We start from the raw sequence: 72,089 nt of genomic DNA, 5'->3' as shown, positions 1-72,089 counted from the left end.
GTGAGATTTTTGGGTACAAATAACCTGCAAAGCATAAAACTGGCTCAGAGCCAGGCCCAACAAAGGGCATCGGGCTCTGCAATGCTCAGTGTTGTTGGTTTCAGAATTAACTACTAAAAGGATCATTAAAATGACATGTAAAATCAGCCTGTTACTATGAGATGCTAAGTGCTTCCATTGAAATGCTTTAAGGGAGTGGAGCCTTCTCTGCATCTAATAAGATTAGACCCATATTTTCCAAAAAATGTGATGAAATGTTGTTGTGGGGTTGGTTGGGTTTTTTTTTTGTTTGGTTGGGGTTTTTTACGTCTTGACAAATAAATTTCCTGAATGAGTGTTGAGTTCACAGAAGGGGCAGCACATGTTGTATTCCATTAAAAAAAATTACTAACCATTTTCCCTTTTCAGGTGATGTGTATGGTGTGCTGTGAACACCAAAAATTAATGTAAATTTATTTATCATTAAAAATAAGGAAATGAGGGCTAAGTAGCAAGAAACAAAAGTATGGAAAGTGTGAAAGTATGTTCTGTGTTCATTACTTACTGTAGAAAGACACAGAAAAGTACTATTTTTGTTTCACTCAATAATCTCAAAGGGGACACCAAATAAATTGAGGGTGACTGAACTATTAAAATGGCTTATTTAATGACTTCTCTCTTACTAGGGGAAAAACTTTTCAGTCTGTTTAGACTGAAACAATCTAGGTGGAAAAAATCTGGTCCCATAGATTTGTTTTGGCGCCAGTTCTAAATCTCTGCCTCAGCTGCTTCATTTTAATCTTATTTAGTTATATTTCCATCAAGATGAACATGACAACTTCAGTGGAGACCATCTCTAGATATAGCAGAGATAAAAAGGTAATTGTCCTCATATGTAAAACTATTTCAGGCTCAATGGTTCTCTATCAAATAGGTATCTAGCTATGTTTGGTTTCTACCATAATTCAAGAAGTGATCATACCCCTAAAGTAGACATTCACTCAAATATTTCTCTCCTTAGGGAAATACTTTGGTCTCTTTGTACAAATGAAATGCCTAAGCTGGCTTGGAAAAAGGATCTGGAGCTCTTTACAGAGGTGCTAATACAGGATGGAAGGAAGATTGCTATGGAGTGGGGAAAGACAAGGAGGAGGCAACCCGGATTTTTAGAACAGGAGAAGGCAATGAAAGAGACCCAAGGAAAGAGGGGACTACTTTTCCAGTACCTGAAGGGGGGTTTTACTTCTGTCTAAATTGGTGCATAATTTTTCTCCATATTTGGGGAATAGGTGACTCCTAGCTCAGGTTTCATTTTATAAACATACTATAATCTCAGCAGTTACTATATCCTGTACTTATTTTATGCATAGAAAAATTAGACCACTTGTTTTAGAGAATCCCAAACATGACTACTAGACTTTCATAAGCCAAAGAACATGGATTTTACTAGGTGCTTACTAATAAGATGACTGAGTAGTCTTACCGAAAGATCAAACAAGACCAAATATTTTGTATGCTTCTATTCATATGCTGGTTTTCCCAATCTGCAAAAACAGGAAGTGAAAAGGCTTTTCATATTGCTGAAATTACTATAATCACTGTTAGAATTTATCTTTTCAAGTACAGCCAGATTGTCTCTTCAATTATAACCATTAATTTGAATACAATACATGGTGTCGTCTTTCCAAACTAAGGTGAATGGAACTGCAAACTTTGGGAATTTTCCAAACCAGAAGGACAGGATGGAAAAACAACATCGAAATTTGAGAAGGTTAGTAAGGTTTAGCTTAGTAGGAAATATATTTTTACCAGAGGGAGGTTTAAAATTGCTTCAGAAAAATAGAAGTGCAGGAGCCATTTCTCTTTTTAAAAATATGTCACAGTCAGTAGTCATGGAAAGATGATTTATTGCAGGATTCTATGCCTAAGTTTTAGGTGTTTAACTGCAAGTGTGTGCTTATGTGCTTTACCAAATAGAACTGTATTTAAGCATGTGCTAAAGTTCAGAATTGAACTAGTGCCTTGAAGGTCTAAGAGGACACCCCTCAAGCCTTGGTTTATCTAACTACTTTCAACCACTTAGCAGAGACATACCTAAAATAGAAGCCTTGTCATCCTACTCTCTACTGGGAGATTTATTGAATATAGATGGAGTTTAGGGTGAAGTAGCCTTCACAGTTAAATTCTTATGTTCAGTGGGATGAATCCAGCTCAATCCTGAACTGATTCTAATCTAAATAAATGGTCTTTTTCCTTTCATTAGGAAATGTGGGAGAAGACTAAGTTGACAGTATGACATGAAATCACCTAAAAATATGAAAACAGCAGAAAGATGATGCAGTTACCAACAGCTAAGTATTTCTCTGGAAAAATGAGGAAACAGGAATAAAAAATTCTACCTGAGGGGATTCAAAACTTCCTGCTTTTTGTTTCTCAGATCATGGTCTCAGCCACTGCAGTAAAGGCCATGGCAAGCCAGGATAAGAATACGACACATTCTTCCTCATGAAGTTATGTCACTGTTCAAAGAATAATTTAATGTTTATAGGTCAAAGAGAAAATAAGGAGATGTCTTGTTATTCTGTTATTCTGTGATTACAGCAGTCATCTATAAAGGAAGTTGTAAGTTCTCATCCTTGCTGACTACACTCATTTTCCTTTTTAAAACTTAGTGTGACTTTAATGGAAAATTAGTCTACCTCTAGTAGAAATGGAAGGCTGATATCCTGACTTGTGAATTCACTGCAATTGTTGCTCACATGTTGTACTTTTTTTTTAATAGCAACATGTAACAAAAGCACTTGTACCTAAGCGTGACTTAATTACCTACATATAAAACTAGGAAACTAAAATTCCTGTAAGCTGTAAATGGAAATTTTCGTGTTTGACTTGACTTGAGTTAAATGTTAAATCCCTTGTAAATCTGCTCACTGATTGTCATGTGGGTGTCACGTGTTAAAGAAATTAGAACTTCTCAGAATGCACCATGTGAATGTTGGCATAGTGCTGCAGTTAAAACCTGTGTGAAACCTGCAGCTCTCAGGAAAATTGGGATGTAGCTGTTATCGGCTTGAAACAGACCACTCATTCTGTGTCTGTAGATACAAGGGATAGTCAAGACAATGAAATTCAGAAAACAATCTTTTTTTCACAACAGATGGTTCTGAATGGTTTTCAGTCAGCTAAGTTAATTAGAAACCTAAGATTCACAGAGAAACGTGTCTCATCTAAGAGATGATGCAGGAGGAGGGAAAACCCAACAGAGAGATTTGTGACTGATCTGAGACTAAAAAGCTTGCAATGTTAGCTGGCAACTCCCTGATGGAAAACAGGTCACAAGAACATGGAGGAAAGGGGGGTGAGTAAAAAAGCATGATGCATATGATAAACCTAGAAATCATTATTAGCAAAACAGTTGGCATTCAACAGGCAACAAAAACTTTAACTTAAGAATGAAATTTCCCGAAGACATTGTCTGACCCTTTAGTGAGAGTTTTCAAACCATTGTAAGAAAAAGAAGTAAGAATAGGAAAATTGCTGAGTGAGCCAAAAAATCAATAGCTCATGTACAAATGAAAGATCCTCTTACCCTGAAACATACAATGATGTTTAGTGCTCTGTGAGTAACAAAAAAGAACTACTAGTGTGTATTCATTTGCTAGCCATTTAGATTAAAAAAGAGACAAATCTCTGCCTGGTTTAAGTTCTGAAGATACCGATCTATCTATCTGTCTGTCTATCTATCTATCTATCTATCTATCTATCTATCTATCTATCTATTGTGACAACTTTCCTCTGCCTATGAGAGAAGACATATTGGGGAACAGGGATAATGCCAAATAGCTTTCAACAAAGGGCCCCAGGAAAAACAGAAGGTATTTGTTCACACTCAACAGTCCCTTTGAGAAACATTGTTTCTGCAGACTACTATTTGGGTTCTTTCCAGCCCCTGAGGGGTTTGACTGCAAAATATAACAAAATATAACATTTTTGTTGGTAGAGAGGATACAAAAGACTATAAACATGATGTTTAACTATGAGAAGAAAAAGTTGTATTGCATAACTAGAAGCTTTGGAAAACATGAATCAGCTGAGATAAATCTGAACAAGCAGAAATGTAGCTTCTATGTGAAGACAATGATATAAGTGTGCAAGACAGTAAGTGGTAGGTGACACCAGAGTTGAGGCTTTCAATCGCAGACATGTTTTAGTAGATGTGAAATTGATACAAAATTATTTGAAAATATTATTCATGTATTTACTCTTAGTCTAACAGTCTAAACTGACTACCTGGGAAGGTTACTGTGCAAAGTCATTCAACAGACATGAGAAACCAAAGCAAAGAAGCTGATCCTGAAAATATCATGACATGAGGAGCAACATTAAATTCCTAGAAGAAGCTGCAAATGGGCTATTGACTTGGCCTTCATGTAAAAGCACGGCTGAAACTGGCAACCGGTGTTTTCTCCATCCTAGATTCTAACAAAGAACAAAGAAAATTATTCATCTGCTCAAATCTTTGGCCTTGATCAATGGTGTAAAAATTTTATGCTTTTGTTCATATGAGGGTTTTAGTAGCTTAAACTGCTCATAAAGTTATTCAAGGCTATTAAGTGGCCCAGAAACACCCACCCTAAAGGGAATATTCTTTCAGTTAAAAATGGCTTAGTTGTAGAACAATCTGACAATCACCAGCACTCTTTCTCAAAGAATCTATAGAAGTGATGGGACAAACGTTCATCAAAAAAATTGTTTATCCATCTCTTTATTTGAAAGTGTGCAATCTCCATTTGAAATTAAAAGAGGTTACTGGTAACTTGACAGCATATAAAAGGCAATTTTGGCAAAAGACACATACCCTGTATCACCAAATATGATTTGGTGTCTGGCCACACTTTGTGAAAATAACACTGAGGAAAAAATTAACATGAACAAAAGTAGTGAACAGTAGAGTGTCTGGCAATAATAAGAAGTTTTCACCTTAAGAGAACCACACAGAAACAGAGACATGTTTCCTACCTGAATGAAAGGGGAAAATTTAGATATCTTACAGGCAATGATCCCAAAAGTAAAGGCATAAGACATGAAAATAAAAAACCAAGGGTAGTGCTATCTTCTGAAAGCAGTGATCTTTATTACTTGGAGAGCCTCAGTGAGCCTTTACTGCCTCACAGCCCAGATGAACATCCTCAGTAATTTCAATTATTTGATTGATTACTCATATGTGCAATGGTGTATTAAGTAACACTGTTTTTCAAGTGATCTTATTCCACACCTTGACTTCACAGACACCAGGAATTTAAAAGAGTGTGAGTAGGGTATATTGTGAAGTTCTCAACATTGTTTGGAAAAGGCAGTTAGACCCAAGCACAGAAAAAAAAAAAAAAACGGTTTTATAAAACCTTCAAGTCAGAAATTCAGAACATTGTCCACTGTGCGTGAGTGAATAAAAAAGATATCTTTGTATTTGGATCCTTTGGGGATGGCAAAAATGAGTTTATCTGCCTTTCAGTGCCTGTAACATCAGCAACTTATGAAATATACCATTTTGTAATTTCTGGGCTTGGGATGCAGTACGTTCCCAAACACCCTCTGGAGGAATTGAATGGTCTCTAGAAAGACTTAGTACAATGCCTTTTTTTCCATTAAAACAAATATATAGACCCAGACTACCCAGTTTGACCTGTGAATTATGCAGGGTTAGTCTGAAGAGTTTGCCTTTTAGATCTGCCTTGTTTTAAAGATTAAGCACTATGCTCTGTTTTGCTTGGGTCCTCTGTATGTGAGGGGTATGTGGGCAATGGGAACACATCCCAGTAAAGGAAGTGTGTGCATCAATCAGGAAAGAAGGAGTATGATCTGTAAGGGGATACTTTACCAAAAGCACAGGAGTACCAAATCCTTCATCAACTACTTTTTTCTCCTTGTTTACTATCACTGCAACAGAGCTAAGTGGAAGCTGACAAATATTAACAGTTGTTTTGGTATAAACATCATTTCAGCTACAACTAATTTCATTTACTTGGTATCTATCACATTACAGCAAAACATGTTCTTTTGAACCAGGTGTTCACACAGGGAAAAGGACACAGAAAGTCTTGCAACTACTAAGGCTGCAGGCAATTTAAGAATAAAAGGCATAACTTTTCAGATTGTATGTATTCTAAAACCTTCCACGAATAAACATAACTAACACTATAGCACAAATACTTTTATTTCCTCTCAGCATCATTTTACAGCTTTCAGCTTATGGAAATATTTGTCCAAGTTTGGTTCAAATAGTCCTTCAGAAACTTTTTAATAGTCTAATGAAATCTTGGGAAGAGAGGGAGGCAGGTTGTAACTCCAATCCCTGTTGTTAAAAAACACCTTTTGTGCGGAATTTGTGTGAATCCCTCCCCAGAGGTGTGGAATGCAATAAAGATAAGGACTACACCTTGCAGCACAGATCCGTGGGGCTGTATGAAAGGGACTGCACTGTTACCAGCTGTCTGCTCTGGTCCCTTTCTGGAGAACAGCTGGAAATGCATTCTCCAGAGATTGCATCTGGCTGGATTCCTCTGCACTCAGATCCCATTGATCTGGTTCCGTCCTAGCCCTCTGTACTTGCAGTTCAAAGAACAGCGAGGTCTGTAAAGAAATTATTGCCATATTGTTCCCTCGGCCACAGTGAGCAGTATATAGGATTATAATTAGGAACACATTAAGGAAAACAGCTCAGTGGAGATAAGCTGTTTGACTGCATATGCTTTTTGATGAGGGCTTACTGCCAATCCCAGAATAAAAAAGATTAAATGTTTGTTACCAATTCTTTTGAACTGCTGGCAGAACATGTGGTAAAGCATTTTTGACTCAAATTAAAAGCATCCTAGGATAAAAATAACCCTGTTCTGTTAGACCTTTCCAAGTGAAACCATTTGTAAGCTGATTTATTGCCTTTTCCTTCACCTCCTTCCACCAGTGTGATTAACATACACATTTCTGAATCACATGTAAGCCTGGACAGGTATTTGTCTTGTTACACATCTGTGGAACAAATGGCAATACAAATTGTATGCAGAACAGATGTAGATTTTCAAAGTCTAGGGAAATTGTATTTGACCAAGAGCATAGATAAAAGTTTTATTTATCAAACAAGTTTGATTGTTTCTTTCTGGTGGAGACAGTTCTATGAGAAGTCAGCTGTCTGCAGGTGACAATATTGATTGATGCAGAGCCCATGGTAGATAAAACAGACAGGTTTATAATCAGGGAAAAACCTGTAGGAAGTGAAACACTACCAAAGAAGAAAGAAGATATCCACAAATATCCTTATGAAATGCTTATCACTGCATTTTGTGGTGCCTTTTTTTTTATTTGGGAGATATTATTTTTAGAATACATTTTTCAGTCTCTAGAAGATTTTAAACTGCCACCAAGTATACCAGAGAGACTGGAATTTGACAGATTCGTGAAATGTTCATGGAGTCTCCCACACAAAGACAGGTTTATGATGTTACTCCATGTAAATCACCAGGGCTGAGAGAAAGAGCTATGCTCTCACTCACATCCTCCTACACACAGAAATACCATTTTTTATATTGTTTTTGAGCTCCATTTTTAGTGAGCTGCCTAAAAATATGCAATTGGAAAAGTACTGATTGCCTGGACCGGAAAATATATGTAGTAACATTAACAGAAATATCTACAACAGACTGTTCATCTCTGTTGAAGAAACAGAGGTTGGGAAAAAGTCAGGAAATTTGTAACAAGAAGATGGATTTAGGAGGCTAAAAACATAAAGTGATCTTACATTCAGAACACATTTCTTCTTTAGGGAAATCCAGTCAAATAATACTAAATGCTTTTAAGCAGTACTATTTTTACAACATGGAACTTCATGGAATTGCTTCAGTTCCCATCTATTTGGGATTTAGAGAATTTGTGCTAGGTCTAACATATCATAGGAACACATTTGTACAAGTGAGAAACAGTCATTTCCGACTTGATGTAGTCAGGAGATGGCAGCCTGTTGTGGGGACAGACTTCCAGGAGGTCCTGACCAAAACTGCCAGCCGCTTTTGGCTAGGGGCATTTGCAGGTGGCATCTTTGTGGACAGACAGAAATGCCCTTCTGCTTAAGACAGGCTTCCCATCCTCCATATCAAGCTCTCAACTGTTTACCACATTTAAGACATGTCTCTAAAGCTACTGCTTCCTAGTTTTGTCCCTGCCACTTTGCATACAACTCTGCCACTTGGCATACACCCTTTCCTCAAAGGTGACTCAATCTCAGCTTTGACTGTAGCAATGTCGACTCTGAAAAAATCAACTCTTACTCATTACTTTCTCAAGGAAAATCCAACTGAATTTGTTATGAGGTTTCACTGAAAGGACGCAGTCAAAGGACTGCAGAAACTGACATGTATTTTCTGAAGTCTGCCAATTTTTTTGAGATTTCTAGGCTTGGGATGAAAGTTGCAGTAGATGACATGAAATTATTTTAAGATGTGAAATAAAATATATGAGACTTAAATTGAGCAAGAGACACTGACATTAGTGAAATATTTACTGTAGTAGATGCTTATGGTAATTACATTCAAGCTTTAGGCCAAAGCTTTTGTTAATTGCTGGCAGAGCAGTGTCAAACTTGGTAAGGAAATCAAGACCAACAAAACAGGGTGTATCAGCCTGGGGTCTGGCCTGAGTCCCAAACACAGGGAAGGACTGCTTTGGTAGCAGAAGTCAGGAATCAAGACCCATCCTACCATGAGCATCTGTAGTTCCTTGGCTAAGAGGCATTCTTTAGCCTGGAGGTGGGATCCTGATACTCCATTTCCTGCTTCTGTCTTTTGAAATAAAGCCTTAGTTACATGCTCCCCGGGTTTACTCACATACTTTCTTTGAAGGTACAATCAACCCATGCTGCAGTTCTTATCAAAAGTCTGTGTCTGCTGGGAAGTGTTAAGAGAAAAAGACATCCAGACTCACTGATTTGATTTACCTGGCAAAATAGCATTATTCATGTTTTGGGGGATAGAACGAGATGTAATATGATTAGAAAGAAATGTAATATTAAAAATTCACATGCCATATATCCACTAGGACAGTAAAAGGAATAATGAAAATCAAATTCCACAGCCTCTGGTACTGTGGCTGTAATGGTAACATTGCTGCAAGATGATGATAAAATGAAAGTTTAGATGTGACTCTTGCAAAAAGGATTAAAAAATAAAAACCAGAAAAAAAGAGGAGATTGACTACTTAAAGAAGGAAAATAAGAACAGAGAAGAGAGCTAGCACTTACCCAGTGAAACCCTTCTGAAAATTAAAATTTTAGAATTATAGTTTAGAATGGAATTCTTTATTTGAGAATTCTTTTAAAACAAATGAGGAGTGGCTTTAGAATGGAGAATAGAATAATATTTTTTTTCAGTTAAGAATGGCAAATTATTATTTAAAATTTTAATTTATTATCTCCAATGCTAAAGCGCCAAAAATAAACTTGCATGTGAATTTTCTGCTTAGACACACATCAGAAAGCACGCATTGGATGTATCACACAGGGAAAGTTAAATAATTCAATTTTTTTTAATTAAAAAAAATTTGAAAGATTGATATATTTTTACGTCCTCACGTTCTTCTTTTCACCTCTAAAATCCTTTCTTTCTGTCCTTATGACATAGAAAAATATCTTGAAACAAGATTTGTTTCTTCATTCTCTGTTTTAGAATACTTGGCACTACTCCTATTTTTCAGAGAACCAGCTAAAAAGAAAAATAAAACACCTTCAAAGCAACCACATCACACAATATTTTCTCTTGGCTTCTAAAGTGGAAGATACATACCTGCCTACCTGAGGAGCCTGATTATCCATTGTCTTGCTTCTATACATGCTCACTCAAAATTGTCCAAAGGAATGGCAAGATGAGAGCCAGACACCACTAGTTTGGGTTTCCATTTGGCACCCAATTTGCACTTGCCTTTCCAAAGGAACAAAGAACTGTAGATTTGCAACAATAAAGGCGCAACTTCACAAGTGTTTTCTACACAAACATTACTCTATCCCAGACTCTCCCTATGTCTCCATCTTCCCTTCAGCATAACACTCCTTTGGCCATGAGGGACTCTTCCCACAGACTCACAAACCAGACCACTCGAGAGGCCAGTACAGGCAGAGAGTGCAGCATCTGGGTCTGGGGATAGAGAATGAGGGTGTATTAAGACTGATGCTTCTATCCTGCTGCTGGATGTAAGTTGACTTCTATTTACGGTAAAAGAGCTTTTGTATTGGTAACTGCTGTCCTTCCAGTGAAAAACTCTACCCAAAGGACAGCTTAAATGAGTGACAGTCTCCCCAGAGGCCATTAACAGTAAAAGAGACCACAGGAAAATGTCTCCCATCCTCATATCTATTGTCCCACAATGCCAGTGGGACCTGTCAACTGAGAATGAATTGTATTTAGATGGCTGTTATGGAAGTTGTGGATCAGACTGGTGATTGATAAAGCAGATGGTAGGCTTCTTGGATGTGTCTTTTATCATATAGCACGCATTAGACTTCAATAAATGAGCAAACAGTCCTAACTAGATGAAGAACAAATACCAGAAAAAGATAGACTACTTGGAAAGCATACTGAGAAGGTTCTGTGAACAGTGACACTTGGCTGGTGTTTGCCTGGAGAGGTCTCACACTGTGTTATCATAGCTTGATTTACAATTTTTGTCACAAACATTTTCTACCCTTTCTCTTTCTTAAGGGAATTTGTAATTTTTTATCCAAATGCCTATAGAGATGTCACTGTGTGTGCCACAGTAACTGCATCTCTTACTTGAGAAGGTTTCTGCTCATTTTCATTGTTGCACAAATTATGTGCTCTCCATAAGATTCCATTAATCTTATAGGAGTCAACTCTAAAGTTGTTCAAACCCTAAAATGGATGCAGCCATAAAAAGATGTTTAATATAAGAAAATAAGGAGCATTTCTGAGCCAAGTTGGTGTTATGCTTTTTGTTCCTTTGTGTGCTCAGGATAGCACGACTGTCAAAGGACATGTTTACAGCCAAAGCAGAGGACCTCAGGAATCCAAGCAGAGAGGTTATTTGCATATCCATGCACACAAATTTACTAAATCTATGTGCAAAAGGACACCATTTCAGAATTCTCCTCACAAAAGAGCATCCGTGAAAACCATGGGCACGCATGCATGCCTTTGGCCTGATGTCCTTGCAGCTCCTGCCTGCCTGAGGCTGGCAAGGACTCAGCAAAAGCCAAGGGTTTAACTTAGCTCCTCTCCAAAGCAAAGAATGGCATCTTCAGTGGCACATATCCAAGAAAACTCTTGGGAGGCGGAGCATTTCTGGGATGGTGTGGCACGATTTCCTTCCTGTTTCCTTTTTGCTTCCAAATGCTAGTCATTTACTGCAGGCTTTCATCAACATTGAGCTACTTCACTGTCATCTCCAGCTCAGATGCTCTATTTAGTAACTAAGAAGGAAAAGGCCATGGCCCCTCTTCCTTCCCAGTCCACCATATCCCACTTGCTCTCCGTCCACCTGGTCTCAGCAGATCACTGACTGAGGAGCATCAGTTCTGCTGCACCTGACTCTTTCCCTTGGGATATCCAAACCATTGTCCAGCATCAAGCTAAAGAAGAATATTATGGCAGAAGTTTTCTTCATCTTAAGTGCTCGTGGAAAATCAGTGGAATATGGTTAGTACTGAGCAGTGCAACTGTAGGAATTTACATTAAGTCCTGAATAAAAATTCTTACTACATAGAACCCAGATCAAATTATCTGAGTTTTTCCAAAAGCAACCTCAAGATAATGGTGTTAAGAGAAGATACCCAGAATGTGATGTATAAATAACTTCTGAAAATTGTTTGAACGAAAAAGCCCAATACATCTTCAGGGCTGGTTCAGACAACTTGGAGAAGCCCCAGCCTTGCTGAGTAGAAGTTTTGGCAAATTACAGGATCTTTTCATATTATTGTTGGCAGGCCACTGCCTACAACCATGATACCTTCAATTGCTGGGGTACCACACTTCAGAAAGTTTTGTTATGGCTAATTAAGCAACAGGCACACCAAAGGCTGTTTATTCTTTATTTTACAGTAGCATTAATAGGGAAATAAGCATGTGAATTGAAATTACCAATTGGCTCAGCAGTTTCTCATATCTCAGAAAATTGCAAACAGCCTGTTCTCATTTCTTATTGACTTTGTAATTTTTTATTTGAATCAGAGAGCATAGTATCTATTCCATATAAGGAAAGTAATATATTTAAAGAAATTATTTGCTCTATATAAGCTTCATTTTAATGTATATGCTTGGCAGATGTCATTTCCATGGAATAATTTACCCAGAACTCAAAACAACTATCAGAAATTCTGTCTTTCAAAAAACATTCAGTATGTTATTCACATTGTTGATAATAGCACAAATATAAAAATGTAGAACAGAGAGGGAACCTATGTGATTACTCTGTACTGGTGATTATGCAAAGTCTACATATGTATTAGCTTGAAAGCAGATAATTGCATATTGCATGTGAAAGTCTTGGTTATATCAGGAAAAATTTTGCCTAGTCTAAAATACTGTTTTGCTATAATGGGAATGATAAGCTGTCATTAAAGTCTAAAAAGTCAAACAACTTTTCATAATAGAGGATGGATGTTATGGTAGCTGTTTAATTAAAATATATCCCACGGGGCTCATGAATTTTCTATATTATCATTTGGACAAGAAAAAGAGGCAGCTAGAATATAGCAAATTGACTGCACCAAAAAATGTGTTGGTTGTTCTTATAATTTTGCTAATATCAGGACGCTCGTGCACAAGCTGTACTGGAGCAATTGATGCATTCACAGATACAGCAGACCATTTTGTGTTTTTCCAGTATATCAATATTATTCAGGAAGATGTTTCACTGGGATTCTCACTGGGTACTGTGGAAACACTCTTCTCATCTTCATTTCGTTTGTCTACATATTTGTCATTACCAGATAAACTAAGATGATGCAGTCAAAAAATTGATGAAAATATGTGACATATTGCATTATGAAGGCTTACTGTCCCCTGCCATTACTCTCAAATTTAGATGTTCCAAATACACCTATAGCAGAAAATTAAACATCACTTGTAGATTTTTTCCATTTGTATTTCTAAAATCTTTTACTTTCAAAGACAGGGTGCCTACATTCGCATTATCTACTAGGAATGGCTGTGTCTCCTCCCAAACTATGCCAAGAAATTTTTTGGTGCAGTCCTAAGTGGAATAGGCCAAAATCATCCCATGGTCTGTTTGAATAATAATATTATAAATGACTGAATTCCAGTAGCCAAGTTCATTCCTTGGCATTACTTAATTTAGTGCTAGGCACAAAATTATCAAAGATGAGTACACCTAACCTAGATGGTGTTTAGATGTAGTTTGTCAGTGCAGATGCCTTTACTTGAGCTAACGCCACCATGTTGCTTTCAGAGCCAAAGTACATACTCCTAAAGAACAATTAATTTCACACAATTTCACTGTCTGTGTGAGAGTGAGATTAACCATTCTTTTCCCCTCCCTAATGTTAAATAGGACTGCGGTGACTAGTTCAAATGTAGATGTCCACCACAGATCAGGTGTTTTTCACCATGGGACCCTCCAGAGAATCCATTTTTACTACAGGCAGGTAGCACTGATTCCTTCTCCGCCTCTCCTTCTCTCTCAGAAGCTTCTGCTTGCATTTTGTTTGAGGTCAGCACTAGGACAAAAAGCACTGCTTGAAAGTATTTTTGCTTGTTTTGCTATGTAATTACTAATAATTAAATCTGTCTGGAAGTTATACAAAGGCCCTCTATCTCTGGATTTCCAGTCAGTCTATGCCACAAGATGAGAAACCAGATATGTTAACAGAGCAACTCAAACCCTTCCAAAGCTGTCAACTTTCCTGAAAAATATATCATAGGCAATTAGGAAAAAGATTAAAGCTGAAGGGATGCCATTCAATCAATTTCCAACTGATAATGCTAAATCACAAAGCATTCAGTGGCATATGACTGCTGGGAATCAACCTAATTCTATTGCTGGGAATATGCTTTGACTGATCAAACTATTAAGTCTGCATTGTCAGCCCACTTCTTGCAAGGCTCCTCAAACTTGTTCAAACAGCATAAGTAAACTTTATTCATTATTTATCTTGCAGTAAAGAGAGCAGTTTTATGTAAACTTACAAAAAGATATAGTGTTTTTTTTTTCTTTCCCCAAAAGCTTCCAAATTAAAGGCAGACAAAAACAAAGTGTCTGGCAAGGAATAGGAAAATGTAACTGTAGAGATATTTGGAAGAATGTTGCACTAGATGTACTTATAGGTTTTAATGTGCTGGATTTAACACTGTGTTATTTCAACTTTACATCTCTGTAAATCTAATAATATCCATAGAATTCAATGGATAAAAAGAAAAAAATTACAAGAATCAACCTGTACATTTGCACATAAAATTCTGTACTTTCATGTGTGATCTGTGAGGACATTATATGCTTTTTAAGAAATACAGTTTGAGGTGTTGCCCATTCTTGATTTTAAAAGGTGTCAAGCATACACCTGCTAGCATGCAATGTAAGATGTCCAAAAAGCACAAGACAAAAAAAAAAAAGGCACAAAAAAGAGCATTTTCTCACTATATAAATTCCAAATCAGCTTTTCACCAAACATATAAATGGGATTCATTTCCCCTTGTATTTTTTTTCCTCACAGGAATGTCATAATACATTTTTCAGTTAAGTTTTTAACTATGGGACAGAATCTGTATGTTTAAAATTGCCTACTGATTTGGGCTTTACCTCAGAGAACCACTTATGAGTGCTTAATTTTAAGGGATCAAATCCCTAATGTCCTCTAACAGCCAGGAATATTTCTGACAGTTTCAAAAGAATTGAGAAATGGATCACACAGACTGGACTTCTCCTTGCAATCCTACCTACAGAGAAAGTGCAGTTGCTTTCTGAAAAAGTGCCATCTAAGAGGACTAAGGTGCAGTAAAATAAAACAGGTTATTTTCATTCTCAGCTGTTGAAAAAACATGCAAAAGGCAAGAAAGGTAGCTTGCTCAGAGAGCAGGTGGAGTGGCAGGCATATAATGATGGAAAGTTTACTTTGTTTTGGGCTTTATAAAACACTTTCTAGAAGTATATAGACAACACCCAGCTAAGCATAACAGAACCTGGAGTTCAGTGAGAACCGCATTTATAATTCTGAGTTAGTTTCTCACCTTTATTAAACTCTAGACTTGAGAGATGCCTATAGCTTTTAGGAAGCCTCAAGCCAAGTAGTAACACTATTTAGGAATGAAGCATGTTTAAATCTTGTCTCTCATATTCGTAGAAGGATGTTTTTACAATTGAGATATAAACCTACACACACCTGGGATTTACAGCTTGAAGTCTCCCAGACTTGGAGGTGAGAATGAGGTTCTTCTCATTATACATCTGGAAAGTTTCTTTTTAAGCACATAGGTAGAGGAATAAGTTGTGCTCAGACTTCTGCAGAGTTGTTTAGGAGTAGAGAGCCAGCTGTGTAAGACCTTTTCCCTCATTTTCAGAAAAAAACAGTCCCACAGCTCCCACCTCCTTGGAAAATACCTTCAAGACCACAGAGCCTTAAGCTGCAAGTTTTCCATTCTGCAGAGCAAAATGGGGCCATTGGGAAAATAAGTAAGAAAAAAGCTGATTCTCTTATTTAGTGATGAGCACAGTGTTTTCAGAAAAGAAAAATACTTTAGATTCTCTTTATCTGCACCTTGTGTGTTCAGTATTCATTAAGATATTATTGACCAAAACACAAAGTTAAAGCAAAAGTCAGAACTTCAGACAAGTATCCACATCAGAAGTCTGGAATCATTTGCTCCTGGGTAATCTTAGTCTCTAGTCCTAAGCTTGGGGACTTTAAAGTGTATTCATCATTCCTTGCAGTGCAGGGGCTTAAAGACAGCTGAGGAGGACTGGAATAACACCTGGTTGGTGGCTGGGCACAAGTGATGTTGACCAGAGCTCAGTATGAGGGCCGATTCTGTTTAATACCTGTGTCCAGTTCTGGATCCCCAAATTCAGGAGGAATATTGAGGTGCTGGAGGAGGTCCAGAGAAGGGCTTCAAAGCTGGTGAAAGGTCAGGAGCACAAGTCTTATGAGGAGCAGCTGAGGGAGATGGGGTTGTTTAGCCTGGAGAAAAGGACACTCAGAGGGGGCCTTACTACTTTCTACAGCTATAAAGGAAGTTGTACAGCTCCTGAAAGGAGGTTGCAGCCAGGTGGGGGTCAGTGTCTTCCCCCTGGGACAAGTGACAGGATGAGACGAATTGGCCTCAAGTTGTGTCAGAGGAGGTTTCAACTGGATATTAGGAAAAAATTCTTCTCAGAAAGACTTATCAAGCACTGGGAAAGACTGACCATGAAAATTGTGGAGTCACCATCCCTGGAGGTATCTGAAAGATGCATGGATGTGGCTCTTGGGGACATGGCTTAGTTGTGGACTTTGCAGTGTCGGTTTAATGGTTGGGCTCAATCTTAGGGGTCTTCTCCTACCCAAGCAATTCTACAGTTCTAAGATTCCGTGACATGTCTGTGCTTTAAGTTTATTGAGCTGCTTCACCACTTGATGAATTAACACATCCAACTCATCATTAGTACACCCTACAAAATCTTGCAAGTGCGTAGATTAACTTTGACAACATGAGATGAAGACTATCTGAACCTGTAGTGAACGCATTTGCTCTTGCCTGTTTTTTGTCTGCTTTAATCTTAATTGTTGCAAATATTTCTTAATTTTCCTAGTTTACCTTCATTTATTGGCCATAATGCCAATGCCACTGCTTCTGAATGATTCAAAGTCCTATTCTTTTTCTGTCGCATTCATTTTTTGTTCAGTCTAAATCTTGTTCTCACCATTGAGAACTCACATGTAACTTTGCTTTCACTAAATCTTAGGGAATAATTTTCATAAGATTCTTCAGACCTACCTTTTTTTTTTTTAAACAGAGACTGTCTAGCCCGTGTTTGCTGTCATATTTAATTTAAAATAAATCATACCTGGATTCAAAGATATCTGTTGCAGTTGGAAGTTCCATTATCTCTTTACCGTGTGCCAAAACAAAACTGATAAAAAACATTACTTCCTGTTGTTTCTGTGACTTGGAAAAAAAAATTTGAGCCTTCAAATCCAGCTATATTAGGATGCTATCAAGACAAAATACTACTTTTTTCAGACTATTTATGTGATGTGAAAGTAATTTTCCCATAAAACAATTATGATGATACTTCTATCTCTTAAATCATTAAGGAAACTTGTATCTGTGTATGAGTCCAGTCTGGAGTCACATCAGATTTCTGACATAAACTATCTCTGTAATTAACAATTTTTGGTTTATTTGGCAAGGGGAAAGTTAGGTTTGAATTAACCTAAACTTGGATTTGCAAAACTTGGTGTTAGCTGGAAAAGCAGATGTTCTTGAGAGATTTATATATGTATATATATATATATATATATATATATATATATATATATATATATTTTTTTTTTTTTTTTTTTTTTTTTTTTTTTTTTTTTGTAAAAACCTCCAGAAGAAAGGTATGTCTGTAGCATTTACTGGCTCTGTTTCTCCTTACTGGCCTGGCTTGAGTCAGGAATTTTAAAAGTGACTGGAGAACAAAAACCAGACAAGAAACTTTATGTCAGCTTTTTTCAAAACCAAAGTACAGATTCATTGGAAACACACTTTGAGTTTCACACAGTTGTTTAAGTCAGTTCTTCTTCTCTTTAAACTTGTTTGCCCATTCCAGATTGACAAAGACTCTGTCAGTAGTGCCATCAGGGAAAAGGGTCTCTGAAAGTTTTAACTTCGGTGGTAAAATTAGAAGAGGGAGTTTGCTAACAAAATCTGGCACTCAAAACCTACACTGACCTCATGTGATGGATTTTCAGCAAATACCCTTTAGCATGACGAACCCAGACTGATTAGGTTTTTTCCACCAGTGTGAAGGCAAGGGGAAATTCTTAGTGACAAGTGACACAGAAATCTTCAGGGCAGATTCACCCACAATCGTGATTCGAGAATTGAAAAATCTCCAGAATTTAAGACACCATAACAAAACCAGTTGTTCTCTTATGTAACTAGACAATAGCATTTTTGAGTAAATTAGGCCTTTAAAGCCACATTTAAGGTTATTTTAAGTGTGCCTTCATTTTGCACATAAAATAACTTGCAAGACTAAAATTGGTATTGCAGGTGTTGTTATTGCAGTGCTGCTTTCCAATATTGAAATATTGTATCCTTACACACTAAAGATGTAATTCCATGTTTGATATTTTGAGAGGTCAACTATAAAAATACAAAAATACATTCAAACAATGTCTAGATTTTCATGGCAATAGAGATATTAATAATTTTTAACTTGGCTCTAATACCAGAAGAATGGCTGCATTAGAGAAATGAGGCATTCAGCCTCTGTGGTGACTATATTTAGACCCACTCTCGCTGCTCTACATGAGAAACAAGAGTACAGCAGAACTTTTCACTGATACCATTGTATATTCAGATAGCTATTTTATCTCCAGACTGCTCCTTTAGTATGCAGTTAGAAGTTCCTATACACTTGGTCAAATATAAAATTATTATTATAACTTGGCTGTGAAATATCACAGGAAATATTAATTTCTGACTTCTTTGCAATGATGGTCTTGAAGCAACTGAAGGCATAAATAAATCCTAAATCTCACAAATACCAAATTTTTTCCTGCTTATTTTCTACAATAACAGATTTTTGCTGTTTCTTCATTATTTGATTTGGTTAATTTTTTCAAGTATTTTTATCCTGCTTCCAGGTAAATTCTTGCCACAACTAAATTCCTGCAAAATATCTGGGCCACCTGCATCCAAATCCAAAACTCCTAGAGATGATGACTGAGGGAGGTGGGTGTACTGCTATCTCTCTCCAACTCCATCCTTGGAGTTTGGCATGCCTTCTTAAATTCTGTTGCAAATGGGATGATTCAGAGTTTAAAATCAAACATATGCTGAAGTATGTTGGCAAATCGTAGTATCATTTGTGGAACTCACTCAATGTATTAACAGCAGACCTGAAAATATCCAGTTGGACAGTTTTTTAAAGTTTTAGTATGTGAAAAAATGTTGGTTCTGTCTGGCCTTTCTTTTTAATTTGAGTTTGCAGGCAAAAAATGTAGAGTTCATCACTTGATGGGAATGCTAGGGATGAGATAGAAATCAACCTCTTTTCCAGCTGCTGGAAAGAGTTAGGTGTTTTGGATTAATAAATCAAGTGACAGTGTGAAGTGTACAGTAAAAATAATCAATATGTTTCTCCAACTGTCTCTTCTTAGCCATCTCTGGCACCTGTGTTGCATCTTAAGAGTTCACTGTCTGAGGTCAGATCATTGGCATATTTTTCTGTGGAAAAATACAAATATGGTTTTTGTTTCTAACCCCTAAATCCTAATAGCATGGACGGAGAAGAATCCAGCCACAGCAGTCTCCTAATGGCTTAGAGATTTTGTTCTGCAACAGACAACATCTCTATTTTCATTCATTCAATTTTATTCAGCCTTTTGAAAAGAAAATCTGTTGAAACAAGTGTTTTGTATTTATGAAAAAAAAATACTAATGGAAGTCTATGAACAAATTGGAAAGGGTTTTCATCAACAACTGGGAAGATAAACATCTGAAACAACATATTTGTCAAGTCAACAGGCTGACTTTTATTTTATTTTTGCTAAGACTGGAAAATAACCTTTAGAGTACAATACAAAACACAATCTGGAAACCCTAAGAGAAAGGAAAAGGAAATCCATGTCTGGCTAGCAGATATCCCTTCTTCCATTCACGAATCCTTAACTTTAAAAAGACCACAGAAAACTTCCTTGTGAAGGGAAGAGGAGAGGGACACTAATCTTTTCTCTCTTGTTACAAGTGACAGGACCAGAGGGAATGGCCTGAAGTTGTGTCAGGGAAGGTTTAAGGGTTTAGATTGGGTATTAGAAAAAAAAGTTCTTCACCCAGAGGGTTGCTGAGCACTGGGATGAGCTTCACAATGATCTGGCCAGAGCATGAAGCCTGTCTGAGTCAAAGAAGATTTTGGACAATACTGTCAGGCACATGGGGATCATCCTACGGTAAGGAGTTGGACTCAAAGATTATTGTGGGTCCGTTACAATGCAGAAACTTCTGTGATTCTGTGACACTGTACCTGAGGTTCATGCACTTGTGACTCTGCTTACACATCCAATATTTTTTTTTCTTTTCCTCCCCTTCCCTCCTCTTATCTCCCCTCTCTACCACTGTCCTTCCCTCCCCAGCTCCTACTTAGTCCTTCAGGCACAAAGATCCATAAAAACCCATATACTGGTCATTGGTAGCTTTCTAGAGGGAAATTGCAGTTAGAAGAGTTAGAAAGGTTGGAATGCCAGTCTATGATACAGAGCGCAAAAGTGGTGGTGGGTATTTGTGGATGTTGTCTGCTAGTAGTGAACTAATGTTCCTTTTCTGACTTCTCTATGTTTCTGTTGGGTATCTGCAGAAATTTCACCCAACTGACAGCTAGGGTTACATGTACTTTTGGTATGACCTTCTTTGGTGTCATCACACATGCCGGAAATTATCAAAACTGCATAGGAGTAGATCCCCCTGTCTTCCCACCGTTATTTATGTCTAGAGATCAAGTAAGCTCCTTTCATTTTTGTAGACTGCATTTCTGAGCTCCAGCTCTAGACTTTGCATCAAGCACTGTGCGAAAATACATCTTGCGGCCAAGCCTTCAAATAAGCTGAAGTCATAAAGAAAATAGGGGCCGTGGCAGTCGGGAGGCACAGGAGCAGCACTCATAAAATGAGCGCGTGGTGCCGGGCTGGGGGGAGCGGCGGTGGGGTGTTCTCAGTGGAGGGCTCACGCTGCTGAAATCTGCTTCCCTTGGCCCTCAGCCAGGGCCCGGCCTGGCCAGGCTCAGAGTGCAATGTAAGGCCTGTCTGTTCCACAGGGCGGCTGGAACGCCGCTGGATTATCCTTAGCAAGAAGATACGGGTCAGGGACTTGTGGACTTGTTTTTTAATTTCGTTGTTTATGACATCCTTGATTATAAAGAGATCTGCCTTTTTTTTCTGATGTTTAGGATTGTCATTCAGGAAGTGCAGGGCAGATGCCCGATAATAAGAGGCCAATATTAATTAATTAGATTTGCTTCCTTTTCAATCAGGCACTGCATACTTGAATGAGAGTACAATAAAATCATGCTCTAAATCATAGATTAAGGATGACTGTTTCCCTTTTAGTAGAGAGCACAATTTTTAACCAACTGTCCTTGATTTCAAATACAGACCATCCTCTCAGACATGTCACCTTGCATTTAGCAAATTAATTGCACATTTTCCAATTTGAAGTTATCTGAGTTCTTGCCAGTTTGTCCTGGGATTACTTCCTGAGCTATAGACAGTTTAGGAGGTTGTTGTTGTTGTTGTTGTTGTTGTTGTTGTTGTTGTTGTTGTTGTTGTTGTTGTTTTAAAATCTGCTGTGCTGGAGGGAAATGAAGTCTTGACTTTGATGTTCTTACTGCCTTTACAGCTGTAGAGTTGGACCATCTGTGCCTCCTCAGGTTTCCTCAGGGAAGAACAGTGGGATACAGCTAGAAGCCTCCGGGGATGTCTCTGGGTGAAAAGTGTGGCTGGGAAGTCTCACAGCCATCAGATCCTGTCTGCCAAGGCATTGCCTGTTAGGAGTATTGGAATTATCTCAAATCGTCCCGGGATAATTTCTAGCTTGCTTGGTTGCCTTGATTGCAAGAGCAACTACATGGTTAAAAGCAGGATTTCCCAGTTTTGTTCTCAGGGTAAGATATTCAGCCTCTTTTGAACTTAATTCATGGCTATATGAGAAGGTGTCTCCTCTGTTTTGTGAATTGTCTTTCTACTGAAAAGAGCAACGAGTGAAGCATGGTTTACTACAGTTGTGTGTCTTGTGTTCCACTCACTGGAATATCCCTATTTACTTTGCAAATCCTTGACTTTCAGACCTGCTGGAAAGGAAGGGGCATCATTTGTTATGGCTGAACCATGTATGTGTTGGTTGTCTGGTTATTGAAGCAAGTTCTCAGTCGGACAGTAGTTGCATCTTGACTTTTGCACATCCATAAGGAAAAGAAAAGAGATCTCTGCTCATTCTCCATAAATAGGATCCTAACAGGCCCTCCTTCCCAAACGGTTACTGCTGATCAAACACATAGGAATTAAATCAAAAAAGTGGCCAACAAGGTTTGGCAGTTTTAGGGGGGCTGATAACAAACAGAAATGGAAGGCTATTCAGACAGTGTGATAATGCACGCGTTGCTTTTTTGGGAAACAAGGGGGAAAATAGTTTTAAAGCCAGACCTTTATATAGTCTGGCCAAAAACTTTTGAAGAAAACTTTTGATGGATAAAATGTACTTCAGGTTTTAGGGAAAAAAAATAAAAGCAGGTTACTTGTCCTTGTGTCTTCTGACAAAGAAAATAAAAGTGGAAAATTTTAATCAAGTCTTTTTTCCTTTATACATTATAGAACCATTATTTATACATGGAAATATAAATTCTGAATCACACTTTGTGCAAGTCTATCATAGAATCTTTGATAGCATTCAAAACTGAGGTTTTTTTTTTTTTTAATTCAAGGATTCAACTATTTGCAAACACATACTTATGTGTTTATCCAAATTTATCCAAAATTATAGTTCTTTCTCTTTGGAAAACAACTTTTTAAAATTTAAAACCAAAATTAATTCATAATTTTTATAAATATGCTCTTATATTTAATGTTCAGGGTTTTTTCCTAATAAATCACCTTAAGTAACACCCTAGTACTTGATTTGGTGCTCACCAAAGGGACACAGTGGCCTTTTTAAATTAAAAGAGCAAAACTTTGCAAGGCCAAAAGAGATCATTAGGCTGATTTATGTTGCACAACTGTGTAACACAGAGTATGGAATTTTAACAAGTACTTTTGTCATGAAGTTCATGTCCATAGTCTGAAAGTACCTTTTAGACCTAAATTTGATTAAAGCACTGTAACTACTACAGGATCCAGAACTTCCTAGAAAGGGTGTAGCAGAGGTTTTTTCTTTAGGGTCTATTTTGCAACCATGACAAATCTTTTTCTGGTGAGATATGTGCAGACTCTACTTTTTAAATTACCCTCTTCACCAGATATTTTCAAAGCAGATGGCCAAGAAAAGGTGAGGTTTTGCAAGAAGGAGTGGGAAAAAAGCCAGAAAATATAGTGTGTGAGAAAGGGAGTCTGTCAAATATAGTGCAGGTTAAGACACATAAAGATAAGGGAACCTACAATAAGAAGGAGGAATACGACCATTTCAGTTACTTTCCACTGTTCTGAGGAAGAACAACTGTTGTAAATCCAATTCAGCAAGCCAATCCTTTCCACAGGCTTTGCACTACTGATAAGCAAACACTTGAAGAAGCCCACAACCTCTGAACAACTACATCACCCAGGCAACCTGAGGAGTGGGTGAGGCAAATAAGAAATGAGCCATTGTTAAAGAATTGGCCTAGTTTAATCTGGAACAACAAACTCTGGAATGCACAAATCATACTTTTTTTCCCATGATATAACTTGTGAGAGGGAATTAAGAAAATTTAAAAATTGTTCACCTCCAGGGATTAAAATAAATTTGGATTTCTTGAAAATGTCATGTTAATTGTCACGATTTCTAGCTTTAATACCCTTACTTTTGGGGTCACCTGGCCACACTTTTATCAATAGATGGTTCTTCAGTTCCAAAAATGGCATTTTTTGAAACAAAAATATTCCAGGCAAGGATGTTAATTGCCTAAATAACCAGGTTGTCTCTGTGGCAGCTCATCTACATTCTGCTTCCTGGACTGTTGGAGTAAGTGCCCATTTGGGTGCAAATCAATGCCACGCCTGCTGCTGTGTTGTTCTGTAGTTCATCTACAATGTGTGGTTATCAAACTAGCATATTTTAGGTGTGCAACTGGAAGTTTTTGAAAGACGCCATTTCAACGTGTCTGCATTTTCTTTATAATATAATTTCAAATATTATAATATTTCAAACTTATGGTTCTGAATGTTTTAACCATGATAATAAGTTTGCTTGCTTCCATTCCATTCCTAAAAGTAATAGAGTAAATAAAATATTACTGATTTGGGGTTTTGGGGTTTTTTTGTTTGTTTGGGGGTTTGGGGGGGGGGGGTTAGGGGGGTTTTTTTGTGGGTTTTTTTTTGTTGTTGTTGTTTTTTGGAGGGTTGTTTTGTTTTGTTTTGTTTTTTGGTTTTTTTGCTTAAAATTCTGCTATAAACTGTCAGGTTCCATTCTATTTCAACCTTACTTTTGCTTAAGAAATAGAAATATGAGAAAATAGAGCGATGAAAGCCAGAGAAAGTGAGTATATATATATAGTATATATATATATATATGTCAGCTGAGTACAAAGTATCCTTATTTTTTAATGCCAAAGATTGATGTTCTAGGATAAATACAAGTTGAAGTAATGTAATCCAAGCGCTGAAAATTTCTATTGATTTACCAACCCTATATCCTTTTACAAACAATTCAAATTTTGCTTGTCAATCTGGATCTATTTCTATTATAGCATTGAAGCACTGAGCTCCCTCTTGTGACTAGCACCTGAACATTATTCTGATTTTGGGACTTCACATTCTGCACATACTCTTGAGAGAAGCAGAACTGTCCAGATACAGGATTCCATCAGATCAACCCTACTTGCATCTAATAATGTTCTTTAAAAATGGCAACAGTGGCTCTCTGGAAAGAATACAGACTTAATCTTCCCCATTTTTGGTAGCCCACCCTTAGCATAGCTGCTTTTTCAAAGTGAAAGAAAGTGTGTCTCCTCAAAAGCCTTCATTTCTAATGCTGAATCTGTGTTTTCACAAAAATTATTTGATCACTCCTCAGTCACTTATTATGCAATAAACACAATATAGTGACCAGTAATCAAATGAAAACTAAATATAAATTTACCAACCACAGAGCCAGGAAATACAGTCCATTGTATCTGACAGCAATTTCCTTTCAGAATTGTAAGGTTGTATTTCTTCATTTACACTTGGTGATGAGGGTATGATGGTTCATTAGCATAGGCACAAGTCATTTCTGTATGATCTGTGCTGCCTTTTTATAGCTTCTTCCAAGATGGTATTAAGGAATAACATTCACAGATGTGTACCTATGAGCACAGTATGTTCAATAACTGTGAATTCTCATTTGATACAGATATATTGGTAGAAATGTTTTGTATAGAAATGACCCACAGTAGAAGACTGAATGTAAGAAAAAGTCTGAAATGTACAGGACAAGAGGAATCCAGGTCAATATGCCCTTCTTTAGCTTTCTGACCTGAAACATGAGTTCCTTGAGATTATTTCTTTGTAGATGAGAAAGAATAAGTAACATACCCCCTCCATAGATAAATTTGAAATTATGTGGTCATAGCTGGGGAAAAAAAAAAAAAAAAAAAGATGAACAATCCAATCTATATCTTTCCAAGAATTTCCACTTCCTTGGACATAAAGAGAGCTTTCAAGGGTTATATTTTTTTATACTTTTAGGCAAAAAGAGAAACAAAAGAACATGTAAAAGGTATCTTGCTTAATGGAATTATTTGTAAGAACATTTATTTTCACCCCTTCTAAATCCTAATAATAACTAGTATCAAAACCTTCAGACTGCCATTTTTAACACACTCAATTATGCAATTATTCACATCATCTGACAGTGAAAAAATAGGATTAGGTTTACAGTTGCTACCACTGCAAAAGGCCCCAAATTTAACATTGGATATAAACCTCCTATTTTCTCAGATTATTGCAAAATCAATTTTATTATATCTAATGTGCAGGTAGGCTCATGTCTCTGTGACAAAGCAAATGTCTTTGCTAATCTTGTTATCCACAGATGCAGTAATATATTTTTTCAGGGAATAGAAAAACACATATCCTGAACTCTACAGTCCTTACTCATACTAGTCTACTGCTGAAGTGGACTGGAGCTTTGAACAGTGTAGAGTTACAGCTTAATGAATGCTAGTTCTTCTGCATAGGAGAAATTCATATGCTTTCATACTCTCTCAGCTTCATTTCCTTCCAAGGCTCATTAATTTTTAAAAGAGCCAGCTTTCTTACCCTTGCCTCCTAGTAGGTGGTGTTGCACTACCATAAATATAGGGGTATTTGCAATTTTAGCTGGAAGAAGAGTATGATAAAGCTCAATTGCGCAGCCAAAGAGGTTTGGCTAAGTATCCACATCAACTCTAAGGAAAGCTTCAACATATTTCATGGTGGTCACTGGGTTGCCTTATTTGGCCATATAACGTTTCTTTCATTGGGCAGAAAGCCGCATGATTGTTATTTCTAGGACCCTAGCAATTTTTCAGGACTCAGATGCTGTGCCTGTCACAACCCAATCATACAGTGAAGAGAGAAATGGTCTTTTTCAGAATTCTAGGTTTATCCCACAGCAACTTAGGGACTCATTCAGCAAAGTGGAGCATGTAATAAATAATGCATTCATTCTGAGGTGTTCAAATTGTTGAAAGTGGAGAGGTTGAATGTTGTTGCTAAAGCAGTCAAAGGAGACAAGTGGAAACAGCTGCAAACAGTCATGAATAGCCCAAAAATACAGGACCACAAGCAAAAATTTAAATGTCACTTAATTACATTTCTCTTCAGTTCCTCATTCTCATAACAATGTTCTCAGTCTTCAGAGTTGCTATTGTTGACACTCCCTTCAAGTCAGTAAAACATCTTTTCTATTCAGTCATTATTCTCTCTTTCTTCAGTAGTTCTATGACCTGCTGTCTAAATTATATATTATGTTACTTTATCTTTACAGAGTGAGACACAGCTCCCATTAAATGGTATATTTCTACCACTTACTTTCTTTGAATTTTCAGTTCATTCTTTACCTTCTTGAAGAGACCAAAAAAAATTTCAGAGTGAAAATGAGAGTGTAATCATATGAGTAGTCAGTGGAAGGCCCTTTAAAACCTGCTAAAATCCTGGAAAAAAATTTTCATTCCTTTTCTATCCTACTGCCATGTAGTTATCTGAGAAATATTTCACAGGCTCTTTGATTCAGTGTATTCTGAATTCTACAAATGCAACTGGTATTACTGATCACAAGGTCCTCATTAAATAGACTAGCATACTAAGCTGAGTTTTCCTTGAGCAAAATTAGGGAAGGATTGCAGCATTAGCAAGTTTTTCTGTGCCCCTTTGTGAGAATGGTGCTGTGAGTGCTTCAGTGTGACACAATATATGGTCAACAATAATTCTTGGGTTGGTTAGGTGACCAACCCAAATTTTGCTCACTGAAGAGAATCTCAAAAACCTTTTCTTGAGCATATTTAAGCCAAAAAATGTATTCACCAGAGGTTACTACTCCTTGAAAGATGCCTACCAACTTGTGTGAAGTCAAAGCAAGTTTGATTCAAATTCAAATCCTCATAGCATGGATTATTGCAGCTCTAGGCAACCTTTATGCTGATAAAAGGAGGAAAAGAGGAGCGAAAGTCTTTTGCTTCCCGCTGCATTCATATAAGTGTTACATGCACAAGACCAATTCTTGTGCCAACAGAGTGGCCTTGAACCTTTCAAAATATTAGATACAGAACAATTTCTATTTGGCCTTTTGAAAGTGCTGAAAACTTCTGTCATTGAAAGATTCATGAATATGAGTTGTAAAACTTATTCCTAACAAAGGTCCTGAAAAACAATTGATCATTTGATAACTAATCCTAAAAGCACCTCCAGTCCATAATTGCTGATTTTTCACCTTGAAGGCCCCATTTATTGTCATTTATCATTTTCATTTTATACATAGTATTCAAACTCCTGGCACTGCACAGCTGTATGGTGGAGACTTGCTAATAATGAGGTCTAGAAGGTAATCTCTTACTGTGGTTAATCAAAGTAGAAGAGAATAAAGAGGAATTGTTTGCATCCCTGATCCATGACCAAGTTCATATCACACAGATACGGGAACCTAAAATTTCTATTTTCAGGGTAAAAGTTATTGAAAGATGCATGTGTAGGCCCCTTTCACTACATGCTTGTTTATGCTGCTCCATTCTATAGAAAGGATTTAAATGTCAGTTGGGTGAGAGAGAAAATTATACTGATTTAGCACATGTAAGATTCTTGGATACAGTCTTTTCAACAAGAAATAGCCATGGATTCAATGAAAAGCAAAATGTTTCTCACTTTGCTTAGAAGATTTTTCTTAGGCTGTCTCTGATGGCTGTCTCAGAATATCTTACAGTTTGGTGGACAGAGACCCCACCAGGGAGCCGTGGAGGAAGGAGTGAGCTCCAGAATGAACAGAAGATCAGAATTTGAATACTTCAATGGGCATATGAGTGCTCACTGTTCACAGAAGGCAACCAACGGCATCAGTGTTTTCCCTCAGAGAGTGTCAATCTCTACAGCTGTAACATCCAGGCACATTGTTTCCTGATTCACTTAAGCAGTATCTCCTCAAACAGACCATCTCTTTTTGACAGGATTACAGAGTTAGGAGCTCACAGGCATTTTTTTTCTTTCTGGGCCTCAATCATCCTGTTTGTTTTTGAGGAGCATCCTAGCCCCAGAAAGGTCCTCCTCCCCATGCTTGACCTGGACAGCAGAAAAGCAGGTTCAATCACCTCAGCATTGAGGAAGGCATGGTGCCCAGGTCTCTTGCTCCCAAACACTCCTACTGCTGGTTTATTACACCGAGTGGACAGCATCGCTTGCAGTGCCTCCTCTGCCTGTATTGTAGAAGGACACACTAAGCTCTGCTTTACTTTATCAGACTTGAGATAGGCAGCTGCTCTCAAGAAAGGACTAGTGTTTGGCTGGATACAGGCAGATGTTGAATACCGTGGCAAAGACATCTTAGCTGTAGAAAGGGCTATGATAACTTGAAGTGAGTGAACTTAGACATTTCTTCCTTCAAATATTACTTTGAAGCATCTATCCCTTACTCCAGACTGTTTAGGAAGCCTAACTCAACGAATGATCATTTTTTTTTTCATTCAGAAACCAGGACAAGATTCAGAGAGGTTTTAAAACTCATTCTCTAGTGACACTGAGACTCAGATAGTTCCCTAAATACCTGTCTTTATTGAATGTACCCCTTAACCCCAAGGGATGTAGGAACACAAATTCCTCTGGGCCTTTTCTTTTAAATTCTCTTTCCTTTCCCGTCTGAATGGGATCCGTTCTCCTAAAGGGCTTTTTGAAAATCTCATCCATAAAATGCTCATTATTGTGGAAAACTTTTACACAGCCGTTGGAGAAAGTTTTCAGTCGTGTAAGCCAAGCCAAACTGAATGTGGCAGGGTTCATTCGGAGCACTACCCCTGAGTATATTTTTCAGTAAGTAGGTAAATTAGCCGCGCACGCATGCACGGCACAACTTCCTTCCGAATGCTCAGCTGTCATTAAAACCTCTGCTGCTATTTAAAAACCGCTAAGCTTGCACGATGGGCAGCTTTCAAGGACTCATAACTCACCCAAATCAAAACCAGTTTTCACAAAACTGCTCCAAGGCTTCTTGATGGAAAAGGTTTCCTAACTGAGTGCCATTGTTTCCAGTTGTTTCATCCTGCTAGGTGTCTAAAAGAGAAAGTCACAAGAATTTGTATTTGTATAAGAACTTTCACTCTCTCATTCAAAAATATTGCACTGAGGATAAGCTTAGCAGGAATAAGAAGGATTAGGCATTTATGTGGATAATGAGAACATCCATGATTACATCAGTGGGGTGAATAGGATGAAAACAATGTGGCGACCAGCCCTCTCCTGGAATCTTTTAACATTTGTTCAAAAATTTTAGAGAAGAAAAACTCCTATAATGGTGTAAACAAAGGGAGTGGGTTAATCAGACATGGATTAAATTAAAGTCACCCACCTAAACACATTGATTGTGGAGATTAAAAGCACCATCACCTTTCATCTATCTTGTTTACCTCCCAAGCACCCTCTGGCTTTTGTGTGGCATTTTGGTTTCCATGGCCACTGAAAGTTCCTTCCTATAATCAAAAACGACCTCCTGTTATAAAAGACTCAGAGTCTTTGCTCAGCAGGCCATTTCCCCCTTTTATTATTCTTTTCTCTTGCCTTCAGGGAAAGCTTTGTGTGAGCAGGACAGAGCACTTGGTTGGTTGGCAGTTGACCTCAGTTGCACACAATGAGCTCTGAGTGCTACCTGAAATGTGTGACAAAGAGGGAAGGGTCACTGGCTTAGAGAATTACAAGGGCATGGGCAAGCAACTGTGATGACACTTGCCAAATGTTAGCATTCACCTAATTCAGGAGGGTCCCTGCTGATTGACAGTTCCTCACTCTTCAGCAGCTAAAGACAGAAAATACACAAGTTCATTAATTAATAACCCTGCTAGACTCCAAAGATATAAAGGCTAAAAGAAAAAAGAACAACAAACCCTAACAAAAAAAAACCCCACCCAAACCCACAAAGAAAGCAGCTTGGTAGGAGGGAGTCAGCTCAGAATGAAATATGTACAAAGTATATATTTTTTTTTTTCTTTTTTTCTTTTTTTTTTTTTTTTTTTTTGAGAGCACGCCTCACTAGTTTAAAGCCATTTTAATAGCCTACAGGCAAAATTTGTCATGGTATGTAGCTGAGTGCTGCGCTTGCTTAAAATGCTTTTGACAATGTGAGGAAAGCCTTTAAGCATTTGATGAAGGTAAGTTAGTTAGCAGGGCTTGGAAGCCAGTTTGCAGGTTCCAAGATAATTCCTCAGGATCCAATTAGACTGTTGAATTTTACATTCATTCCATTTTTCTAATGCTTTTAGTTAAGGGGATTTCTCCCATACATAACCCGCTCACATGCACCCCATACTCCCAAACCAATGATTTTAAATACAGTTCTGTGTGACTTTTTAGCTGGTTTCACCCTTTGATTGTTGAAGTGTGTTACTCTTTCAAAACAAAACAAAAAAAAAAAGCTTTGAGCACATTTTTCTTTCCTGGCTACTGCAACAGGGAGATTTAATGCTGTATATCATAGCTGATTGCAGAGGTTATATGAGAGTTGTGCCTGTGGATAGTTGCTAGAGACAGCAAAATGTTGACAATTTCCCTAGTTACTTACTGAGCTGCTCAGATGTCAGCGGTAGGATACCACAAATCAGGATGTGAGAGCAACAAAAATTCTCTTGCATATGGGTACTCACACTGAGAGAAATCCATCATTATCAAAATTATCAAATTTTCAACAAATACTATTCAAAGATTAGTTTAGCCAGTATTCTAGTGTAAGAGTTCTTATGATAAAAAGAAGATGCAAATGTGGAAGTTCAAGGCATTTCAATAAGTGTTAACTTTTGTATTTGAGCACAGCAAATCCTGTAGTGTAACTTTTATACTTCCCAGTACAGGAACAGAAATCTTTTCTGAATTTTTCCGTCACATTTGTATCTTTCTTTGACATGAGCATTAATGTTTTTGCCATAACAAAGAATACATTCAGCAGTCAGACTTAAAAGAAATTGAAATCAGTCTTACAAAGTGATCTTGAAATCATGCAATTGGTCAAAAACTGTGATGTAACATTGTATTATATGTTTTATGCTCCTTTTCACTCAGTCTGATTTAATAGCTTTTAGAAGAGTGAATTCTATCAAAAATCATGGCAGAGTCAAGACTTTTATATGCACTAATCCATCAATGAACATTTGAAACTCAACATTGTAACTTGACTTTGTGGTTGAAACATTTAGAGTAAATAGACAATACCAACATGACCAGTGAATCTTTCTGCAGTGAATGCTGCAGTTCATCTGGGAGCGGGCACTTTCACTCCTCACTTGCGATGAGCATAAATTGGTCTTGTAGCAGAAAACATTTCTCATGACAGAGGGTATTAAGGACAGAGATTTCTGCCAGGAACTGCACTCTGTTGTTCATGCAGCTTACATCTTTGGAATGTTATGTTCAGATCTGCTTTAGATCATAAAAGAGCTGTGAATTTCTCCACACTAGTTGGAATCAGGTCACAGTATGGCATAAGCAGAATTTGAAGAAGAAAGGATTTCTGTTGTTGAAAAATATTTCATTACCAAAAGAGAATTGGGTTTTGCTTGATTTTCTTTTTGCAGGATTGAATGACAGTGTACAGAAATATGTGACAGAATAAGTGAATGGATTAAATTTAAGCATACTGCAATGTGTACTTTCTTTTCCCTACAGAGTAAAGGAAAGACAGAAGGAAGTAAGGCCGAAGAGGCATCTTTTTCTAACATGGTTAAAACAGCCTAGTCTTAATTTGTATATATTGAAACTGTCATGAAGTTCATAAGATAAATTCAGAATATGTCTGAATTTATATAGTGGACATAAATGAGGCTTGTCATAAACAGCGCAATTGCTTAGGAGTCCACTGCCTTAAATAGCATCCAATGATGTTGTTGAAATGATTCCCTCACAGTGGGGATGTTAACCAAAGACCCAGTTAAATTTCTCCTGAAAAGCTACCACTGACATCAGTGGACTTGGAATGCACTTTAAATAATAATCAGTTACCTATCACCAGTAAACATTAGCCAAGTTCTGCTTCTTGCACCTTATTTCTGGATTGCCTTGTCATTTCATTTTTAAATATCAGGCAGGTATTTTTCATGCAAAATAAGTGTTCTCATGAATCCTTTGTTCTAAGTTATCTTCCCACAGACAGTCACTTCACTTGCAGTGCCTTCAAAACCAGCTAAGCTAAAGCACCTGAATGCAAATTCAGCTTTAAAAGAATAATATTTTACACATCTGGAGGAAAGGTGATTTAGCAGATTGATTTGGTCACTGGACATTTTCCCTGCTGTCATCTTAAGACTTATACCTCTAATCAATTGCACTCCCTGCTCCATGACCCCCGGCAATACTGCTCTTCATTCCAATGTCCAACAGTTCCCAGTTGGCTTCTCAGGCCATGTATTGTATGCATTGTGAACAAAGCTCCTGGCAAGGGCCAGTATTCCTCTTCTATCTCATCTCTTCATCTTCAAGTCCTCTCTTTAAAGGAAATAAACTATAGGTGTGTATTCTTCCCCCTCCCCTCTTTCCCTTCACTTCTCAGAAAGGTCAATAAATGGGATTAAAATTCTCTCAGTGCACATCAGACTCTCAAAGCGAGGGCAAAGTGCACATGTGAAAGGGCAAGTGTGCACGCACACACCCACATCCACGTGCATAGAAATAGCCCTACACTTGAGGAATGTACTTCTTTAAATTTGTGCATGTAATAGATGTTGGGAGGGGCCATGAAATCTACTCTCTACTCCAGTGAAAGCAGGATTTAGCAAACAGCACAGTGGAATTGCCATCTTTATCCAGGCTTTCAGGTCCTATAAATTAAAAATATCAAACAATAAATAACAAAAAGCAGATAAGAATATAACTTTAGCTGAATTCAAAAGAATAGGACAAACATCTTGACTTAGCTTGCTACAGTAATTTCAATTAACAAAGAACCCCAACACATTAAAACAATAATTTATTTCAAATAAAGAGTAAAAGAAGTAACATAAAAATATACTGACATTTCATTTTTCTAATGAGATACTCTTTTTCATCTGTTGCATAGAATATATGTAGACAAGCATACAAAGTCTTAGAGAAAAGAATGAGTCCAGAATCAGAGGTACATCTTTCAAATTCAATCAACTGTTCCCCATATCAAGATTTCCACCAGCTTTTAATTTAAAGGTTTACCTCAGGGAGAATTAGCTTATTTCACTAAGTCGTATAATTCTATTAAAATCAATGGGACCATATGTATTAGTAAAATAAAGTCTGATTAACAATTTCATTTTAACTTTGGCCTATTCTAGCTTAAGAGCATTAAAAGAAATATCTTTTAAATAAATACTTCCTTTCTGAATCATGATAATGTAGTTCTCATGAAGAAATTTTATGAGCAGATTTTGAGCTAGGAAACAGAAGATTTAAATATTTTTACAGACTCAAGACTGGCAAAAACATAATTTACTTATATGCTTGACAAACCTCCTGGCTTATTGACAGGGCAGCCATTTGACAATGTCCAAGTCATGCAGCTGAGGTTCTTGGAATGGTTTGAAAAAGAAACCAAGAGGAACCTTGTGGAAGAGATTGGCATCAGGCTACTACCAAAGAAATACACCATCCAGAAAAGATCACGGTAACACTAAAGCTTTTATCCAGGTTTCAGAAAACACCATACTGGGTTGTCCCTCAAGCAGGAAGCTGTTGAGTTGCACTGTGAATACGAGAGCTTGTGATACAGAAGCTGGCACCATGGGCTTGGATAGGTTTGCAGGACTGAAAGAGGTGATATAAATCCATCCTTGAGTATATTCACAGAGGTATTTGTTATAGAGCCACAAGGTTCTAGAACTACAGTTCAGTTCATGTGGAAGCCTTGTTCAACACTCCCAGTATCTAAGAAGTGTAAGGAGGTAAGGAACTATCATGCATTACATCTTCCTTTCCTCAGGAAGGGGATCACTATACCACCATCTCTCAAGCAGTTATCACCTTCATCTCATTTCTCATCAGCAGATGGAAAATGAAAGCCTGATCTGTCAGCATGTGGGTAATTTTTTTTTTCCCCCTTTGGAGTTATCCTTCCAAGTCTGACATTTCTCAAAGGTATTGATAGGCGGCAGATTTATCTTTCAAGCATTCATTGTCTCTGCAGCAGTGGGATTTGTATATTGCATCTCTCAGCATCCCTTTGAGATGGCATGCAAAGCACTGAAAGTGGAAACACTTTCATTTTCTTCCAGCCAAAAAGTGCAACAGAAAGATTACTGAAGAGGCTGATTATTACTCAAATAGGAGGTTTTTGTTTTCCATAGTATTTGTCCAGCTTAAAAGACATGATTTACTCTTTTTCAGAGCATGGTCCTCTCTTGCAAGCTAAAACTCCTGTCTGCCAGAGAAGGCTTCTAGCCATGAGGATGACAAGGTCTTCTTCTCCATTTTTTTTCTTACAGCAGTCTCATTCCCATGCTCACTCCTGAAGAACTGGTCCATAGAGGAAGTGCCAGGGAGCTAAGTGGCCTTTTTATGCATCTGAAAGGTTTATTGAGGTTTCAAATCATCCAGCTCAGGGCTCTTAGAGTTGATCTCACATGGTGTGAAACACTGAGAGTTATCTGTTTAGTGGAGAAAAATGACATAGACTTTGGGTAGCTAACCAGGATTCCTTTGTCACTAAACAGATTTTATGCTGGAATAAAGTACATTTTGAGGTTGAATTTGTCAACACGGAATACAATTTAGTTTTTCCAAGTATACTCTACATATGCATAGACTTGAATATTATGTACATTCTTTGTAGAGGGGCACCAACAACTTACTTGAGACTTCCTTCTTAGACAGGAAATAAATCTGTGATAGACAACTCAGCCTGTTGGTTGCCTATACACAATTCAAACAAAAGATATCCTACCATCCAAAGAGAGAATATTCACTGTCACACAACTGCTAGTATGAATCTACTGCCTTCTTTAGGGACATCCAATATAGTGATAAACCTATCATCTTCACCAGTGGGCTGGCAATCTGCTCTTGCAAATAAAAAAGAAAAAACAAAAGCTAAATTGTCTACTGGGCTGCAGTAGAACATTGCCAGCAGTTCAAGGGAGGTGATCCTTCCCCTGTATTTTGCACTGGAGAGACACATATGAGGTATCTCAAAACAACCTCAAACTTTCTTTGATTCTAGGTGATTCCATTTGCTACTCGCCTGGGTACGATGGGCTTCTTCTCAACATCTTCTCCAGTACATATGGGCAAAAGGCATTTGGTAGTCTCCCTAATCTCCTAAAGTTTGAGTTCTTTTTCCGGTATATTTTTCTCTTACTACAAATGAAACTTGAAAATGGGAAGAGGAAGTGTATCCTACCAGGCAATCATCCCCATTTCCATTTTTAATTTACCATATGACATGTTTAGTTTCATGAAGCTCTAGTTTGTCTAGAGGGCATGGACTCTATCTGTGCTTCATTTGCTCCCCAGACTAGCTAGCCATTAATGCAGGCAATCCTGCCACAAAATGAACCTCTCAGCCAACTGCACATGAGAGAAAGCAAACAGTCACAAAAAGTTATCTGTGCAGGGGGCAAGTCGTCCCAAAAGAGACTATAGCTTCACTTTGAGACAGCCAGTTTTTTTCCCTTCCCTCTAGTATTCTAGTGACTATTTTGAAGGGTTGGTACCCGAGGCTGAATTCCCACCATGCAGAACTTTCCTCTGCATGGCATTTATTTGTGGTATTTTTAAACCAGGCAGGAAGATGGAAGTCAGCATTACAGGACATAATTGAAAGATCTGGTTCCCTTCTAAACTCATTGGATGATTCTTTATTTACTGCAAAATCCTCCTGCTCCAATATTCTTCATGCCTTTGATTCCCTGATTTTTTTGGGGAGGGATGCAGGTAATTTAATATTAAACTTTGTATAAGGAATATTAAAAAGATTAAATATATTACATTCAAATACGGTAAGGAACTAAAATCTTTGTGTTATATTTTTAATTAAATTTTCACTGAAATTCCTTGTAGTAAAATTAGCATGCTATCTTACAGACAAGAATCTCTGATGACTGTATAAACTAATTAAGTCCCTTTTAACTGTTTAAATATTGTTATAGCAATTTTTCTGGAAGATAATCTGACTTTGATTATGCCAAAGCCAAAGAAAACTCAAAACCCAGAGATATGGTCATTTCTAAATCCCACTTGTAATTAGTAGTTTACAAGTGAATTTGAAATGTCAGAATTGCAACACATATTAAAGCTGCATTTCAAATTTTCAGGAGCTCTGGGGAAAAAAAAATCCTATCAGTTTCAGGGACTGGTGATTCATATTTCTTTGGGATCACCCACATAAATGATTTTATTAGCCATACGCTTTCTTGTTTGTTTTAGATGGACTATTCAACAGCTTTTTATTCTGTGAACAGCACCTTTGTGTTTATTCTGTTATAAATCTGAAATTAAAAAATAAAATCCATTCGAAGGAAATGTCTCTTTCTCCTGCTCCACTGTACTGTATAGAGAAGGATGCCCATATGCCTTTAAAAAAAGGACATTTTGTGTTCTTAAGCAACTGCATTTAAAGGAAAACAGCAGTAATCCAAGCAGTAATCCAGTCATTTGAATCCAAAGGCAACTTCTGGCTCTAGATCTTCATTGCAGAGGCACTTGTCTCAAGGGTAGAGTAATTTTTGGTCTTTATTTTTCTTTTTTTTTTTTTCCTGTGTTACAATCACAATCTCAGATATATCTTTCTCACAGCTTTTACTTTTGTGTTGTCTTTCTGTACCTCTGCTCAGTGTGCTATGTTCTGGAAATCCTAGTCTTTGGTATTACTGCTTCCTTCTCATTGATCACAAAACTTAGGTTCCTAACTTAGGGTTGTGTGTACCCCTCTCATTTAACCAGTAACACTATTGCACTGAGTGACACCACTTTTGAATTCATCCTGACTCCATGTTCCTAAACTTTGTTGAAATAATGATTCAAACCACTTTTGCAAATGCCAACTAGTCTCCAGAAACACTTAGGTGCTCTTGAATACTCCATCTTTAGATCCTATGGAGGTGAAATCAAATGTTCTGAAAAGCAAAAACAAGGCCCGAAACACCTAACATTTTGGAAAGAAAAAAAAAGAAAAAGAGAAAAAGAGAAAAAGAGAAAAAGAGAAAAAAGAAAAAGAAAAAGAAAAAGAAAAAGAAAAAGAAAAAGAAAAAGAAAAAGAAAAAGAAAAAGAAAAAGAAAAAGAAAAAGAAAAAGAAAAAGAAAAAGAAAAAGAAAGAAAAAGAAAAAGAAAAAGAAAAAGAAAAAGAAAAAGAAAAAGAAAAAGAAAAAGAAAAAGAAAAAGAAAAAGAAAAAGAAAAAGAAAAAGAAAAAGAAAAAGAAAAAGAAAAAGAAAAAGAAAAAGAAAAAGAAAAAGAAAAAGAAAAAGAAAAAGAAAAAGAAAAAGAAAAAGAAAATCATCCTGCTAATTCTAAGAAGTTGTTTATAAGCAGAATAATAATAAATTTATGTATTCTTTGTATTGCCATAGAAAATAAAATATCATGTCCTACATTTGCAATTTAAGCATCTGTTTAAAAAAAACCTCTCATGAATCTACAGGAAAATCAATCATCTGATAATGGTGAAGACATTCCTGTGTGTCAGCACGAAAGCATGATATGTTTCCAGATTAATTTTCCTTGGGTAAAAAAGAAAAATGCAACCATTTCACAGCACTTTGCCTTGCTGGACCAAATTTATCTCTGTTGTAGCCTGGTGATGTCAACAGAGTTACAGCATGGATGAATACAGGTCATTGTTTGTGAAGTTGGCAGTGAATACATGTGTGGGAGGAGAAAAATGAGATCTTCTAAACTATATTTGCAGAAAAAACATGAGTATGAGTTTAGACACATACTCCTATTAAAACTGCACCATAATTTTGCCACTGGAAGTTTCAGAACAAATGGGCTCCAAATGTAACAGAATGAGGGCGTTTCTCCAAGCTATTTCCTGCACTGTTGTCAGTGCTCCTGCATGACAGTGTGACCACGTGATGTTGGGCTTGGGATGTAGAACACAGGAACAAGGCTTTTCTTAGTGGTTTCCAGACATCGACACCAGCTAAGCTACGTGTCCACTTTCTGCCCAGAACTTACCTGGCACTAATTAAAGTTAAGGAAAAAAAAAATCCTAAAAGTCCATGTGTATCTCTTGGTTATGTTTGATGCTTGGTACCCTGGGGAGATTAAGTGCCATGCTGGTTATCAGGTTTTCTTCAGTATAAAGATTCTTCTTAGTCCTAAATACCATTATCTGAAAAAGGTTCCAAGGGCAATGCAAAAAGCTACAGCACAAGTAGCGTCTTCATGTTCGAATACCATATAACTTAGGCATTTGCTGTGCACCTCAGTGGGTCAAGCTTTCAGAGTGCGACCCCAGGTGTGCTAAAGGGCTGTGCCTCCTGTGGGAGATCCCACTACTGGGCTACAGAGATGTGCCTTATGGCCTGCTTGACTTGTAGACACACTGGGGACATGCACTGTGATTTGCTTTGGGTCTTCATTGCCAAGTCAGAAACCAATGTATTTAACTTCACAGCAGCAGCTTCGGGAAGCAGCAAGGATTTCTGGATGGACACCTGCAATGCAAGGCAGACTATGGGAGAAGGGGTGTCTGACTGACATGGACCAAAACTGGTTCCTTTCAGGAACAACCGAAAGGCTGCTGTGTTATCTCCTCCACCCAAGCTTTGTTCCCCACTTTGTCAGCTAACACAGTGCTTCGCAGAACTCCTCACCATGAGCAGCAAACCAGAGCAGGGAGTCCTGGAAAAGGCAAGAACTTTTGCTTACAAGTGAGACTATTGTCTGAACCCTTCTCTGTACACAGGACTGAAAAGAACCACTGGGCCTGGCATTTTGGAAGAAATGTAGCTTTCTCTGTCAATCATCCCTTCGAAACAGAGTCACTTGTATAAAGTTGCTGTGATTTTTGGACCATGTCTAATGTATCATAATAGTCCTTGACATCAAAAATAAGCATATTGTCTTTATTGCTAGAAAGGGCAAATGAAAATGAAAAATATGCAGATTGGAGGTAGACCTTGAAATGCATTGGAGTACACTGATACATGCCAGGACAGTTTAAAACTACTCTTCCATTTCTGAATTTATATGAAGAACAAACAAAAAAAAAAAAAAAAAAACCAAAAAAAAACAAAAACAAAACAAAACAAATTTAAAAAAGCTCCAAAAATCCAAACATATCTGGTTTATGTACGCTACTCAAATTTCTGCCAGGGCAATTTTGTATTTCAGGCAGTATGAAATTCCTGTCCACAGCCCAGCAGTAGAAGTGTAAAGGAAATACTTTCCAGTAGGCACACTCACTTTTCCTAGCACATACAAACCTTACCTGCGCTCCTACCCTGTGCAGCACATCCACCTCCTTCAGTTCCAGGGATGCATCCCCTGCTTCCTGCTCCCCAGCTTAAGAAACAGTAAACAGAAAGTTTGTTTATGACCTCCATCTTATTAATAGTTGCAATCAGAGGAACTTTTATGGATATGCTTTGTTCGCTTCAGCTCTTTCTTTGTCTTCCAAGTTGGGAACCCCCACAGGACACTCATAAATGGACAAATTTACAATCTAGCCTGTGTAAAGTGCCCACAGCAGCATCTACATCGAAGTTGTCTTTGTGCTCATGCACCAGCTGTGATGCCAGAGGGCACGGGGTCAGAGCAGAGGGCTTCCTCTGGCTTGCTGCAAACTGGGATCAGCCAACCTTCATTTATCTGTGGTTAAGGAGTTGTTTTGGTTTCTCAGATCATGACTCCACAGAGCTGTTTGGATATTTTTAATCGAAAGACAAAGCACTTCCTCTTCCAAACTTGGTGCCTGCAAGGAGCATAACAAACTAATCATTCAGAATAATTAATTCTGTCAGAAAAATCTCTACAATTCTTACTAACGCTGACTGTTTTGTAATCCTAATGAAAGGAAAAACCTGTCACTGTGATAATTTTCGATTGACCCATTTTCTTCAGTGGTTGGGGAGAGGGGAATGTTGTTTGTTTTTATCTCTAAGGACCATAAGCATGAAAATGATATCCATAAATATCACATTTCAGCCTTGCATTTCCAACTCAGCCTTCAAAGGAAACATTAGCTAGTCTAAAGAGCCAACTAAGATTGTCAGATTGTCAGAATGTAAGATTTTCAGATTGTCAATCTGACAATCTGAAAGACTGAAAATGTCTTTCAGTTACCTGTGACTTTAGTTTCAAAATATTCCCAGGATAGGGAAATATTAGTTTTCTCCATTTCTAAATGGGAATCTGAGATAGAGAAAATATGAGCAGCTTGCCAAGGCTGTAGAGGTAGTCCTTGCAAAGCCAAGGACTGGAATCCAAATTGTGAGTGCTTTAGCCTGGCACTTAAAAGCACACCCTCCCCATGGGTTTTAATGTAATACAAGAAGCTTAGGATTGAAAAACCATTTCTAAAGCCAGGTTCTGTGAGAAAATGGGGAAAACAAAAAATTAGTTTCCTACGTTTCCCTAATATTGTAAACACCTCACTGCTAACTTCAGTGAGGAAGCTGCCAAACAGACACAAACCAAACAAAACAATAAAACACTTTAAAGGTAAAATGCCTGAAGTTTTAGAGTTCTTTTTCATATTATCATGCTTTGAGGTCATCTATTTCTTTTGTATTTGACAGCTGAATGTTAAACGTGGCAGACAGTTGCATTTCTCATTACCAAAGACAGAATGGTATAGGAAATTTGTTCTTCAATATGCAGCCTTTTATTTCTAGGTCACTAATTTGAATCGATTCCTGATCAATGGTGACTGCAAGGCATTCATATCCGGCAGCTGTTCTGTGGTCTGTGTTAAATGAGGGGACATCTTAGTTATTTCCCAGCAGTAGCCCCTCTCTCTCAGTACCAGAACAAGCTGGCAGTTTTCACAGAGATGCTATGGCCTGATTGCACATGGCACTTGCAAATATCCGAACAGTGATTAACCTATTTTTGCTCTGTTTTGTAAGGCGTGTATTTGTTTTTTCAAGTGAGCCATTTTTTTTTTTTATGGTAATCTTTTTAAATATTAAATGGGATCATCTTGCTGCTTTTGTATGAATTCATTCTGCCTGCATTCAACACCATGACTGCTGTTGTGATGCTACCAGCAGTGGTCAGAGGTTGACATGCACAATGAGAAGTGCCAAAACAAGAGTAGGTAGTTTCTGTGAGTGGGATTCATAGGCTTTAACTTCAGCTATCTACATGTCCTCTCTTTGGCCTAAAAGAATCATCTAGACTGCCACTGTTCTCCAAATCTCTCCTTTGAAAAATACATCCACAGAGGTTTTGTCCATACCAAGCAGAGGTGTTCATTTTTTTCAGAATTCTGTCTTTAATCTTAAACATTGTTTACACTCCATTCTGTAATAGCTGCAGAAACCCTCCATCACTTAACAGAATAAATCAGCTTTGTTTTTAAGGATCCATATATATTGTCTAGCAGATATTATGGTTGAGAAAGACAAGTTTAATTGCTTTATTCATACTTTCCAGGTACCAGATTCCTGGTGAGTTGTTGAAGATAATGAAATGCAGTGGGGGTTGCTGCTGGTTTTCTTCCCCAAAATTTCTCCAACCACTCTGACATGATTGACAGAAAGATTGACATAACACATACAATGCACCATACTTTTTCTCCCAAAAATATCTCTGCTTTAAACAATGCCTTCCACAAATTACTTTCTGTCTCTGGCAGTGTGTAGAAGAATAATCATTCACTCACCCACAAAAAAAAATTCTAGCCTTTATTACCATCCTTTTTTCCCTTTCTCCAAACATGTTAATACCTGCTGAACAGAAACACTAAAAGTCATAATAACTGTCTACTGACACTAGTTCTCCAATATAATGAGTTGTTGAGTTTTTCTTTTAGCATTTTGATAACAATACCGTGCGGCCAAATTGTCTGGTATCATTAAAACTTGTCAGAGGAAGTGTATAACTTGGCTGTAAAAATTCACTGAAACTTGGCATAAAGGATTTTAGAGCAGAATCAAGTTTTCTTCACAAAATATTAAATATTGTTCTTTCAGAATCTTTCCATGATCTAAAAAGCAGCTTTAAATGTTTTCAAAGATACAGGTCGCACCCAGAAAACTGTGATGTGTCTAACTATGCTTGTGAGAAGAAAAAAGAGGGAAGAAAAAAGAAACTTACAGTGCCATCAAGATTTCATGTACAAACAAGTTTATGTTTAAGTAGCATTTTAAGGAATTTCATAGGCATTTAGTTCACAGCCTCAAACTTCTTTCAAGATATTGCACATGAAATTCACTTCATTATATGTTTTGGGTTTTCTATTTTTATTAAAGCCACCATTTTTGCAATATTGGGGGGTGTACGGGGAGGTGTATGGTGATTATTAGTCTCTGTAGGTGAACAGAAAAACTAAAATAGAGAGTAATATTTTTTGTTACCCATTATACCCATATAAACATGGATTCTCTATGCTTAGAGTCAATGAAATTACCCTTTTTTTAACTTTATTTGGTCAAGAAGTTTTTCACAAATAATTATTATTTGTATTACTGAAGCAAACTGGAACACTTAGTCAGGAATGAAGACCACGTTGCTTTAGGCCTTGTACAATGAGAGAAAAAAAAAGATGTCAGGAGTGTGAGTGCTTGCATTAGATGGAATCAGACAACCTGATGGGAGAGATGAAGGAAACTGCAATAGCATTTTTTTGAGGTCAGGAAACAAAGGACGTTTGCATGAGTTTGTGGGGATTTCCTCCCACTCCTAGGTGGAGAGAAAGACGAAATATTGAAAATGCATGGCTGAAAATTGGAAAGGAAGTGATGGAAATTGATAAAACAATCCTAATAGAGGTAGCAGCCAGCCTTTTAGTACTGATTGAAGTGTCATTTATGTGGGAATAGGGAAAGGTGGTGCATTTGTTATAGCAGAGAAGAAGGAGACAGTGCAAAGAGACAGAATTATGACAGACTCAGGGCAACAGATGGGGATAACAATCTTGACAGCAGCAGTCCAAATAGATATGATGAGAACATGGTTGCAGTTGTCAGGAACAAAAGTAGAGGATACTGCAGTGAGATACGTGGCTTCAACACCAAAACTAGTCTGGATATGAGTTTTAGCCATACGGATGAGAAAAAAGGTCCCGTGCTTGTAACACAATACAAAAAAGAATTAGCAAGACTAAATATATTCTGGAAATGAGGACCCTTGGAGACATACTCTACATAGGATGTCACTCTCTAGATCTAAGTGTCAGGCCAGGAGGTTTGGTTGTTCACTGGGAACAAAAAGAAGAGGCTATGGAGTATACTGGAGATGTAGGTGTAATTGCTATAGCCCTGCTGGTTGACTTATGAAAAGGAGAGGGAGAGAGAAGGAGACAATGCAAAGGGAGGGGCAAGAGCAACAGAGAGGTGAAAGTCCCAACTGGAAGGCAGCTTTAGACACCCTGTTCATACTAAGCAGAATTTCAGCCTCATGCCCCTCAAGTAGCATTTATGCACAGACTGGGTGTCCTACCCCTCATCTCATCCACAGCCGTTATATATGCACACAGGTGGCAAAATCTGCTCCTCTGTGCCCTGAAACACAGATCATGAAATGCTTAATTCACTTTGAGACTTTTTTATTATTATTATTTAAGTGTTCCTGTGAGTATCTATATATCCTGAGTATTACTCCCTGGCATAGCTCTGGACTTTTTTTCAATATCTTGTGCTCTAGCTCCACTGATTTCTATCTCATTATTGAGACAGCTCAGAATTAGCATATTAACCCTTAAAATTGTTTGGATCTGATTCAGAATATGTCACTCCACTAAAAATCCAGCATTTTAAAGCATCTAATTTTAACCAGCCGTATCTTTTTGATATTACATCAAGAAATGGAAAAAAAATGCATTTTAAGCATGCCAAGCACACTGAAATTTCAGGTTGCATTAGTTAAGTTAATTTGGAATCTCCAGTTCTAGAGAGAGTCCTTCCTACCAGTCCTTCTGTTTTTCTCTTTACGTATCCAGAGATGTTTCCTTTCCTCAAGTGGATTTTCAATATCTAGATTTTGCCTTTGCATATAAATGCAGGTAGATTATGCATATAGAGCTATGAGTTTGGCACTTGTACATGTCAAAACAAAGTATTTTTAAGCCAGATGCTCATATACGTGCACATTTTTCCTGACTCATACAGGAAGAATATTCTTTTAACATGCCTGGCCGGTATCCTTCGTGTACACTGATATATACACTGGTGTTCTCAATATATGCTTGTTCCTAAAGAATGAAAAATATCCCTCTGCCTCATGTACATAAAAGGGTTTTTATTGCTTAAAGTCACATTTATTCTAATGCTTTAGGGATTTGCAGGTTTTAGTCTTTCACTGTTTTTTAGTTATTCCCTTAGTAAAATTCCTCCTTGGGTTTTCGGTTTTGGTTTTTTTTGTTTGTTATTTGGGTTTTTTTTCTTTGCATGTGATAAATCAAGTTACTTTTTCACTCTGGACTCCATTATGGGATCACAGTGGCTATACAAACCACACGGAGTTAAGCAAACAAAGGAATTTTTTCATTTTCTCTTTCATTCAATAAAGTTCCATTTTCTGTCACTCTGCAACCTTTTGACCTGCGTCCTAATGGCACTGGTCACTCAAGGGCAAAAGTTCAGCTGTAGGTTAAGTCTGTGTGTGTTTGCACCGGGCAGGGAGACAGTGGGCTCTTGCTTCTTGTTGTCTCCCCCCAGCCCTGCCATCAACCCCCAAATGCCGGCCTCAACCCTGCTGAGCTCTCCCTGCTCCAGACCTCCCTCTGTGCAGAAGGTAAGGAGGGCTGGGAGTGAGCTTTCCCCCAGCCTTTTGTTTTTCTTGCAGCTGTCAACAAAAAAAACACTGTCTTATTTTCTTGCTCTGAGGGTGAGAAGACAAGAGAGAACTATCCAGTAGGGACCCTGCAGTCAGTGCTAACTGCCCACAGCCACTCGTGTCGATCACTGTCTCATTCTTCTTTGCCTGTAGAAGTTGCTTCTATTTCTGAGAGACAATATGGACCCCTGCCTTGTTCTCAGCACTGCTAGCACAAATTGTCTCAGGATATTGGCTCCTGCTGTGAAAATGGGGAGTTCCCTGTTATGCACTTTACAGTGTGATTTTTCAAGGCACTCTGAAAGTCAGTGATACCACAGGTGCACCCACCTCTCCCAGTACCCTCCGGTGGGCTTTTCCAGGTGGCCTGGTGACCTACTGACACATTTCTACAAGTCACTAGAATCATGCTTGACCTGGAGACTCACACTGCTAGACATAGTATTCCCCTCCAAATCACTGACTCTGGCATGACATGCTGCCCTTGCTTTCACGAAAATATGGCACTGCCCAGTTTAATTGTTCCTCGAGGCAGTTCCTCTCAGCCTCCTCTTGGTTGTCAGACCTTGAGCTCTTCGGGCAGCTCCTGTTTCATCCCCAGACACCAGGCCACCAGCCAGCCAGTGTAGTCACACATACCCAATACACCTTTTTGAATGGGTGATTTGTCAGAGAGATGCAGTGTGGGAGAAGCTTGCACCACTTTTGGAGGAACACTTGTACTACTTTTGGAGTCCTCCCTCCTTGGCAAAGGGGACTGGTGAACAGGACATCACTGAGTCCATTTCTGGCTCTGTAGACAAGCAGAAGCATGGCAAATGTGTGATGAGAGGCTAAGACAGTTGATCCTCTGCAAGGTGAACAGAAGTAGTCTTGGGTATACCTGGCATTGACTAAACTCTCATCCTTTCCTTAAAGAAATCTTTGGCTTAAAGGTATGACAGGCTGCTGCTGTATGAGCTCTTGACTTAAAGGACCAAATTATGTTTACCCTGTAACAGCCTGTGAATTTTAAATTACACAGTCTCAGAATGGCTCAGAATGAGGGCTGGTAGCAGTGCAGATGGTGCAGTTCCCCCCCAACTCTCCTGTGAATGACCATGCTTCACCACTGCCAGAACATCCCTCAGCTCCTAAGAGCAGCAGAGAGGGCACAGGTTGTGGAGGAGCTTTTCTGGAAGGTGGACAGTTGTACATCTCACGCCCCAAAGATAGTCCAGATGTCCCTACAAATAGTGGAGCTTGGGTGTCTCTGCTTCTGCTGTGGGATAGTGCCTAACCTGAGCAGGCCCCAGAGAACATGGTGGTTCCTACCAAAACACTTCTGAGCTGCAATTTCTGCATGCTGCAAACCAGACTTGGAGGAAAAATGGGCAATAGGCAAATGTTTCCTTTTTAAGCATCCCAGCAAGAATGACTAAGGGCTCTGCCCTGAGGAAACTGAGGTTTGACTCAGACAGTCCAGTTGTACTGTCTGAGTTTTAAGCGTAGGTGCACCAGTTCCAGTAAAACCCTGCATGTGCTGAAGCCAAGCTCGACATAAATGCTTGCTGCATAGGATAAGCCAAGCAGGGTTCTCTTTTAGTGCCCAGAGAAAAATTACATAAAAATTTAAACTTAGGTGGGATTCAGATTGCTCTGTTTTACCCTGGTTTAAAGTGGTTTGAAAAGGCCTGTACATAAAATTATTAGAATACACTGAAAGTTCAGTTATCTGGGTATGAAAGGAATAGGAACAAGTTTGAGCTGTCAGAAGAAACATACAAAGCATTACTTTCTTGGTGGATTTTCAGTGGTGCCCAATAGTATTAAAACATCCAGGTATTCTAATCCCCAGGGATTTAGAACAAGCAGTTAAAATCAACTTAAATTTGATTATCAGACAATTCACTAATAACCTGGTAAATGGCAAACTGGCTTCATGGATGAGGAAAATTTGCATAATGAATAATTATGTACTAATTAGATTTGCATACAAACACAGAAGCCTCATTTGCCAAAATTGACCATACTGTTTAGAGACTGGCACTGATCCCGAGATTGCCTGGTTTTGAGATCCAAGAGGAAGTGACATCTAGAACAAGATAGCCATGCCCACCCTATATAGCAGTTTGTCCAGAGTGGTCCTCAGTACCATGATTCCCTGAGATGTTCCTATTACTCATTTCATGTTTTGTTCCAGTTAAAAGCGCCCAAAATAGCAAAGCAAGTGTGTCACAGATGCCAGGGAGGACTGAAGTTATTTATTGCCTTCCTTTGTGAGTGCTGTGAAGGGTGTTTGAAGCCTGGGATTCTGTCAGAGGATTGTTTAGGACAGACTGAGGTCAGATTGATACAGTCATGTTATCTGAAATGAGCCCTATTTAGCCACTCCTGAGCTTTGTCACAGTGTCAGCTCACTGAGGCAATCCAAAACGGAGTCAGGGAATGAAATAGTAGTTAAGCAATAAGGAAAATCAGCGATCCAGGGCTTGAGGAGCCTCTGAGGCTTGAGCATCATGACCTCTCTATTGTTTATTGTGGTAGTTTTACAATCAGAGAATGCCTCAGCAATGAGGGGAGACATTCAGTTACCCAAATATTGAGAAGGTTTCAGATTCTGCAAATATGTCTCACACGGTCCAGGTGACTACAAAAGTCAAACAGATTTAGTCAATACATTTGTAAAGCTGTCAGATAGGAGACAACATTAAGATTTTTAGAGAAAGCCAAGGTTCCTTCTTAATCCCCTTACTCTGACAATTAAAGCTTCGGAGGAAAAGGCAAAAATATGTATATCACAAGACTTAGAAACATTATTGTTGTAAGGCACCTTATATGAAAATTTTATCCGGAAGACATTAGTATAGGTGCTTCTGGGAAAAGCAGTGGTGTTTATGTGTCTTGTATAGCTCTATTTTCTTTTTTTCAATATACACGAATATAGATATAGATACAGATTATATGGATGTAGAGATATATTGATAGATAAACATACATATCTAGTCCTGCTAAACTCAGGTTAAATTACATCTTTACTTATTGCAATTCTTTATCTACTTAGTAGAGGCTCCAAAGAACACTAAACCATTTTCCAGCAATAATAGAGTTTTATAGATTTTGATAGTTTTAAAAATATGATTTATAATTAATATTTTCATATTATTAAAACAACAACAGTAAAAAATTAAGCAAGACCACAAAGTCATAGATGTTTCAAAAAACATTTTTTGTATGAGAGCTCTTTCACAGAAAAGTATTTCTGCAGCAAAATCTTCTTTCCCATTTTATAAAGTATTTACAATCTGATGACAAAATGGGATTAAATACAGAAAGTTATATTTAAATCATTAAATTATTTATAAATTCTTTGAAATATATATAATTGACTCTGAATATTCACCTAGTTGCAACTTCTTTCATGTTCATATAACCTTGCATTCCAGCAACTTTAAAAGTTGGGTTTATGCAACAGCAGACAAAGAAGGAAAGGTACTCATGGAATCATTCATCAGAATTTAAAGTAGACTGGATGTAGTAGTTACCAGTAATTAATTGCACGAATGTCATTCGGAAGACCAGACATAATCACAGCTCACATGCTGCAAATTTCACATAGATGATCTTTTTTTCCCACAGAGGAAAAGCAAGGTAAAGCATCAGTGCACTCTTCAGCACCAAGGGAGATGACATTACTTGCCTTTCTATGCAGAGGTAATGCTGAAATCACTGCAGAGGACAGTGTGAAGTGTGTGCTCTGCTTCCACCTCACTCAAGGCCTCGTGGTTCATTAGCTTGACTGGACCCCAACAGCAGCACAGAATTCAGTTTGAGTGTGCTTCTCTGGTTTTGCTGCAGCTACAGTCCTGAGTCTTGTCCAGACTCTGACATTAAAAGCTAACTTGCACAAATGCCCACCCAAACTGCAGACCCCATTCTAATCGCAACATAAACCTACCCTGGAACTGACCTAGAAGACCAGACACTGACTCGAGGCCTAAGGAGACCTGGTTTTCATCACTAAAGAAAATGCATCTTTAAATGATGGGAAGATTTTACTAATCAGCTATTAGCTCTCAACTAATGTGGTTTTTTGGAGAGCTGTCTGACTGTACCATTGTCTCTTCCCTTTTCATTGTTAATCTGCCAGACCAAGCTGAAGGGAGATGTCTCCAAAGCAGGTTGATTTATGCCAGGGAGACTTTCTGGACTGCTGAAATCAGGGAAGCAATTTGGCACTCAGTTTACACTATTTACAAAGAAAAATGTAAGGCAGTGGGGAGGGATGGGAGTAGGATGTGTCTGAAGAAAGCTAAGAATTACTAATGATGGCTTGGCAGGACTGTTAATAGCTTTTCTTCTTATTCTGATATTCCATGTTGATAGTCTAGTGGCTTGTTAATTGATTTTTTTAAGAAATTTGCACAAGTTTTTTTCCATTATTTGCCATGATTTTGGCTATTTTCATTACCCCATCACCATTAGGTTCAGAGTACTTGCTGTCAGTTGCACACATGTGGTTAACACATGAGTATCTATGAATAGGTCTTTTTAACAGTACCCATGGGATAATTCTTAAAACTGCCTGTCTAAGGCTGTCTCATTTTTACTAGGAAAGGAGGGGTAGTTTGAAGAAGAACACTTGTAAATTGAATATACTGAAGTATGTGATTCAGATTGATTGTAGCCAAGCATCTTTCCCTCAAACCAGAGTTTAGGGTGACCCAATGGTGGGAAGCTATAATGTACACTAAACAATGTTCCTATGACTGTGAAAAGAGAGGTATTCTCCAACAGTCGTCCTCAAAAACAAACCTTTCAAAAGTGTATTTTTTTTATTACCCCTTTCCTGTCTCTTCTGCATCACAAGGGATGTGTCTAAACTGAAGGCAGATGCAGGCCTACACCCTGCACTCTAGTTTGATGGATGTGCTGGAAGATTTAAAGGGTCATTCCTTACCCCTGCAAATGTTTTTTACCCCAAAATGTGAGGATAGAACACGGCCACTTCTGACTCTAGTGTGCATCCCGGGGTACTGGGGTACATGAATACGAGGTACACTGCCCATCTTGCTTAGCCTTCAGTGGGGGCCGTCACCCAGGTGACCTAGAGAGACAGGACACCACTCTAAAGGACTGACTCAGCCATGGAAAGACTCCAAAAATGGGAGACAGGAATAGGGACTGTGCCATATTCTGCCGCAGACAATTTCAGACAACAGTCATCACTGGAAACAACAGTCCAGAGGGCTCACTGCCCACATCCACATTTTGTTACCATTTTCCAGACCCCTGCAAGCCAGGACAAGGGCAGTTTGGGCCCATGCAGCTGCTCATTTAGGCATTATGAGAAAGGAAGAGTCAAAGCCGATTAGTTCCAAAGCATAGGTGTGGACAGGAAAGAGTTATGGCACCTTTAGGTGAGGTAAGATTCACTGTAAACCAACAAGTTTTTAGAGAAGGCTTCCTCCAGTAATCCCTTCATTTCTTCTCTGCTCTGATTGTTATAATCCATCTACCTCTTCATACTTACACCTAAATATAGTGTATCTTAAAGAGTGGCACAGGGTCAAACATAGAGCAATGGGTACCAATATCAGAATTTCTGATTCAATTCAAGCAATATTGAATTTCTTGAAAGGTTAGGTCTTGAATCACCTAATGTTATAGTAGATGCTTCTGGCTTTTTGTTGTTTCTTTTAACAATGTCTTCATGATCCTACTAATTTTAAGCAAAGATATGATTTAGACCTGCACTCTCCCTCTCTGTCTCTTCGTGATTGATGTTTTTACACTAAGCAACTCCCAGACACCCTTTAGTCATGGACATAACCAGCTAAATATTTGTACCAAATGCTGAACAAAAAGCTAAACAAAACCAGTTCAAAACTCTGCCCAAGGGAAAGCCAGAAAGCAGGTAATTATTGAAACTTCCCTGCACAGTTTTCCTGTACCTGCAGCAAATAGATAAGCCCTTCACAAGGTTGGACACTGTTTTTCAGGCAATTCAATTGCACAGATAACAAATTGTCAGTACCCAGCCAAGAGATCTCTCAACATCCCTAATTTGCTGAGGATAGAAATGAGACTCCATTTGCCTAATGCATTCTGGAGTTTGATGGAGATAATTCTGCATCCAAACTGTCAGAGGAAAGTTGGAGCAACAGACCATCTTCTTCCCATGCAGACAACTGTAATGAAGACATGTCCTTATCCACTATTTTTTGAATGAGATCTAAGCAATAGTAATCCTGTTGTAACAACACAAAACCAAAACTGAATTCATCCATTTTATTGAGCACCATAGATTGACTACAACAATAAAGTGGTAATACCTGTCCTCCAGTGATTTTATCTTTATTGTTCACAGCTTAATTGTCCCTGTGGAACTAGGACATACAAATGTATTATTAAAATGAGACATCTGGCAGTGGCCCTAAATGCCTCTATGTCAGGAATTTACTATCTATTACTTGTAACAGTAAATCTGTTGTGCACATCTGCAACAGCAGAGAAAATCACATCTGACAGCAATGATACAAAACATTCACTGGAGCTTTGGAAAGGCACAAGACTGAATGAATCCAGGCTTTTACAGTCCTTCACAATCTCCACTGAACCTGATCAAGCTGAAGAAACCCATTTTATGGCACTTTTCTCAATTTCAAATCAGCTGTCATTTCTTGAAGCAGAACACCAAGAAATCCTTCAAATAAATATGCCTATAATGAGCTCTTTTTCATGCCACATTTTATGAACTGGAAAATGTGTAAATGTTTGTGGGCTTTGTGGATTGGAGCTTAGCTGCTCTGTTTACCAGAAATAATCTTAGATGCTCACGTGAGAAAACGAACCCAAAAAACTCCTAAACAATCTATATGGCCAAGATACTAGCTCAAAACTAACTTCCTTTAAAAGACATTTGAAAGATGAGGATTTCCTTAAGAAATGTCCAGTAGAATTCTTGGAATTAAGGAAAGGTTAACATTTTGTTATATATATTGTTTCATCTTATCCTAGGTTTATGAAAGAGAAAAAATTGCCTTGGAGCAAAATTTCATATTTAAAATCTCATTCCAGAAACAAATTAATATAAGTTTTATTTGATGGGTACATAGTTTTGTTTTGTATAGTCCATGTTTCTGAAAGTCTGGAAAAATTGAAGAGATAGAATTTAAAATTAGAAATTCTAAACCTCTCCTAGCCTTCCTATATATAAAAATAATTTAGTACAAGGATCAAAGTGGTAATATGGAAAAAACTAACTTATGTCTTCATTTTAAACATGCAAGGTCAAATAAACATTTTTTCTCAGATTCAGTGAGGGGTTGAAAGAGATACACTAGTATGAATACTTGCAGGACATCACAATCAATTTAGTCTGAATAGCATGCATAAGGTTTCATGTTATCTGAGGTATGTAGGATTCCATAAAGGAAGGGACTTCTAATTCATAAAGTTAAAGAAAAAAATTGACTTCCTAAAAAGAGCATAGATTTGCTCTGCATTTGGTAGTGGAGTTTTGGTTTTGGTTGTTTTTGGGGGGATTTTTTGGGGGGTGTTTTTGTTTTGGTTTTGGTTTTGGTTTTTTGTCAGCATAGCCATAGTCTATCACAGTTATACACTAAGTAGCTCTTTGGTGATCTTCCCACCTGGTAATTGTTTCTCATATGTCTGCCTCCATGTGTCTTCCTATACTTAAAATGGTGCTGTTTGATGAGCAAGCCAGAACACTGGTTTTGTCTACCAGGGCTGATACACAGGTTTTTCTGCACTTCTAGAGCAAAGGTATATTCAGTCACATATTCTGCTGCTTCTCAAAATCAGCAATAAGTACTTCTTAATATAGACTCAGAAAAGGCTTTTTTATTTTTATAAGCCTGCTTTGGTTGGAAGTGGGTTTTATTTTTCATGACATTGAAGAACCATCTCCAGTGTCAATACATGTTTTATTGTCTCAATGTAGCACCCAGGGGAAATAACACTGCATCTCCAATTCTCTATTTTTTCCTTTCAGCAGACCAGTAATTCTCTATTTGAGTGACACATATGAAAAGTAAATCATTAAACACCCTTATATATTCTAGATATGGTTTTGCAAGTCACAGGGGGAATACTGCAATTCTTTCTCAAGAAGAGAGCAGAGGTTGTATCTATGCAACAAGAGACAACTCATACCAAAACACAAAAATATCTGATCAGGAGCGGGGAAGAAAAGTCTGTGAAGCTGCACAAATGAGCAAAAGAGAGAGAGTTACACACTGAGGCAGGCACATGCACGTCCTCCTGGCATGAAAGCGTGCTAGCTGATTGCTCTGTTCCAGGGATGTGCCAGCCACAGAACAAACATTGCTCATTTCAATTGCCAGGAGCCACTTCTCAACTGGCAAACATCCGAAGTATGGGAGGTTTTTAGGAATATCAGTTTCAACACATAATATTTTACCAGAAATGAAAAATAACAACAACAATAATAATACTAAGAGTTTAGTTAGATAAAATGGAAACAGTATGAAGTTATGCACTTCTTGCAGCATACAACTCTTGTTAGAAAAATGCCTTTCTTAGAATTAAGTGCTATTTCCCAGTGGCCTGTACAGTGGTAATAAGCAGCATGGTAAGCTGGCATTTACACTTTCTCACATGCATGTTCTTTCACCAACAGATATCATGTGAAAATCCAGGATCAATCTCAAATACCTCTACATTCTTTAACTTTTGAACAAAGGGTGTTTGAATTCTTTTAATAAAGAAAATTAACATTATTCCTGCTATGATTTATTTCTGCTTTACTCAGGATACCAGCAACATCCCCTGTCCCTTGGATCCAGAAAAATCATCTCCCATAATAAAGAATGCAGCCTTCTGTCATGTGGAAAGAAGCCATCAGGAAGAACAAGATTCCAAACCAGCATAAGGATGGGAAAGGAAAATTTAAGCAGAACGTATTCCATGAAACTGAAAGCTGGCATGTGCCCAAGAGTTAATATTTCCACTTGTGCCATGGGATCTTGAACAATAGCCATTGGTCACTGTGTTTCTCTTGTATCCCAGAAGAAGACTGGTCCTTTAAACAGCGCTATGTACCTGGATAGTGGGACATGAGTTCAATATTGACAGAGGGAAGCTTGCCACCCACTGAATCACCACCTGAGTCACCCTGCAGCTAAACCACAGATTACAGAACTGGAAGTGTGTGCTGCTGGGCTGGAAACCATTGGTGACGATGCTACACCAAGGTCTAAGGCAGGGAAACTTCACAGGTTTCAGGTTTTCTGTCTTGTGGTTCCTTGGCACAGGAAATATGAAGTGTACACAACAGGCTATAAAATCCACTTTTAGTATAAACCACAGAGCTTGACGTGCATGAGGCTTGAGAAAATAGTTTCCATTTTCTGTAACTGTGATAGTGTATACAACTTCTACCTGTAAATGTAAAATACAACCTTGAATTATCTAAACATCCGCCCTTAAGCCTCTCACAGCTGCAAAACCCCTGAAGCAGCCGAAGGAAGAAACATGGCAATGGTTAGTGCTACATTTGAACCACTGGAAAAATAAAGACTGATCCTTATTAAAAACTTAAAACTATTTGAGAGGTTTTTTTCCAGGCCATTGAAAATGTTAAGGTGGTGGTGGTGAGTTGAGCTCATGTCAGTTTGCTTTCTGCTGCTGCTGCTGCTTTCAATACTGTTGTATGAATTTGACCATTACTACTTAAAGATCTGCTGCAAATGCAAAACGAGCTGTAGTTAACTTGGTACATCAGGCATGCCAGTGGAAAAACCGAGCAAGAGGTAGGATAAACTGCATCCAGGCTTTACTTTTTCTTTACATATGTAAAATTGAAGCACGATATGGTTAAGAAAGGATCCTAATTTCAATGATGCACATTTCAATGTTCTTTTACTTATTCATCCCTCCGCCATCAGTTGACACCAAACTTCCTCTGTCCCAAGGTACAGTGATAAGGGAACTCACCCTGCTGCCTCCTGTAGGATCCCCCCCCCCCCATGCCTCCCCTCTAAGCTCTGTAGCTCCCTGTGTGAAATGAAGCTGGTGAAAAGCACATTCTGCCTGGGGCAGGGCAGCAGCAGAGCAGGTGCCCCACTTTGGCTGACAGGCCTGCTCCTCAGCCCTCCAGTGCCACTTGGCAAACACAGCTTGTTGGGGCTGAAGGCTTCAGCCACGGTTGCTCAGGGTATAATGATACCAAGTGGTGGGAGTTAAGTGTCCAGCATGTCTGCAGAGGTAAGGTGCTGCAAGCAAGGGGACAAGGACAGCATGTCCCTTAGGGAAGCGGGGCAAGTTCCAGCCACCCCAGGCCAGCGATGGTACAGGGAACAGGCCCCATGGCTGGCTTTTGTGAACTCCTTAGACAGACAGGCTTTTATTTGCATGAAAATAGACCTCAGGAAGCCATTAAAATGTAACAAAAAAGTATTTAATGCCCCAGTGCCTACCGAGCTTATATCAACCTCCTTATTAGACCTTTCTTTTCTTTTTCTTCTCCTCCCCTCCCCTGGCATTGCTCTGCTGCACAAACAGCCCATATGGAAAACAGCGCAGCCTGGAAACACCTAGCTCTCCCTGTCCTCTTTTGCTTTTGGCTTTTGCAGCTGCTGTTTTCTCAGTGTTGTCTTGGGGCAGTTTCCTGTTGCCATAGCTGATAGCCTGCCAGCGCCTGCCTGGGCCTTTCAAGTGTCAACACTGCAAAGTTCGCTGCGATGGCCAAACGCTTGTTAATGAGATATAGCAGCTGGGTAGGGGTGAACCACTGAGATGGATAAAGGCACGCCGCTGGTGCAGGAAGCGATGCCTTTTGAATCTTTTCAGCGCTCTGAAAGCATTCAAATCAAAGAGGGTATGTTGTATTCATTAATAAACCAAAGTTCCCATGCAACTGTGTTAAAGCCAGGAGTTTAACTTTGCTATGGACAGGTGATTTTTTCAACAGTGTTTTACACCGGACGACAAAGGGCAAGAAAACAAGAGTTTATGTACTGCCAAAGGCATTACTTCCCTATCTTACAGCCAGACAGAATTGTTAAACTGAGATAGGTATTTGCCATTTCCTGACAATAAAAGCTTCTCTTTTTTTCCCTTTATTTTATATGCTTCAGAGCTCACAGCAGCCTGCTTGATCTCCTTCTCTCACACTTTTTTGAGACATGTTTCAAAATTTTTTGAAAACCACGATTGAAAGTTAGAATTTAAAAAAAAAAAAAGACAACTTGTTAAAAAAAAAAAAAAAGCCAAAGAGCCTATGGACAGGATTAATGACCAAAGCTGCTTTCATTCAACTGAAGCAGTCCATGTGATCTGTAGTCTGCATCTGTTTTGCTATAGCAGAACATAGAAGTGCCCAACAGCTGGGCAAAACAGGCAGTAGGCAAAAAAACAAAAGAAACTCATATACAGTGCAAAGTTTTAAAGGCAACATGAGCCAAAGAGCACCTTAAAGATCTTTCTAGCATTTATTTTTAATTGGGTTGAGACTTTATTCATTTCCTTTTTTCTTTTCTTTTCTTTCCTTTCCTTTTTTTTTTTTTTTTTTTTTTTTTTTTTTTTTTTTTTTTTTTTTTTCAGGCAGGGGCAGCTGGGGAAAAGATTGAATGCAAGGAAAACATGTTTAAAACTGAAACAACCACAGTAGTAATAGTGACAAAATTGCTTTGGAAAAGTTAAACAAAAGAAGCGTTAGGAACAGGAAAGGACCATATGGCTCAACAGGCCTGCCATTTTCTGGTTTATCTTAATTGTTTCCCTCACTTCTCCTCAAATGAATACAAGTGTCTCGGACTCATTTATATGCTTTCATTTCCCTTTCACAGTAACTTGTTCCAAGGTAATTTAAGCCAAGCTGCTTAAGTGATATTTAGCTATGTGACTGTTTAGAGAACAGCAGTTTAGCTATATTCATCAGCCCACCACAGTTACTGCACTTGTTTTTAGAATTTAGTTACACCAATCAACTACCTACTTACTGGCCCTCTTTAGGGTAAGCTAAGTCAGACAGACCCTGACCCAGATGCTTCTGTTGGGATCAAGAAGAGTTATGCTATTCACCTTCACAGAACTTAACTTTGGTACAGACGTTTTCTTTCACTCTAAAATTTAATTCCAGTGAAATATAAAGGGTTTTGGTGGGTTTGGTTTTCTTCACTGATATGTAGGCATTTAATTTATATTTCTCTGTAAAAAGCTTCACTTTAAGCAGTCATCTATCACATTCTTCTAACTGAAATGACAGACGAAACCCGAATTTCCCTGTAAAACTCCCCAAAAAAGATTTTCTACCAGACTCTGCCTCTGTTGGGAGAGAGAAGGCTTAAAGGATATTTTTATATGTGAAAATTTGTTCCAAATTGAAGATTTCAAATCAGGCCAGCCCGACACAGACACTGTGACCATTTTGGCCTAGATTTTATCTGTTGTGAGTCCTGTGCCTACCTCCTCACACAGACTTCTGTGACTGCACAGGGTGTGGAAAGGCATAGAGGGAAGGTGCATTTAGATGTCTGGGGATGGCCACAGTGTAAAAAAGGACAGGCAGGAAAAAGAGTCAAAACAAAACACTTCCTATTAATAATAACATCAAGTGTAACCATGGCAAGCTGTTAAGCCTTTAAATAAACATACCATGGCAAGCTGAAGCATAAGTTTCAACCAGCTTGTTAGAACACAGTCCTCTACCATGACAGAAGTTAAGATGTTCTGCGTGCACGAAGCCTGTGCCAGGGCATAATCCACATTTTGGCTACTCTGGCTACTCAGGGTAATCAGCAGATTAGTGGAGAAGCACTGTTAATGGAGCAAGACAGGCCTTTTCTCATCTTCAGGATCTTTTCAACCTCAGAAACTGCTGACTTGCAGAATCTGCTCAGAAAACTCTTGTTCAGACACAAGGCAGTAAATTTTCTCATTTTTACAAAAGATAATGAATGATTAATAAATGAGTCAATTCAGTGAATGTCTGGCCTGTGCTTCTTCCCATACAGCTTCAAGAAGATAATTGCAGCAGTAGGGACACAGAAAGGAGGGACAGACATCTGTTGAGCAATAGTGGCGATCATGTTTTAAAAACAATTTCTGTAGGTTCACCCACTTAAGAGAGAAAAGGTGGAGGAGGGGAGAAGGATTTTCATTTCAACAGCTTTACTGAGTGCTTAAAACAAGGCAGGAATATAAATACATGATTTCTTCTTCCACCACAGTAACCCCACAGGTGAGCCTTCTAGGTTGCCCAGACCAGAACACCTGCCTTCAGTGGAATATTTAAGCGAAAGGAGGTGAAATAGAAACCAAAATATTTCTAGACCTGTCAGTTGCTTTTTTACCTTTTTCTGTCTGTTTTCTAAATGTTCACAAAACTATCAAACCTGAAACTCAGTATCCCTGAAAAGCAGAGGAAAGGTTAACAGAGATGATTGCTGATGCTGTCACAGACAATGAGTTTGTCTATTGCGAAGGTAGAGAGAGTGTAAACTCTTTTCAGAGACAACCCCCTAAAATAGGAGGAAACACTTTTAAGATCCTCTGAAAAGAATATCATGAAGCCTGGTTATTGTCCTTTGGAATCACTTGCACTTGCTACACAACTTACTTGATTTTATATATATACAAAAATATCACAGTAAGGGGTGGAAGGGGAGGGCATGCAGCTTTTATACATCTCCAAAACACTGTCTAATTTTATCATAGCACAGCACTTTGCTTTCTGATAAAAATCAAGATACATCTATTCCTAAACCTAGGCTTAGCTCTTAAGCTTAGCTTTGTCATAAAATTCCCAAGTCATGGCTTTTTACATATTAAATGCAATCTGCATTTGCATTTCTGAATATACATGGCTCATATTACAGTTACCAGCACGAGATTTGTGCTCCAAATGCAGTGTCATTTCCTTTGAATACGTGAGATTTTCTAAATTGCAGACAGAGAGACTTTGACTGGTTCCTTCCTTGCTTACGCTAGCTTGGACCCTGTTCTCAGCTTAGCCTTTCTAAACTTAACTTAAATGTTGTTTCTTATATCTCTTCCTCATCTCTCTGGTTTATTGGATATTTCCCCTGACTTTAGATACATAACAAGACCACTATTAAATGCCAACTCCTGAGCATGAGGAACCACATCTCTTCCCCAGATTTGTCCTTGGCAACTTAATGAAAAAGCCACACATAACAGAAAAGCTGCACACACACATTCACCATCTTTCTCCTTTCATTCCAAGGACTGTAGCTGTATATGTGCCTGTTTGTAATGTCCCTGTTTCAGAGAAAGACAGACTGAGCCCATAAGCATCTCAAACTCTCCTGCATTCTTAAATTAAGCTCCTCTGTATCCCTGAAGTTTCCTTCAGCTTGCTTTCCTGCAAGACTTCAGGCCTAATCATTCCCTCAAGGAGCTGAAGATTCTGAATGCCTGTGTCTAAAACAGGCATTCGGGGCATTTCTTCAGGCAAACAGTACAACATGTTTTACACCTCCTTCTCAGAGAGAGCCAGCAATAAGCTGTGTGTACTATGGGGAGGAATGCTGGAGGGGTTCCCAACGTTATGTTAGATCTGCCAACCTGACAGGTTCAACAGAAACCTCTGAAATTTCCTATCCCTACGCAGTGACCCGTGGCAAATCTGCATGACAATGTATTGTGTAATTGCAGGAAGCCAGTGCAATATCATTCAGCAACAGGAAGCTTGGGAAATATTTACAGCCACCACCACCATCACCACCAGTGACAAAACCTGTCATTACCTTGTGCACTGTATCTTCAGAAACATGGATGCAATTGCAAAGTCTTATCACTCAGCTTTATAGGGAAGATCTGCTGAAGTAAAAGAATAACACGGGAAGAGCAAAAAAAAGACACTGGGCTTGGTTGATTGCTGTCATGATTACGTTTCACAGGCTGAAAGACAGTTTCAGCAATTGCTTATTGTGCATGAGAAGACAGAATTGTTTGCCATCAGTTAGGCTTCAGTTAAGTTTACTATTCCTTATCTCTTGTTTAAGGTAGTACTTCAAAGGAGTACTTGCTTCTTGCCCTTTGACTCAAGTGGGCACAGCAGTGGGATGCCATGTGGGAGATGCAGATTTGAGAGCCTTCATGTGCTCCCAACTCTCAGGCTAACAAGAGCTAGGCAATTCTGCCAATGTTTTCTCTGCTAATTTAGATTAACTTATGAATTCATGTGCCAAACTTTCAAAGAGCAAAATTGTACCTGCATGCTGACTGTGGCTAGCAAGCAAAGAAACACATCACAGACTCCCATTAGCTGAGTTTTGGACATGTTTTTAGCCAAACAGGGCTTTTAGGATCCATGTTCATATTCCAGAAATATGAAAACAAAGAAAAACCTGTTTGGAAAGGAAACCTATGGGCTCCCAGGGCTTAAAAACACAGCTCGACGGGCAAGCTAATTCACCAAGGAGAAGAAGCTGACTGTAGCTTAAATATATGGAAGCTCTTATGCTCTCAAAAATTTCTAAAATCAGGCTGGTTCTTGACATGAACTAACCTTTCAACTCTGCTTTTAAAAATTCTGAACTCTTTCTTTAATGATGACCTCAGGCAGACAAAATCAGGTCACCAAATGCTATAAACACAAAAGGGGTGATGTATTGACCAAAGATATCTAGGCAGTAGCACCTTCAGATTTAGAAATGAGACTGTCCATCGTAGAAAGGATTTTCATCTCAGAGCCGAGACAGTGGTGGTTCTGCTAATATCATCTTCTCTTAGGGGAGTAATAGATATGCTGGACACAAAGAGGCTGAGGAGTTTTCAGAAAATGAAAACATACTAATAACCATTGCTAGAACTGACAGAGTCACAGATTCTTTGATTCAGTAACCAAGTTCTTCCTTATCATTCTAAACCCCCTGGAAACAGATTTGACAAATTTGGTATGAATGCACAAAGTGCTTCTATATCTCAAGTGTGTATGTGGTGCAGGGGATGGAGCATTAGTTCAAATTTTTACTAAGCTGTACTGTTCTTCTGACATTAGGTTTTGACTTCAGCATAATTTTAGACACAGAGAGATAGAATGTTTTTATTTAATGTAATGCTGAAATTATTATTTATATTACAGTAGTAATACCCGGGTTGTGAGGTACTCTACACAACTCTACTGTTGTGTTCTGATCTAGAGAATCAGATAGTGAGAGACCATTTGTGCCACAATGAAGAATATAAAAAACCCAAATTACTCAGAGCAGAACATAGGTAACAAAAAATCTGACCAACAGATGGTCAGAGACAGGAACAAATAATATAGGGTTTCATCTGTCCAAATTTCAAAAGATACACCATGTAAACTTTTTGATGGACTATTTCTAGACTCACTTTGTAATCAAAAATTTTTTAAAAGCTTAAAAGTAGCTCCCAAGAAGAGAAGAAATAGCTGCTCCAGTGAGGCTCTTTGGTACTCATACCACTCTAGCACATGTGTTTCTACGCAGTCTTCACACCCATGTCCAGGATCTTGGAAAAGCTTGCTCAGCTCATGATACCTCCTTTTCATTTCAGTGACACTACTTTGGATGCCCTGACTGCCCTTGATAACTGTACACCTCCAATACATAATGGAAACATCTTGTATAGGTGACCTTTTTGCATTTAAATGACCAGGATACAGTCAGTTCGAAGGAAGACCATTAGTTCCTACTGCAATCTTAAGGACTCTTGTGGAGGAGTATACTAGTTGTTCTAAGAAAAGGAATCTGATCTGACCCTAAACACGTAACTGCTCAAAAACAAGAGAGCTCTTCTATTTAATCAAACACTTTTCTAGAGAAGAGGAGAAACTGAAGGAGCAGAAGAGAAGAAGGGGAGTGAGAATATGCCTAAGAACCTGTTCTAGTGGTTTCAGTCCTTGTTTTAAGTCAATGTCTCTCATCTCCTTGAAAATACCGTAGGTATCCAGCTACTGAATTTTAAGTACAGATCTCAGAGGTGCCTGTACAATTCACTTGTGTTGTGGAGCTTTTTCTGCTTACAAAGGGTACAAAGAAAGAAAAAGAGAAACTATGTTTCAAAAGATTACATGTTTTAATCACTAACACTTTCTATTGTTCAAGATTACACTTTTATTAAATGAGTGTTTCACTTTCAAGTACATGAGAGTATTTGAAATATTTCGAGGGCACTTTTAGCTTCTAACAACTAGACATTGCTGCCACCACTGGACTGTTATTTAGAAGGAACACGAACCAGAGATATTCTGACCTCAGCAGTTAGTTTGTTTTACTGACAGGCATGTAGTTGAGTGTACATTAAATAAAGGAATGCTTATTTTTCATCATTGCCATGATTAATTGAGGAAATTAGGGGAACTCAAGAAATGCTAGCCAAAATTTTCCAGTCATCCTTTTAGCTGCGGTACAGCTAACAGAAGTACATTACAGTGAAGTCAGTGAGAAATATTTTCTCTTTTCCTTTTTTTGAGACAATTCTTATTAAGGGATTGCCATTATTTTTATCTTCTTACTTGTAAAAAAAAATAGAAAATAATTTCCTTGCCTGACATGCTTTGACATTTAAAAAGACATTAAAAACAAGTTAGAATCATAGAATCATTTAAGGCATAAAAGACCTCCAAGATCATCTAATCTAATCATTAACCTAGTGCTGCCATGTTCACCAGTAAGCCATGTCCCTAAGTGTCACATCCACACACCTTTTAAATACCTCCAGGGATGTTGACTGCTGTTCCAAAGCTCAACAACCCTTTCAGTGAATAAGTTTTTCCTACTATGCAACCTAAAACTCCCCTGCTCCAACTTGAGGCCATTCCCTCTCATTCTGCCATTTGCTCCCTAGGAGAAGAAACCAAATCCCACCTTGCTACAACCTCCTTTCAGGTGCTGTAGAGAGTAATAAGGTTTCCCCTGAGCCTCCTTTTCTCCAGGCTAAACAACCCCAGCTCCCTCAGCTGATCCTCGTAAGACCTGTATTCCAGACCTTTACCTTCTCTGCAGCTGCCCAAGCACTTATTTTTAGTGAGGAGCCCCAAACTAAACACATTAATGCATGGCTGCAGCAATGGGGGAAAGTCACTGCCCTGCTCCTGCTGGCCACACTCTTGCTGACACAGGCCAGAAGTCATTAGCCTAATCGGCCACCTGGGCACACGCTGACTCATGCTCAGCTTCTGTCAACCTGCACCCCCAGGTCGTTTCCTACTGAGCCACTTTCCAGTCACTCATCCCTCAGGCTGAAGTGATGGAGGGAGTTGTTGTGACCAAAGTGCAGGACCTAGCACTTTGCCTTATTGAAGTTCATACAACTGGCCTCAGCACAGTGATCCAGTCTGTCCAGATTCCTCTGCAGAACCTTCCTACCCTCCTACCCTCCACAGATCAACACTCCCACATAACTTGGTGTCATTTATGATCCCCTCATCCAGATCACTGGTAAAGTTGTTAAACAGAACTGGCCCTAGTCCTGATTCTTAGGGAACCCCACTAGTGACCATCTGCCAGGTGGGTGTAACCCATTCACCATTGCTCTCTGGAGTCCAGACATCCAGCCAATTTAACCCAGTGAAGAGGGTCAAGCCAGGAGCAGCCAGTTTCTCCAGGAAAGGAGTCAAGAGCTTTACTTTAGCTCTTGGCCATGTAGACAACATCCACATCCTTTCCCACATTCACAAACAAGTCACCTTGAAATAGAAGGAGATCAGGTTGGTCAAGAAGGACCTACTTTCCATGTTGGCAGCCCTGGTCGCCGGCTTGTCCTGTATGTGGCATGGGATCATACTCTGTATGATCCTGCTCCATGACCTTCCCCAGCACTAAGGGCAGGCTCAAAGGCCTGTAGTTCTCTGAATTCTCCTTCTGGCCTTTCTTGTAATAGGGTGATACATTCACTGACTTTCAGTCAAGTGGAACTTCCCCAGTTAGGCAGAGCTGCTGGTAACTGGTAATAGAAAGTGGTTCAGTGGGCACTTCTGCCAGCTCCTGCAGTATTCTTTGGTGGATCCCACCCAGCCTCGTAGACTTTTGTGTGTCTCACTGGTGCAGCAGGTTGCTGATCATTTCCCCTTGGATTTGTGGGAGTTTCATTCTGTTTCCTGTCCCTGTGTTCCAGCGCAGGGAATTAACCACAATGTGTGGTGAGTTTACAGGACTACTTAAATTGAAGCAGTCCAGACAGCTCTGCTAGTTAATAAAACTCAACCCACTTGTAAACTCCTGTTCACCTGAATTTTTGAGTCATCTGGCACCACATAGCCATACTATCTCAAACATAATGGCTCCTATGCAACACAGGAAAATGGAACTTTTTAATAGATGGCACAGCAACAGCAGACCATTACTATTTTTCAGAAGTATTTCTAAATATTTTCTTACCTATTCCATAAAGAAATGTCCTATCTTTATTATTACTCTGACAACTACTCAAAAACACTGGAAAAAAAACCCTAACTCACTTTTGTGTCAAGCAATTGTGACTAGGCTTTCATTTTGAGGTCAAATTCTGAGTGCAGGTGGTTCTCATTGAATTCAACATGATGCCAAAGAATGCAACAGAGGACTGAATTTGGCCTCTATCAGCTAGCCTAAATATATGATACGGTTCTGCCTTTACACTGTACTGGAAAGATACTGTACCCCTTTAGTTTATGAGTCTGCTTATTATCAGTCTTTGGGAAAGAAAAGATGGTTAAATTTAGGTTTCAACAGAATGTTTTGATTTAAGCAAAGGAATTCAGTGACCACCAGCTTGGAACATCCTTCTGGTGTTAGAAGTAAGCAGTAAGCAGATTCAAAAAAGCTGTGCACGTACTCTTGATTGATTGAAGGGAAGAACAAAGAGAATGTCAACTCTCCAGGTTTAGATGAGGATCAGGTGGTTTCAAGCTGAAAAGAAACAGGGACCTTTGTTTTGTTTTAACAAGATTCTGGGAGCCTCCATGGTTCCATTTATCCCGCATTGCTCTAAAACGCAGGAGGAAAAAACATCTACAAAAAGACTTGTTACACCATTTTTCTCACTCATTCATTCCAATGGGATGTGAAATCTCCCACATTTCTCACCTTTGAATAAACTGCCTCAAAATTAGTATTCTTACTTAGCATTAGGTAAATATCAACTGAGCGATACAGTAACATTGGGCCAAACACTTTTATGGAGCTGGACATCGCAATGCTTCTACAGGAAGATCCATATCCTCAAAAGCAATTTTTCATCATTTAAATCCTACATGAAATTAATAAAAAATCCTCTGTGAAAAAAAAATAAATAGTAGGCAAATAGATAAATAAAAGCCCATGTGAAAGCAGTACACTAAAAGAGTCAGAATGATTGGCAGTGCCATCAGCAAACCCTAGATCTGGGAGGATTACTGCTAGCAGCCAGAGATTCCTCTTTTATTTCTGTCTGAACACTTGGCAGCTCGTCCTGCAGCCTGGCTGAATTTCTTCCTTCACAGTTTTGCCCTGTAGGGTTAGAAGATTCCAGCTTGCTCACACCTCCCACTGCAGGGAGTTATGCAGACGGATAGTTAATACTCCACTGTGTTTGGCCTTCTAATCATTTTTCTAAAATGTAATTAATCTGTCAACTTTACCTCAGAAAATGCACCAAACAGGGGGGACAGGCACTGAGAAGAATATTTTGCTCTCTTATAATATAGCCAGGGATGCTGTACCTAGGGTAGTCAAGTGAATTATTTTCAATAAATAATGCAGTTTGGGGGGGGGGGGGGGGAAGACTATTTCAACTGAAAGTGATTCTTCAATTTGAATCAGATTTGGCAAATTTGGATTGGTGCAAAAAAGATAATTAAAATTTTTAAAATTTCAGATTGTCTCATCTAAGTCTTTCTGAAAGAAAAGGGTAACGAAAAGCTACATTTATGAAGGACATTTGGAACAATTCACAAATCAGAGGAGGCATATGCCTTACAAATTCTGATAATATTATCCAACATATGCAGCTAACATTCAAGTCTTGCCTTTGCCTCATTCAGTGGAAAAAGTGAGATTCAAATTAAAATGTGTCCCTTGACTTAGCAGAGCACATAACCAGCCTAGCAAACACATGCGTTTTTCTGTGGAAAGCTGTTCTGCTTTGCATGACAAATGGGAGCCACCAGGTCTGCAGTCAAACAATGACCTTCCTCTCTCAACTCTCTGCACTATTAACCTCTAGTCTTCTTCCTCCCATACATATTTATTTAAAGTGCAAATTTCAGTAGGACAGTAAAGTAGGGCCTCTCTCAAGGTTCCTAGTATTTAGCTATTAGTATTTAATTCTCTAGTGGAAAGTCTTAAACCAGAGCCAGATCTGATGATCTAGATGCAAAATGATTTGTAAGAGTCATGGTGTGCCTCCTTCACCACCATCTAATACAGTTAACACTAACACTTTTATCTAAAAGGGAGTAAACTATTCTCCCTCTGACCTATGGAATTTCTTCCATTTCAACTGAATGTCAGCCCAGCTTCCATAGGAGTGGTAGAAGTTTCCTCCATTCGGACATGGCTCATGCAACTGCACTCAGGTCTCCCCCTTGCCCTGAGCTCTGGGCTGTTGCACAAAAGGTGGGCACCTCCACGGGCTGTGCTTCTGAATAGAAGAGGATGTGCCTTCTTTGCACTGTGTGGCTCTCAAAACCAGTGCATTGTAGGACCAGCTCCCAAAAAGGTTGTTCTCCAACTGCTTTTCTCTCTTCTTTTCCTTTAATGAATGAAATCAAAATAGTTGCCTCATTATCCTACCAGCACGGAAATTGAGAATAGTGAAACACACTTTAATGAAAGGGAAATGCACCCTAATGAAAGGGATCCACTTTGAAAGGTGCTTTTGGCTATTACATTTCATAAGAAGCTACATAATTTCATCTCTGAAGGAAAAAGTTTTTACTGAAGTCAGCTATAAATAGCAGAGTTTTATTTGAATGAGATACACTGTCTGTGTTTTGTGGCAGGGATTATTTTTGGCTGATACTATCTCTTTTGTGTAAAATAAACCTGATATTACAGTGTGTGTAATTTAGGATATCAAATGTCCTCTTTTGTTAGTATTAATGTCATTATCGGGTTCCTCATACATTTGACATAGGCGGATTTTAAAAAGGAAGTTGCATCTAAGTGTTCCTGTGTGTGGAAAAAAGTAAAAATTATTTCTTCCCCTTGTATATTTATCATATCACAATTCCTCTTTCTGTCCTCTGTCTGTTTTCACTGCTAAACTGTCCAATATCTCATGTATTTTCCATTCTTTTCTTAGAAAAAATATCTCAGCTATCCAAAGTGATATTGTCCACTCCTCAGTCTTGTTACAACAAGCTGAAATGCCGTACAGAATATTTTTTGACTGCGATCAATTCAGCTCCAGTTTTTGAGATATTACTTACCATAAATAGTTTCTCAAAAGAAACATTTATTTACTGAGACCAGCACTTGACATACACAAAAAGAAATCTTTAGGAATATTGGTATATTTCGATGTAAGCTCAAACAAAATCAGGTATAAAATATGTAAATGTAGCTCTTTGTAAAGGAGATTTTCTGATGTGAGACTGAAGCAGGCAAGCTGAAAATGCAGGGCTGTAATACACATTTGGAGCATCTGCTCCCTGGAGCCAGGGAGGAACCATTGCAACAGTACCTTAACTCCCACAATGTGTGACAGAGCTCTGAGACACTTCTTTGCACAAAGGAAAATGAGGAACTTACTCTTTTAAGTACTGAGTGCTTGATACCTGAATATGTTTCAGGATTTTGAGAAAGAGGGTAATTCCTGTAAAGATTTTGTGGACTTTTTAGAAACAGTTTCATGAGTAGCCCCCACCAAAACCAGAAGAGTCTGAGAAAGCCCAGAGGGAACTGCTCCGAGTCTTTGGCATTTTCTAATTTCTGTCCCCAGCACCAAAATTTATATAAATAAAAATATGTGTGTGTGTGTGTGTGTGTGTGTGTGTGTGTGTGTGTGTACATATATTTAAAGCAAGATACTTTAAAAAGTTTCCTTGGGAGCACATTTAAGTGAATGTTTAAACTAAAACAGAGGAGATGGCAACTTCTGTCAGAGGTGATAGTGAAAAATTGGGCCTGTGCTAACCACCTAGCATATGTCAGCTGCTGAAATCTTTGAATCTCATTTTCAGTAACAATGTAACAGAGCACTATAACGATCTATAGATTTGTAAAACAGATGTAAACATACAGAGCTTCATAGAAAGACCATGTGCACTGCCATCAGGTGCTCAAAAAGAATCCACATATTAATTCACAGGGTGTCTTTTTTTCAATTTGTGACCTCATGCTAGGTGGGAAAATACAGAAGAAAAAAACAGAGGAGATTAATTTCCACATATTGCTAGGGATAATCAGGATTCTCACAAGCCTTTCACTAAAATTAATGTGCTATTTTTGCTTTTGGTAGTCTTACAGCAACCCTTTCTTGAATGGAAAAAAAAATTTCACCAAGAAATCGAAACTGTTTTAAAGGGTTAAATATACACTGTATTTTCTCTAGACTACAGCATAATCTGATTCCTCTTTTAGAAATTTAATATCAAGAATTACAAAATTTTACTTGCAAAAGGCAATCCTTTTACTTTTATGTTCAGTATAAAAGTTAAATGTTGAAATAAACATATTTATTATCAGGCATATCTATTTAGAGACTGAAGAGAAATTTTTGAGTCTATTTGATGGTCTCATGGAGAATAAATATGCTGACAAAATATTGGTTTTGTATCTGCATCAGAAAAACACCTGCTGATCCGTTAGAATGAAGAATTAGAATCTGGTCTGGGAAGACTAGTAAACTAACAAAATATATTTGAGGACCAGAAATAACTAGCTTGGGATTTGAATCCTCCATTTTCCCTATTTTCTCCTTTTTTGGTTAAATACTGCCTAAGAAACCCTAGAACCTCAGATGGATGTAGGCAACTTGATAGCAGGAGAGACCAGTTCTCACTGCCCTCAGCAGTACATATAAAACTTATTCTGGTTTTTAATCACACTGTGTATGTACAGGTATACACACAAATTGTTCAGTGAGCAGGGAGATGAACTGGATGTTTTTCCTCATGTATTTCCACTCCACACATCCCTCCACAGTCCCCTGAGAGCCCCAGCTCTTTGGTCAGCAAAGCAGCAGCATGTGTTGTCCTGCAGCCAGCAGTGTGTGCAAACAGGTCACCTGCAATCCCTTCAGACATTACAGAGATGGATTACAATGGCTTTTCTTTTGATAGTAGCCCTTATTTGGGTCTCTCTTGCCTTCACAGCCATCACTTTCTGCAAAATGTGTAGGAAGTTTGGGGTCCTGGGTCCTCTGGCTTGTTAGTTTTGGTTGTCACATAGCAACCAGTTCAAAAATTATTCCTCTGCAAACAGAGGAGGAACGAGCAAGATGTATGGACATGCCCTTCACCATGTGATGGCCTAAGCTTCATTCCTCTCAGAAACTAAACTAAACTCATGCACGTATGTGTATATATTTTAGTAAGGGAAAACACTAAGGCAGTTATCTCATTTTAAATATACAGATTATAAAAACTGCTGAAGAACATTTCCAACAGAAAAGAAGGGATTTTATGTGATACTGTTTTAGCTATTTCACAGTTTAAACAAAGCAGCCATGGCATTTCTCATTTCAGCTACATCAAAGTGTAGCACATGCAAAGCATAGATTCAGGCAGTTGAAGATTCTAACTCAAGCTAACTGTAACCTCGTGAAGGTAGGCTAATGCCTGCCACCAAGTTTTACTCTGTGTCTTTAAAGTGTGGCTGCAACAGCCTCAAACCAACATGTGAAGTCTGAAGTGTGTTTTGGAACTCTATCAAATTATGTGAAACAATAAACTCCTGAAAGCAGTAATGCCATTAAAAATTCTGTTTCGGGTACCTTATCATCCAAGGAGTTAAAGATAGCAATGAATCCAAGCAGGATTTTGCTTTTTGGCAGCTCTGGAAAAATAACCATAGATTTTTATAGAAACCATAAAACAGTACGATGAATTATTTTTTTAGGTGCTCTTGGACCAACTATTGCATTTCTGTAACACAAAAATCCTTTAAAAGCAAACAGAAGCCTTTGTAATGGCACTGCAGGACCACAGCCCATCTTTTAGGAAAAGGTTGATGCACTAGCAATAGCTACATTCACAAATTTCCAGTAGAACAGATTAGATTTCCATAAAAGATACTCTGAAGAGTGGCAGAAAGCCCCAAAGCTTCAGAATACCTGCTAGTCAGCAAGCCTTGGTTCCCGTCTCTCCCACTCAAGTGTCTCAGTGTTATGTAACAGGAGAAGGGAATGTTCCTCTCTTTTGGCAAAGGACACTGAACCCAGCAATTTGTCTTGATGGGGGTGAGCAGAGCACATGAAACCGAGTGAGTTATTGCGGCCTGCGGTTTCAGGAACTGGTTTAAAGATAGCCTCCAAATTATCAAAATTTACATAAAGAAAGACATCTGACTATGGCCATGAAATACTTCTACCAAGTTTGGAAAGCAAAACTCAAGCAATGAATGGTCTATGTCAGAAATGAATTTTTTGGCTGGATGAACAGGCCCGCAAAGAAAGAACATTGAATAAGCAAAGGTTTTAATATTCTGACAATTATAAACAGTCCTTTGTTTTTTCTTTTTCTCTTACATGCACGAGGGTGTCAGTTGGGGAAGCTATATATTCATAAAGAATCTGATGTTCAGCTTGTTGTTATAATCAATCAGTCTTTTATTTTTCCAACACTGCAGAAAAAAATAAAAGGACTTGGACTGCTTAATTAAAGAAGCAAAGCCTCTTCCTTCTGGAAACAAGGCGGCGTGTTATGACTCACAGTCAATTATTTGCAAGATTTGTCTTAAAGGAGGGAAGTCCTCATGGTTGGAAAGAACAGTTTCTTGTGGTTTTAATATCTTATGGTAAAAATTGTTGAACAGATCACCTCCAGGGCAATTATTTACTCGAAAGACAGAGAATGGCATTGCTGATTAACTGTTTTAAGGCATTTACAGTGAGTAGTCCTGATTTAGAGAGACTATTCATAGTGGGAAAATGATACTTAAGCTTTTATTCCCTACAATTATAAATGTAGTAATAACACAAGCATGCATAGTCGTATAAACACAAACATACATAAAAGATAATTAAGCATACATAGTAATAACACTTTCACATAACTGCAGTGCTTCCCAGCTCACATCATTTGCAATAGGCCATTACAGCTTCCCCAAATGATTTATACCCTGCCAGCACTAAGTTTGAAACCTCCTCCAGCAGCTAGTTACCCCATTTGGTAATGGAGGTATCTTTTTGTACCTTACAACTAGAGAGGCACATTTGCAAAAGCTTTTTTCAGCCTACTGTCCCTGCAGAGGACAGAGAAGGTATTGTCTGCAGGACTGCTGAAAATCTGATTCTGTTTCTGAGAGTTTAGTTTGTGGCACTGACTTCTATCTGCAGTCTTACCAGTACTTCTAGTGTCACTCTAGTGGAGAGGGGACACGCGACTGTTTAGCACCAACATCCCTACTGTACCTTCCCATTCAGAACCTTGGACTCTGAGAAATGTGAAAAGAAATACTGAACATTAAATTAGTTAACAGCCACATCTCCTTCAATATGTGCCAAGAAGATGTGCCATGTGTATGCGTGCTTTTATGCTT

The sequence above is a fragment of the Chamaea fasciata genome, unplaced genomic scaffold (genome assembly GCF_029207755.1).
Source record: "Chamaea fasciata isolate MVZ Bird 193981 ecotype frontalis unplaced genomic scaffold, bChaFas1.0.hap1 SCAF_2, whole genome shotgun sequence".
Lineage (NCBI taxonomy): Eukaryota > Metazoa > Chordata > Aves > Passeriformes > Sylviidae > Chamaea > Chamaea fasciata.
The sequence above is the reverse complement of the archived record's forward strand: the minus strand, read 5'-3'. Positions refer to the sequence as shown.